The sequence below is a fragment of the Rhinoderma darwinii genome, chromosome 9 (genome assembly GCF_050947455.1).
Source record: "Rhinoderma darwinii isolate aRhiDar2 chromosome 9, aRhiDar2.hap1, whole genome shotgun sequence".
Classification (NCBI taxonomy): Eukaryota; Metazoa; Chordata; class Amphibia; order Anura; family Rhinodermatidae; genus Rhinoderma; species Rhinoderma darwinii.
Window position 1 is genome coordinate 4813077 of NC_134695.1, and position 70302 is coordinate 4883378.

The 70302-nt window shown below is 42.0% G+C and overlaps 1 protein-coding gene across 1 annotated transcript; it reads right to left on the bottom strand.

Moving 5' to 3' along the window:
- Positions 1-1460: 1460 nt before the first annotated feature.
- On the bottom strand, positions 1461-56090 carry LOC142660246 (uncharacterized). Its single transcript, XM_075836828.1, has 2 exons — positions 56048-56090; positions 1461-5309 (listed from the first exon to the last, which is right to left on the bottom strand). The coding sequence occupies exon 2, from the start codon at positions 5297-5299 to the stop codon at positions 1670-1672; it is 3630 nt and encodes a 1209-aa protein (XP_075692943.1). The 5' UTR covers positions 5300-5309; positions 56048-56090; the 3' UTR covers positions 1461-1669.
- Positions 56091-70302: the final 14212 nt, after the last annotated feature.

Below are 70302 nucleotides of genomic sequence, written 5' to 3' on the forward strand. Positions count from 1 at the left end.
CTAATTTGCATAAATGTAAAATTGTTCATAACTTGCTCAAAAATTATCGTTTTTCAAAATAAAAACCACTGTTATCTACATTACAGCGCCAATCAGTTTATGTAGGAGATAGGGCACTTATAATCTGGTGACAGAGCCTCTTTAAGCAGCAGTAGGTGCAGCATGGATCTGTCACATTGTAACTGGCCACACCAAATTTATTAAAGATAAGCTTAATAAACAACCATGAGGCCGGATTCACACAGTGGTATGCTGTGTTTTTATTACACTATTTTTGTTTGGGTTCTTTTAACCCCTTAATGACCGGGCTTGAAAAGACCTTAATGACCAGCTAAATTTTTCTGTTTTTGCCTCTCTGCGTTTCAGCAGCCATAACTTTTTTATTTTTTCATTGACGTGGCTGTATGAGGCCTTGTTTTATGTGAGAGAAATAGTATTTTATTTTTCACACAGTTTGGGGGTAAAAAATATTTTTTTTACGGCGTGAATAAAGGAAAAAGCGATTCTCGGAATCGTTTTTTTGGTTTATTTTTTATCCCGTTCACGTTTCACGCTAAATAACCCGTTAGATTAATTCTTCAGGTTATTACGGTCGTGTAGATGCCTAATATGCGTAGGTTTTTTGTTTTTATTTAGTGTAGGGGCAATAAAATGTATTTAATGCAAAATAAAGACTCTTTTTGGCACTTTTTATTTATTTATTTGTTTTGTTACTTTTTTTTTTTTTAATCCCATCAAGGGATAACTTTATTTGTAACTTTATTTTTTACTTGTAATGTATTAGCATACTTCTGTACGCTAATACATTACACTGTGTCACTATGACACAGGCTGCTGATCGGGCAGCACATAGTGTGCCTGAACAGCAGGCACACGGAACAGACAGCCCTGGGGTCCTTTGTAGGTCCCCAGGACTGACTGCAGAGGTATTCCCCGGTGTTTGATCGCATCACTGGAATCCCGGTGATGCGATGAAAGAGGGAAATTCCCTTTGACCATGCCGCGGTCACGGACCGCGGTAATCAAAGGGTTACACAGCTGCGGTCCGAATGTTTGCCGACCCCAGCTGTGTTCCGGAGGCTGCTCTAAGATCAGGAGCTGTTAGTAACAGCTCCTGCTTAGAGGATGAGTGCTCACACGAGCGCTCATCAGCCTGATCTGCAGCGACGCCAAAAGACGTCTCTGTAGATTAAGCACCCGCACCGCCTGACGTCAAAAGACAGTGGGCGGTCGGGAAGGTGTTAAAAGTTAAAAACTATGCTGCCAGGGGTTAAAGTCTATAGTGAAATATAGAAAAGTCTACACACACACACACACACACCGTTTGATTTGTGGCATTAAGTGGTATACATATTTTATTTTTACAATAATGGAGTTACCACCTATCCACTGGAAACAGTGGGAATACAAATTTTGTTGTCTATTTATTATAAAAATAGCACAACAAAAATTTAAGCCACTAATAATTATATAGGAAATGTTGGTGGGAAAAGATATATTAACAACTTTGTAAACCGTGTAACAAATGTGCAAGTTATATAATGCTTTAGTTTTTTTGGGGTAGTGGCAATACACATTAAAGATCTATCAAATCACCACCAAGATAAAGAAGTTATGTATTGTTTCAAAATGATCTTATGTTTATAAACCCTTTTTCATAAGTGGAGGATCATTGAAATGTTTTCTCCTCTTTGACAAGTGCGATGACATCATTCATAATGTCAAAAAGGAAATTCTGGCAAGTCGGCTCATACAGAGTCTTGTTGACCCACGCCTTTTGACCTTTGGAAAACTTCAATATTTGTTCCATAGAGTCGAATGCATCTCCACTTGAATTAGCATATTTTACCATTGCTTTAACCTTATTGACATTCCTGTTATGGTCCAGGGCTGCAAGTTGTGTGCGTGCTACCATAGCGTCCATGAAGAAATGTAATGTCTTTGGACGATATTTAAGGCAAGTGCTATGGTAGATCTCTAATTCACCTGTGTGACATTGGAAGGACAGTTGTTTTAAGTTCTTTAATAGACTGGTATTTTCAACAATTTGTTTTAATTTTTTATAGGCGGCAGAATCTTTTTCTAACCAGTTTGTATTGTTCAGCACGTCTTCCGGGAGAGGTGGATGATGACATGCTTTGCAGTCACCATCACCATCCCATTCATGAACATTGGTGACATGTTGTATAACCGATTTCCATTTTTGGATTAACAAATCAGGATTTTTAGAACATGTGCAAGAGCACCACCAAATATGGTTTCTGATTGCTTCCACCCATTGGGATAAGATTTCACAGTCTTTATGCTTTGCTGCCATTAAAACTTCATTGCCGATTGATTTAGAGAAATGCCATAGATCGAACTGATGTACAATGCCAGGATAATTCTCCTTTAGAATTTCTTGTATAGCAACATTTCTGTCAGTAACAATAATTTTCACATCAGCATTCATAGTTTGCAGTTCACCTATAGCCTTTTGAAATCCTATTTTTTCTAGGCCTGCCAATGTCACTTGAGGAGTAACCCGCTCCACTGAAAATGAACACATTTTTTTGCTAGCCACATCCATCAAAGAATATATACAATACTTGGCAGAAGGTCCAGGATTGTCCAATTGTTGATCTCCTGCCAAGCAAAGTGGTTTTTCCTGGACACTTTGTATGACTGCTTTTTGTTCCTCCCTCCAGTGATGATTAATGGCCGGAAACAGGTACATAGACTGGTTTTTATAATAGGTAGATTTGTCTATTGATTTTAAATTGAGCAATTTAAACATATGTTGGGATTTTAGAAAACTTGAACCGCTAAATAGCACGGCTGCAGATAGTAGAACATTTCCCAATGGTTGATATCCATGTCTTGGCTGGCTTTCCCAGAGATAACTGGTATGACCAGACCTGCAACGAACTTCTATTGACAAATATGATCCAATCGTTTCCTTCCTGTATTGTGTAAGTGGTGACATACATTTTGTTTCGGACATACACGGTATCATCATTATCAGTTTTTTGAGACAAGATTCGAAAACAATAAATTTTTCATCTTCAACAAGATTCTCAACTGGGGAATCTAAATCCTGAAAGACATGTTTCACATCATCTTCATCTTCCACATCACTTGGAACTAAGAATGATTCATCCTCATCCTCAGTCAATTCACTATTATAGAACATGGATTCATACGGGTCCTCCATTTCATCATTAGTCTGCATGGCAGATGTTTGCCACAAAATTGGGTTCTTGCAAACTGGAGAGAACGGTTCGTTTGGTATAGGTGATATCCTTTCAATTTTGGGATTTTGGGATACAAAGTAAGTGATATTTTGTGAGTAACTAGAAATTGCAATTTGATCCTCTTCTAATTTGATATTGGGTTCTATTCTCAGTGTACTGGTGTCAAAATCTGGTACCATAAAAGTACTTTTAAAAGGTCTTGAGGATAGAATGTTTGTAGGTATTTTATTTTCTTGCCCTGCATTTGTTTCATATTCTTTTTTAATGTGAATTTCTTGTTTTTTATCTGAAGAAGTTGGTACATCTACATCCACTTCAGAATCCATTAACATTTTAACTTTAACAACACTTTCCAAAACTTCACATGGTTCATTTCCACTATCACTGCTTTCTAGATCTTCTGGGTGGACAATAGAAACGGTTGATTCTGAGTCTGAGTCATTAGTTGGTTTGTTTGGAACCAATAAAGTGCACATAACTTTTCGGTGTTTTCTATATATTTTAGTTTGTGTGTGTGCATTTCTTTTCCTATGCATTGGGTCAGTGGAAATACAGCAACTTCTTCTATTTGTGAAGAAATCGGTGTTGACGCCTTTGTCAACCATTTTAGGTTTATGAATCAGACAAGGTGGTTGAACCAATGGTGTGCTGCTCGATACAAAAAAAAGTTTTCCTGTATTAACAGATGATTGGCTCATACAGCGGCTAGGCAAAACACTTGGATCAGAAGGGGATGTAGCATTTTGTTTCATGAAAATAATATTTTCCTCCAGTTTTCTTTTCTTTGATGGTGGGAGAGAAGCAGGGATTGTAGATTGTGAAGTAAGTGTTTTAACTGGAATATGGACAACAGACATGGAGGGTGGTTTCTGTCCTAAATTAGATGTTGGTGGTGGCGTCTGTGTCACAGATGACACATTTCCAGAAACTGGAAGAACAGTCATGGAGAATGGCTTTGTTTCACGAACGACAGTTAAAGGAATATTGATTGGTGGAGCTGTCAAAGTTTTGTAGGGAGAACTGTCAAACCCAGAGGTAGAGATTACTGGGCTTGATGCTGGGGATAGGGATATTATTGGACAGGAAGATGTGGAAGATGACGTTTTGGTACTTGAAGATGTAGCTGCTGGCCTGAGCTGGATATCCAAAGGCAAGACGGAATTTGTGAGAACAGAAGAGGGAGGTTTTTTCTGCAATATGACAGGGGCTGAGGTACTTTGCAACAAGTTAGCAGCAGATTTCAGTGGTTTCAGTTGACTACCACACGACGGTGCAGTAAATTGTGAAATTGCAGATGTACTCTGTTGAAGGCAAAATGATGACGACACCGGTACTCTCAACATGGACGAGGTAGAAGTTCTCGATACAGATGACTGCTGACCTACACCAGATGAGGCAGAATGTATTTTTGTGGCCTCACACACAGTGGTTGCAGTTGGTTGAACAGTTACTGATGATGATGATCCGTCACTGACAAGGGAGTTAGACTTTTGACTAATTCCACATGCTTGAAAAATAACACGTTGAGGAACAACAGGAACTAATGTCATTTGCTGAATCGTGGATTGTGAGGATGCATCTGGATGAACAGCTGAAAACTCAACCTGATATGTACGTACTGTACCAGAACATGATGGTTTCTGGCCTTCAGCAGGTGGAGCAGAAGGGATGTGTTGCTCACTAGAAGTGCCTGATGGTCCTGACTGAAAATATGACACTGATGGAATATTTGTAGATACTAAAGACACTGACGGAAAATATTTTGATTCAACTGCTGTTGGGGTTATTGTATTAAAAATAGTTGGAATTGCATTTTTGTTTAAAATCCTTCGATAACCATCATAGCGGTAACTGTCATTTGTGAAGTGTAAGGAACACATTCTATATATGTCATATAATTTTCCTAGATATACTTTCTGAACCATTTCGTCAATGTCTGTGCCATATTGCCCTGTCTGTTGCAGCCAAAGCTTGATTCTTTCAGGTTCTTTTGGAAAACAATGTCGAATTATAGTAGGATCAAGGTTCTTCTTGCGACCACAACCACGCACAACACAGGATGGCATGATGAGTTGCCTAAATAAAATAAAAAAAATATTTGTATTTCATACACCTGGTGGTCTAAGGAAGTGGAGGGGTTAATGTCACAAACTCTGCACAGGTCATAGTGCATGCAAACACAACCTTAAGACCCCAGTAAGGGGCAGGCAAAAATGTACACAATACTGTTATTTACAAATTGCCACTGAGGCAAACAATGCACTTTTCCCACACTACAATACTTAGTTTTTTTTGTGTAATGTTGAGTGTATAGTTATAAAATGTAAGTTTTATTATTATACCATTAAAAAGCCAAAATGAATGAACAAAAGGAACCTTGAGGGCAGCATAATTTAGTGACAGGCTGGCGGATTTCAGTGGTCTGTCACTCATTTGCTTAAATGAAGCAATTTATGAGAACTTACCTGCAGAGCCTGGGCAGTGCCATCAGAGATAAGTCTGGCATATTCATGAGCTGTCGCTAGCTCCAATAATTGACGGATGTCTCCGTATGCAAAGTTATAGTGAGTCATCATCTGTCAATTAGCAGGAAGTGGGCAGATAAGTTGATGAACTTAGATGTGTTCGATATTATGGTGATCCTGTGTGTTAGAGACACACAGGACCTGCTCTGTCAAACCGTCAGTTCACTTACTGATGGAATCGGCTGATAGCGAACGATACAGCTTCTATGTGTCCCCTATACATAGAAGCTGTATCGGAAAAACTAAAAGAAAAGATTTATATGCAAGTCAATTCACAAAATGTTTAAAATCACAAAAAACATTGATTCAATTAAAAAAATACAAATAATCTTTTAAAAAAAGGTTGTGAGAGGTACATACCTTATGGAAATAAAAGGGTTAGAAATAGGAGAAAACCAATGTGGCTAAATAACGATGTAAAGTGGGCAATCAGTAACCAAATTAAAAGGGGTTGTCCAGACAGGGAGCGGCTTCTCATACTGATTGCCGGGAATTCGACACCTGGACCCCGCACCGATCAGCTGTTCCAGTGCCCGGAGGCAGCTGAAAGTTATGCAGTGGTCGGTACCGGAAGCAGATGGCTCCAGTCACTGTATAATGGCTGTGCTGGGTTACTGTAGCTCTGCTCCTAATCACTTGACTAGGAGCACAGCTACAGTACTGGAGCACAGTCGCTATACAGAGACTGGAGCCATCTGCTTCCGGCACCGACCACTGCATAACTTCCGATACCCAGCCCTAGTGGTTAACACTGCAAACTCAGATGGTGTCACCATTACTAGTGGGGTACCACAGGGGCCAGTATAATGAACTATTCTCTTTAATATATTTATTAACCCCTTAATGACCGCCCCATAAATGTTTTCACGGTGGCCAATAAAGGCTATGTAAACCTTTTTGAAGGCATTTTTTTTAAAATAAATCAATGTATCTTGCTGTCACAGCCAAATCAGTCAGGTCAGCAGGACTTCGGTGAGCACTGGTACTGCTATTATCGATTACATCTATGTTCATGAACCAACGCTTACCGAAGCAGTTCGTCCCGCTGACTTGACGGATTCGGCTGTGACAGCAAGACACTGCTTCTTTGTATCCATGATACATAGAAGCTGTATCTCAAAATGTAAACATTGATTTATAGAGAAAAACAAAAACTTTACAGGTTTACATAGTCTTTAACCCCTTAGTGACCAGCCTATTTTAGGCCCTAATGACCAAGCAATTTTATTTTATTTTTTTCGTTTTTCTATAGTCACATTAAAAGAGAAAAAACTTTTTTATTTTTCCGTCGACATACCTGTATGAGTACTTGTTTTTTGCAGGATTAATTGTACTTTTTAATGGCATTATTTTGGGGTACATATTTTTTGATTAACTTTTTTTGGGGGAATAGAAAAACACCCTGAAATTCCACCATTGTTCTATGCGTTTTAAATTGACGCCGTTCACTGTGCGGCGTAAATAACACGTTATCTTTATTCTATGGGTCGGTACAATTACAACGATATCACATATGTATAGGATTTTTATGATCCAGCGCTGAGTCGTACTTTGATTTAAAAAGGAAGAAGTGTTCCCACCTTTATTGGGGAAATAAGGTTAAAAATGACGGGAGACGCAGTCCCAAGATGTATGGTAGTTCTGGGTGATTACCCTGGCCTACGCGTTTCGAGCATGTGCCGTGCTCTTAATCATGGCAAAGAAATGTGAGAGCCCTTCCTGCTCTGCCTGCTTGATATATGTAGGTGGTGATTAAAGAAAATTTGAGTGATTGGATAACACTAAATGCTGACCATCATTGCAGGTGGGGTAAACCTGCAATTGGAAACGGCATTAGTATGCGTAACCAAGAGAATATTGAATAGATACATTGTCGGGCATGTCCATTCCCTAAAGAAGACAAAATATCTGATAAGATATGTGCCCAGGATATAAATTATTGTGTACGGTATCTTGGTTAATATAATTCTAAAGACAGGCAAAGCAGTGTGAGCCTCACCATAGGTTAAAAATACATCACAAACGTTAAACTAGGAAACATAAAATCGAAAACAAACAATGGATTGCAAAAAGTTAAACTGACTTGGTTGTGATTGTTGCATGTTGAACCAAGCATAATTAATACTTTATGTATATAACATTAGCGTACGAACAAATCAAATGTTGGACTAAAAAACATGTTCAGGGAAGAAAAATAAAAATAAAAATTATTCCCAACATAAAAAGTTATATGTATACATATATATGAGCAGAGGATCCTTATGTTGCCTAAATATATATAGGAATTTAGTACTTTATATACTTCAAGAGTGCTTAAGTTTGGCACAAAAAACCCTGCAGATCGAATTTATGCTACGTGTACTTAATGAGAGAGTGGTCAATCAGGTCTGAATGGTGGTGTATGTGTTTCTGCGATTTATTATTTGAATTTGCAATACTTTTGCATTTGATTTGTAGTATGTTGGTTAAAGAAACACATCATACAATTCAGTTGGTCGGTAAGGCCTGTTGTGTGTCGTAGGCATTTGCTCTAGGCATGTTTTTTATTATATTATTTAAATAAAAATATATATTTTTTCAGACATGTGTCTTTACTGGAATTCATTTCTCCCATTCGATCCACCGTTGACGGAACACAGGGAACGAACACAACCAACAGCGAGGCGGCACCACGAAAAGGACACCCCAAATATCTGCACCTCCAAGAGAGGAAAAGGGAAACACACATGTCGCATCGGAAGGTAAATGTAAAATGCTTGCGCTGTCTAAATATATATCAGACGTTGGCCATTGAGAAAATATAAAATAGATGAAATATGAGGTTAATATGTGTCTAAAGCCATTCGAGATTGAAACTAGAAACTGCAAACTCGGAATATATAGTGCCACAGCAGGTGCTAGTAGTCCTGATGTTTCGGGACTATAATTGTAGATTATGTACCCTCAGCTTGTATATCACTATAAGCCAGCAATATTCTCCTTAATTCAGGAAAATATAACATACGTACAGAGTGTTAAAAGAAATGCCCCACGTTCTTTTTGGTGCTGTCCATGATGTATAGTGCTGAATGTGTCACAACTCATGAAAATCAGTATTGTTTGTGAGAAAGATTCTAAAGTTATTAGTGGCGAACCGTTCATAAAATTACAGACTCGAAATATATGGTACCATAGCAGATACTAGTAGTCCCACAAGATGTTTCGGGACTGTAATTGTAGATTATGTACCCTCAGCTTGTATATCACTATAAACCGGCGATATTCTCCTTGGTTCAGGAAAATATAGAATACGCGCAGAGTGTTGAATGAAATGCCCCATGTTCTTTTTGGTGCTGTCCATAATGTATTGTGCTGAATGTGTCACAACTCATGAAAATTAGTGTTGTATGTGAGGAAAATTTTGAAGTTTATTAGTGGTGGCCCGTTCATACTCGGTAGGAACGATGTTAACTATATAGGCTAAAAGACTGATCATTCACTAATGTGTTCAATAATGAAACATAAGCTCCTTTTTAAGGTTGAGACCAAGCGGAACACGTGTTTCTAGGTTATATATCCAGAAGGCCTCTCTCGTCAAGAGAAGGTGTCTGATATTACCCCCTCTGGTAGTTCCCCTGACTTTCTCTATTGCATAAGAGCAGAACGAGTTTATACTTCGATTGTGACAAGAAATGAAATGTCGGGCTACGTTGAACTCAGATGCTCCAAAACTCGAAGTTTAAACTTTCTTATTGTACATCCCACATACTTTAAGTTGCAACTTGTACATTCAACAACGTAAACTACATTGTTGCTGTTGCAATTGATATACGATTTAATTGGGAAGTTGATGTTTCCTGTGGAGTTTGTGAATTGTTTTGTGATTTTTGAAAAATTGCATGCTTTGCATGGTTGTGTTCCGCACTTAAAGTAACCTTTATGGGTTAACCATGTGGGTTTGGGGAAATTTGTTGTTAAAAGTGAAGGGGCCAGCATATTCCCGAGAGTGGGAGCTCTCCGTGACACGACTCTACATCCATTTCCCAACACTTCTTCTAGCTTTGTATCCTCATATAACAATGGAATATATTTAAGGACCATGTTCTTAATCTGATTAAATTGGTTACTATAATGGAGTACCAACGTGGGTATATTAGGATCAACTTTATTGGACCTGATGGTGTCTATATTATGTTCGACAGACAGGAGAGAATCTCTGTCTTTGGTGTTAACTATAGTTTTGACTCTCTCAAGTGTCCAATTTCTGTACCCCCGTGCCATTAACCTGCGACATATGTTGGCCTCTTCTCTGGTATAACGTGTCTCTGTACTGCAATTCCGCTTAGCTCTTGTCAATTCGCCCACTGGTATTGCCGAGATCGTGTGCTTTGGGTGGCAGCTAGTGGCGTGCAATAAGGTGTTGCCTGATATAGGTTTGTAATAAATTTCAGTACAAATCTTAGATCCAATCTCAGAACTGAGCCTGATATCCAAAAAGTCAATGGTCGTGTCATTTGAATTATGAGTAAATCTGAGATTTAAATTGTTATCATTGATGTAAGCCAGAAAGTCTGGTATGGCAGAAACATCGCCCTCCCATATGAATAGGAGGTCGTCGATGTATCTGCCATACCAGTGAATTTTTCTATTTTTCCATCAATGCAGCGATTTTTTTGGGCTTCTTTTTTGCGGGATGAGACGTAGTTTTGATTGGTACTGTTTTGGGGTACATAGGACTTATGAACTTTTATTCTGACTTTTTTGGGGGGCAATGGAAAATAAAAAGCAACTTCGCCATTTTTTTTTTGCATTTTTCTTTTACGGTGTTCACCTTGCAGTTTAAATTACATATTAACTTAATATCATTACGGTCGTGGCGATACCATATATGTGTACTTTTATTTTTTACACTTTTACTAAATAAAACCACTTTTTTATGGGAAAAAAATTGATTTATTTTTTTTACTGTAATTTTTATTAATAATTTTTATTTCACATTACTTACTTATTTTAAAAGTGCCACTAGGGGACTTTACTATGCAATCTTTAGATCGCTGCTATAATGCTTTGGTATACTTTGTATACCAAAACATTATTGCCTGTCAGTGTAAAACGGACAGGCAATCTATTAGGACGTGCCTCCGGAACATCCTAATAGGCATATGCCCAGGGCAGACCTGGGGGCTTTTATCAGGCCCCCGGCTGCCATGTCACCTTGTCGGAAGCCACCGATCGCATTTGCGGGCTGCCGATGGGTGAGAGAGGGAGCTCCCTCCCTCTGTAAACAAGTTAAATGTCAGGGTCGCTATTGACCATGGCATTTAACGAGTTAAACAGCCGAGATCAAAGTAAACTTCGATCCCGGTCGTTGGAGCAGGAGTCAGGCTGTCATCAAACAGCGGAGCCCCGGCTCCAGCCTGCACGGGACACCCGTGCAGGGCTTAGACTGGGCTGCCGTGAAAAGGCGACGGCCTAGCCTAAGGCCCCTTAGTGACCGCCGTGAAAAGGCGTATTGGTGGTCACTAAGGGGTTAAGGGTACTTATGCCAAAGCACTGCCTTTTCACGGCGGCACTTTAGCATAAGATAGCACCTTTGGGAGGCGGTTAAACTATGTGTACTCAGCTACTGTTCTCTCTCCCTCCGATTATATTCTGTGAGAGAAATAGTAAAAATTAGGTCCATATCTTTGCCTCCCCATCAAGCAAAATAATGCACGCATGCACTGACTGTGAATTGCCAGTGCTGCCTGTGGCAGCTATGGCAAATAGTAACAGTCAGGGACCAATCTCAGTGGTCCCTGATGACGTGATCACTGGGATAGACCTATCACAGTGATCTATGTCAATAAATGTAAAAAACAAACACAGCACAGGACATGCGCTGTCCCTTTCTCTCCCGTCACTGTAGTTGATATGTGATAAGAGAAACACTACATCCAAATCCTGTGCTGCCTAGTCTGTGCCCCCTGATCACCCCCCTGTGTGAGCACACAAGTGATCCGTACACAAGTTCACAATTTCACAATTTCCAAACATGAATTATGTAAACAGCGTAGATTGCGAAACGACGCTATTTCTGTAACTACCATTCAGTTCTATGGAACTTACGAAAACAGAATATAGCTCAGCGAGCTACACTTTTTCCGTAATTCATGGTTGGAAATCACAAGATTCAGCCACAACACAGGTAGAATGGGATTTTACCTGTTAGTGACTGCCAATACGCATTTTCACGGCGGCCACTAATGGGCCACTAATGGGCTTTATTCTGATGCATACGCATTTTCACGGCGCTGCATCAGAATAAACAGATATCAATCATACCCCTTGAGGAAGCGGATATCGCAAAACGCGCGTCGGGGTTCTATACACAGGAACCCAGTCTACCAGGACTTTTACTATGGGTAATGCTATCTGAGTTATCTAAGTTAGGAATTTTGTACTTTGGCCAATACTCTTTAGACATTTCTGTCCTTAACATTAAGGCCTCATGCACACGACCGTAGCCGTGTGCACGGCCATGATTTTCGGGTCGGCCGTCATTGTTTTCAATGAGCCCGGACCGCAGAAGATGTCCGTAATAGGACATGCCCGTTCTTTCTGCGGTGCGGGTTCCCGGGCCATGCACGGACCGTAAAAATTACGGTCATGTGCATGGCCCCATAGAAAAAAATGGGGCCGCAATTCTCCCGTGGATTTTCGGGGGAATTGCGGCCGCAAAAACACATTCGTGTGCATGGGGCCTAACAGTCCATATTCTAAACAACTAATGCTATTCATGATAGCGCACTGCCCTATTCATATGTCCTTAATACAAGTACTTTAAATACATCATACACCTGGTTTTCCTATTCACCTGTGTATATATCATATAGAGTCTCTCCACTCATGTACCTTTTTAACATGTACGTTTTTATATGTAATAAAAAAAAATATTTCTTTCATATATACTTGGCTCTACACTCTGTTTCTTGTGTGCATTTGTAATTATTATAGAGTTGCCTCTTCATTATACAAGGGAGATTGTTCCATAGGGACATTACCTAGCCCATTACTATTTCTTGCATTAGGAGATATTAAGTATATCAGAATAAATAGAGCATAAAGCCATTAAATCTCCCTGCTCTCAGCTACCAGAGGTAGCTGAGGGCATCCCTGCTTGAACGGGTGAGATTGATATCAGTATCGATCTCACCCGTTTAACCCCTCAGATGCGGCGCTCAACAGCGAGCGCCCCATCGGAGTTGCTTAGGAGAGAGGGAGGGAGCTCCGTCTCTCTCCCTCCGATACCCAGCGATGTTATCGCCGAGTGTCTGTATCTCCGATGGCAGCCGGGGGCCTAATAAAAGGCCCCCAGTTCTGCCTTTAGTAAATGCCTGCGAGGCCAGGACAGGCAGTAACGGACAGGCAGTAATATACTGCAATACAAAAGTATTGCAGTGTATTATAAAAGCGATCGGAGGATTGCATATTAAAGTCCCCTAGTAGGACTAGTAAAAAAGTTAAAAAAAAAGTTTAATAAAGTTAATAAAAAAAAAAAATGTGAAAAGAAATAAAAAATTCAATTTTTCCCCCCACAAAATGCTTTATTATTAAAAAAACTAAATTGTAATGATGGGGGTAAGGAAACAGACAAGTGAGCCCTAATCTACCCGCCACTCAGTCCCTGCCTACTTGCAACGACCCGCCCTAGGCGACGGGGTAAAACTGGGCGATGGTCCCTACGCTCAATAAGTGCACGACAGACAAACAGGCAAGGGTACACAGAAGCTAAGGGAAATGGGGCAGTTGCCCACGGCAACACCGCGAGCAACAAGAGTGGTGAATGAGCCGAGTCAAACCAGGAGTGTACGAGGTACCAAACGCAGAGCAGGAGAGTAGTGAACAAGCCGAGTCAAACCAGGAGTGTACGAGGTACCAAACGCAGAGCAGGAGAGTAGTCAGTAAGCCAGGGTCTATATGAAGCAGGGTCAAATAGTTCAAGAAGCTGCAGCAGGGCCAGGAAACCAAACGAGAAGAATCACAAGCAAGGAGGAACAGGAAAGGCAGGTATAAATAAACAGAGGGCGGGAGCTAGCTCCGTTTGGCCAGGCTGTGATAGGCTCTCCCACTCCTAAGCCTGCCATCCTGAGTGGTGGAAGATGGAGTCAGTCTCACAGACATAGAAGCAGGTGCAGACTGATTACCTATGGGCGTTTACACAGAAGCTGTGCCTGGCAGATCCTTTACAGAAATAAAGTAGAAATGTTACACATATTTGGTATCGCCGTGTCCGTAACGACCCCATTAAGCGTTTACAATATTTAACCTGCACGGTGAACACCGTAAAAAATAAATAAAAAAAAAACTATGGAAAAACTGCCGTTTTCTGTGAATCCTAAAAAGTGATCAAAAAGTCTCATCTACTCCAAAATGGTACCAATAAGAACTACAAGTCATCCCGCAAAAAAAAAAAACTTTTGTACAACTGCATCGGCAGAAAAATAAAAAAAGTTAATGGCTCTTCAAATATGGAGACACAAAAACAATTTTGAAATAAAAAGTGTTTTTTCTGTGTAAAAGTAGTAAAACATACAAAATCTATACAAATGTGGTATCGTTGCAATCGTAACAACCCGCTAAACAAAGTTATTGTGTTATTTATACCACGCAGTAAACGGGGCAGATTTAGGACGAAAAAAAGAGTGGCAAAATTTCAGGTTTTTTTCTATCCCCCCCCAAAAAAAGTTAATCAATAAATTATATGTAGGAGGGCAGAGCCTGACAGACATGAGATCCTTAGGCTGGGTTCACACGACCATTTTACGTCCGTAATGGACTGAACGTATTTCGGCCGGAAGTCCCGGACCGAACACACTGCAGGGAGCCGGGCTCCTAGCATCATAGTTATGTACGTACGTAGAGTCCCTGCCTCTCCGTGGAACTACTGTCCCGTACTGAAAACATGATTACAGTACGGGACAGTTGTCCGGCAGCGAGGCAGGGACTCCTAGCGTCGTACATAACTATGATGCTAGGAGCCCTGCTCCCTGCAGTGTGTTCGGTCTGGGACTTCCGGCCGAAATACGTTCCGTCCATTACGGACATAACATGGTCGTGTGAACCCAGCCTTAGTCTCCCGCTGTCGAGCACCAGAAACCCTGACCATACCGGCCGTTATTGATTATGGGGAAGTTGACTGGCAAGGAGAAGAATCGGGAATGGACTCCAGCTCCTAAGGCTTTTCGAAATCAGCATGAAGTGGATCAGTTTTTTCAGAAGAACTTGCCGGATTCTCCGACACGAGCTCCCAAGATGGCGCCGGAATCACAAGATGCTGCCCAGCACTCTGAGGACTCGGATGCTGAAAGTGGTTCAGATGCACAGGCAAGTGACTATTTACTCCCTATCTCGAGGAGATATCTGAAGAGGGCATTGACCACAGCTCTGGTACCTATAGCCAGTGAATTGGCAGATATTAAATCTGACCTGCGACATGTTGGGGGGGGTCGGGTTTTATTCAACACTGCGTTGAAAGACAAGGTTCTCACACAACAGGCACACATTAACCCCTTCAGGACCCAGCCTGTTTTGGCATGTGGTCTTTATGTGGTAATAACTTTGGAACGCTTTTACCTATCCAAGCGATTCTGAGACTGTTTTCTCGTGACATGTTGTACTTTAGGTTGACATGACATGTTGACATGTTTTGAGAAAATTTGCAAAAATTCTCATTTTTCTAAATTTAAACGTATCTACTTGTAAATCAGATAGTAATACCACACAAAATAGTTACTAATTAACATTCCCCATATGTCTACTTTATGTTTGCATCGTTTTTTGAACGTACTTTTATTTTTCCAGGACGTTACAAGGCTTAGAACTTTAGCAGCAATTTTAGAGAAAATTTCAAAAGGCCATTTTCTCAGGGACCAGTTCAGTTCTGAAGTGGCTTTGAGGGCTTTATATATATTAGAAAATCCACATAAATCACCCCATTTTGAAGACTGCACCCCTCAAGGTATTCGAATCAGCATTCACAAAGTGTTTTAACCCTTTAGGCGTTTCACAGGAATTAAAGCAATGTAGAGGTGAAATTTACAACTTTTATTTTTTTTGCCGAAATTAATTTAGAATAAATTATTTTTTGGAACAGAAGGTTTTACCAGAGAAATGCAACTCAATATTTTATTGCCCAGATTCTGCAGTTTTTAGAAATATCCCACATGTGGTCCTAGTGCGCTAATGGACTGAAGCACCGGCCTCAGAAGAAAAGAAGAACCTAGTGGATTTTGGCCCTCGTTTTTTTAGAATATATTTTAGGCATCTTGTCAGGTTGGAAGAGGTCTTGTGGTGCCAAAACAGTGGAAACACCCCAAAATTTACCCCATTTTGGAAACTACACCTCTCAAGGAATTTATCTAAGGGTATAGTTAGCACTTTGACCACACAGGTTTTTCGCTAAATATATTGGGATTAGTCTGTAAAAATTAAAATCTACTTTTTCTCTGAAAAAACATAGAAATTTTTAATATTTACAAGGAATAAAGGAGAAAAAGCACCCCAACATTTGTAAAGCAATTTCTCCCAATTACGGCAATACCCCATATGTGGTAATAAACTGCTGATTGGACCCACAGCAGGGCCCAGAAGGGAAGGTGCGCCATTTGGATTTTGGAGCACAGATTTTGCTGGAATGGTTTTCGGTGCCATGTCGCGTTTGCAACGCCCAGGAGGGACCAAAACAGTGGAAACACCCCAAAAGTGACCCCATTTTGGAAACTAGACCTTTCAAGGAATGTAGGGGTTTAGTTAGCATTTTGACCACACATGGTTTTTTGCAGAATTTGGTGAAATTAGACAGTGAAAATGAAAATCTACTTTTATTCTGAAAAAACATAGAAATTTTTAATTTTTACAAGGAATAAAGGGAAAAAAGAACCACAACATTTGTAAAGTATTTTCTCCTTATTATTACCACATATGGGGTATTGCCGTAAATGGCTGATTGGACCCATGGCAGAGCTCAGAAAAGAAGGAGCGCTATTTGGATTTTGGAGCACGGATTTTGCTGGATTGTTTTTTGGTGCCATGTCACGTTTGCAATGCCCTGGCGGGACCAAGACAGTGGAAACCCCCCAAAAGTGACCCCATTTTGGAAACACACCTCAAGGAATTATTCCAGGGGTACAGTGAGCATTTAGACACCACAGGTGTTTTGCAGAATTTATTAGAATTAGGCCGCGAAAATGAATATAACCATTTTTTCCACAAAAATGTTGAATTTTCTCATTTTCACAAGGGATAAAAGAGTAAAAAAAACAACCAATTTCTGTAAAGCAATTTTTGCGGAGTACTGAAATGTGACCACATGTTTTTTTTCATTAGAAATGAATTAACCCTTTCAGGACTGATCCATTTTTTGCTTTCTTATTTTCGTTTTTCACTCTCCGCCTTCTAAGAGCCATAACGTTTTTCTTTTTCCGTCAGTAGAGTGTTGTGAGGGCTTATTTCTTGCAGGAGGAGTTATAGTTACTATTGATACCATTTAAAGTACCATTAAATGTACTGGGAAAATTATTTGCGGGCTGAAATTGAAAAAAGATTTGATTCCATTTTTTGGGGATTTCGTTATTACAGCTTTCGCCGTGTGGTAAAAACAAAAACTTTACTTTATTCTGCGGCTCAATACAATTACGGTGATAGCAAATTTATATAGTTTTTTTTATATTATACTACTTTTACAAAGAAAAATGTAATTGTTAAAATAAAAATTGTTTTGTTTCACCACATTCTGAGATCCGTAACTTTTTATTTTTCTGTTGATTTTGCGGTGGGAGGTCTTATTTTTTGCGGGACGAGCTGTAGTTTATATTGGTACCATTTTTTGGTACTTAAAAAGTGATCAAAAAGTTGTATTACATTATTTTTTTTTAGAGCTAAGGTGACAAAAAAAAAAAACTGCGATTTTGGCGGTTTAAATTCTTTACGTTTTTTACGGGGAGCATCGTGCGAGCTAAATAATGGTATATTGCAATAGTACGGCCTTTTACGGACGTAGCGATACAAATTTTTTGTTCATTTTTTTACATTACTTTAGAAGAAATATGGGAAAAGGTTTTGTTTTTTTTAACTTTACATTTTTTTTTTCTTCTTACTACTAAAAACTTTAATTCTTCAACACATTTTATTTGTCCCCTTAGGGGACTTGAACCAGCGATCATTGGATTGCTGGTACAATATACTGCAATACTAATGTATTGCAGTATATTGTTATTTTTACAGGCTTCTGTAACAGCGCGATCGCTGTTCCTGTCAGTTAATCCCGGGTGTCAGCTGTAATACACAGCTGGCACCCGCAGCGTATGGAGCGGGCTCAGCACGTGAGCCCGCTCCATACATCAACCCCCGCACCATGATGTGCTATTAAGTCATAGTGCGCAAAGCGGTTAATGCACAGCGGATGGTTCAAAGTGAATATTGCAATTTTCCACTGATATGCCATTTTAGTGCATAATATGTTGTGCCCAGTTTGTGCCACTGAAGACAAATACCTCATAAAATGTTAGGCGGATTCTCCCGGGTATGGCGATGCCATATATGTGGGCGCAAACTGCTCTTTGGGTACGCTGCAGGGGTCAGAATGGAGAGAGTGCCATTTTGCTTTTGGAGCGCAGATTTTTCTTGGTAATAGTTCTATATGGGGTTTTACTGGTGTTTAAGTTTATAATGTGGGGGCATATGTAAGCTGTGCGGAGAACATCAGGGCATTATAAAAGAGGGTATAATAATGGGGCAAATAAATAATAATTCATAGATATGTGGCCGGTGCCGCACTGATAAATGGTGGCCAATCTTATCCGATTTTGGCATCGTCATATTCTAAGAGCCAGAACTTTTTTATGTTTTCACCACCTGAGCGGTCTGAGGGCTTATTTGTTGCGGGACAATCTGTAGGTTTTCATTGGCACCATTTTGGGGTACATGCAATTTTTTTGATCACTTTTTATTCAATTTTTTTTGCAAGCCGTATGACCAAAAACAAGCAATTCTGACCAAGTTTTTTCGTTTATTTTCTTGCGGCGTTCACAGTGTGCTATAAATGACAATTTTACTTTATTCTGCGGGTGTGCACGATTATGGCGATACCATATGTATATAAGTTTCTTTATGTTTTGCAGAGTTTGCACAATAAAATCACTTTTTTATAAAATAATGTATTTTCTGTGTCACCATATTCTGAGAGCCATAACATTTTTATTTTTTAGTCAAAAAAGCTGTGTAAGGGATTGTTTTTTGCGGGACGGGTTGTAGTTTTTATCGGTACTATTTTCGGGTAGATGCGACTTTTTTGATCGCTTTTTATTCTCTATTTTGGGAGGGGTGTTAATAAAAAACGACACCAGAATCGCAATTTTTTGATCGTTTTTTTGGGGTGTTCATCGTGCGGGAAAAATAGTTACATAGTTAGTACAGTTGAAAAAAAGACATGTCCATCATGTTCAACCAAGGTCCATCAAAAATAACATTATAGATTTATAGTGGTGGTCGTTACGAACGTGGTGATACCAGATGTGTACTTTTTTTTATTTATTTTTTAACGTGTTCATTTTTTCCTATAATGAAAGTCTTATTATAGGAAAAAATGCATTTTTACACTTTTTTGAAAACATTTTTATTACCTTTTTTTTTTACTTGTCCCACTAGGGGACATTTAGACTTGCAGCTTGAGTACATTACACTACCTACGTAGTGTAATGCATTCCAACTGTCATTGTGACGTGACAGTCACACTGACAGGAAGCCTAGGAGGACCGGCCGGCGGCTGCTCCTCCGAGGCTTCCGTACATGGCAACCCGGAGGCCATTGTCTGGCCTCCGATTGCCACAACAAGCATCGGCAGCCCCCACAATCACTTTGTGGGGGCTGCCGATGTGCTTCAAACCCCTTAAATGCGGCGATCGCAATCGGTCGCCGCATTTATGGGGTTAATTGCCGAAATCAGCAGCGATGGTCCGCTGACCGGCAAGACTGGAGTGTCAGCTGTCGGGGACAGCTGACCTCCCGGTTCCCGGACACTGTCCGTTAAGACAGTGTGCGCCGGGAACCGCTCCGCAACTGTACGTCCTGGTGCGGGAAGCAAACCCTCTCCAGGACGTACTGTTGCAGCGTAGCGCGGGAAGAGGTTAATCAGACTTTGTTACTCCTGGAGGATCAGGAGAACAGGAGCAGAAGAAATAACTTAAAGGATCAGAGGTCTGCCTCAATCCTATTTACCGGATGGTTTGCAAACGACTGTCTCTCATTTATTTGAACTTATCTTAGGTCGGGATAGAGTAGTCACCATTGTCATAGAAAGAGTGCATAGAGCTTTGAAACCTAAGCCGGCACAGTCTGACCCACCCAGGGAAGTCATATGCAAACTCTTGAGTTATGTGGATACTTCGCTTATCCTTTCCACTGCGAGAGACAGGGGAGAACTTTCCTTTGAGTGTTCGGCAATTCAGATGTTTCAGGATCTTGCCCCTTCAACCCTACAGAAACGCAGAGTTTTCAAACCACTCACTGATAAACTTAGAGACTCCAAAATCCCATAATGCTGGCTGTATCCTTTCGGACTGGCCATTACTCATGGGGGCAAGAAGCTGATGATCAGACAACCAGAGGATCTTCGCTATGTATGGGGTGAACTTCATATCGCTTCTATGGAAATTCCTTTCTGGATGCCGCTGGATGAATCGGATGATCTACCCAACTTACCACCTCCTGATGCCTGGTCCACGGTCGGTCGCTAAGATGAAGTCACCAATATCCAAGAAACATCTCTCTAGATCTTCCACCACTTAGGACTCTTTCTATACATATCTACATCCATATCCTTTTTTCTTATAATCTCTTGTTATATTGGAGATCGGTTTAAAAAAAAAAAAGGAACGTTGGCTGGTAACAAATGCTGTTCTATGCTTACATGTTTTCTGGTAGCTCCTACGATCAGGGCTACCATTTTCTCTGCTCTTCCATTCTCCTTTCTTCTCCCCTCGCCCTCCCTCTCATTGTCTTCCTTCCCTACAGGTTTGCGTTTCTACATAGGAGTCTCTCCTCTACAGTGAGTTTTCTCTATGCTGTCCAATTATGCAATTTTCCTATACAGTCTACAGTTTTGTTATAGTTTCTGTTTGCATTTCCACTCGGTGGTACTCATATTATATGTTCTTCCAAGGTATTCACGCTATCTTAAATATGGCTGAGGTAACTCTAAACATTTGTACATTTAATGTAAAGGGATGCAACTCTCCGCCTAAACGTAGTCGCATCTTCTCCCTATTGTCTAGAACGAAGTCCGAAATTGTATTATCACAAGAAACTCACTTTCGTTCTGGTCATATTCCGAATTTACAACATAGTCTTTATAATAAATGGAATCATGCTGCCAGTCCCTCCTCGGCATCTAGGGGTGTAAGTATTGGCTTTCATAGGCACTCTCAATTCCTGTTTGAGGATCTGATAGCGGACTCAGAAGGGAGCTATTTACTGTTGAAGGGTAGATTTGCTGCACAATTAGTTTCAATTTGTAATTGAAGGACGTATTTCGGCCGCAAGTACCGGACCGAACACAGTGCAGGGAGCCGGGCTCCTAGCATCATAGTTATGTACGATGCTAGGAGTCCCTGCCTCGCTGCCGGACAACTGTCTCGTACTGAAAACATGATTACAGTACGGGACACTTAACTATGGTGCTAGGAGCCCGGCTCCCTGCACTGTGTTCGGTCCGGTACTTGCGGCCGAAATACGTCCATCAATTACGGACGTAATGACCTCGTGGAACATACCCTTATGCTCCAAATGTTAACACAACACAATGGCTCATTGAAATTCTACAGAAAATTGCAGCATTCACCTTCTCTGCGGCTCATCGTTCTTACCAGAAATTTGATTTATTTACTCTTGACTCTTGTCTCTCACAGATCCTCAGCTCCTCGATAGGTAGCATAACGATTTCCGATCAGGCGCCTGTTTATCTTAAGGTTAAGCTTATTGGCCACTCGGCGAGAGAGTGAACTTGGAGATTAAATGAAACCCATTTGGACAACCACACGACGTTGGTGGCTCGAGGGGAAGATGAAGTCCTATTTTACTACAAATTTGTCTGGAGACACTACTCAAGCTTCTAGATGGGAGGCACATAAGGCTTATATGAGAGGAATATTTATAGCCCTGGGAGCATTCTGGAAAAAACAGCGGGCCAAACGGATAAGTGAACTTTTGTCTCAGCTAAAATTGAAAAGTTGCATAAGAGATCGCTTGCGGTTTTAGAACAGGATACACGGACTAATCTCCATAATTCTCTTAAAGATGTCTTAAATATTAAATCTGCCCAGGCCTACCTTCGTATGCAGCATAAATATTATTCTCATGGCGATAAAGGGGGGAAAGTTATGTCCGCATTAGTTAAAAAAGCCAAAGAGAAAACCCATATTAAACAAATACTAACAGAGCAGGGCTCTTTGTCTTCTGACCCATCAATCATAGATGATACTTTCTCCTCATTCTACAGTTCACTGTATCATTTACAAGAGTGTTCCCACAACTAATCTCGCCTTTACTGACCCCGTCCCTTCTATAGATAGAAATCGCCAAGTCATCTCCAGTTTCCTAGAAACGTTATCCTTTCCTACCTTAACTGAAGATGTGACGTCACTTGTGGCCCCAGTCACTTCGGCTGAAATTAAACAAGTCCTGCTGACCATCCAGAATGGCAAATGTCCTGGTTCTGATGGCTTTCCGATTTTCCACTACAAGAAATTGGCAAATAGAATGGCCCTGGTCCTACCCAAATTGATTGATTCGGAGCAGTCTGGCTTTGTGTGAGGCAGGGAGGGTAGAGACAACTCTAAAACATGCCATAAACCATGCTAAAACTTTTAACAGGCCCCTTATGTTGCTAGGTACGGATGCTGAGAAGGCCATTGATAGGGTAAACTGGCAATATATGTACCTCACATTAAATTTGGATTTCCCTCAGCAATGGTAGAAGCTGTCTTTACTCTTTATGCCTAGCCCTCTGCTAGCGTTAGAGCTAATGGCCTATTGTCCTCGCCCTTCAAAATAACCAATGGTACAAGACAGGGCTGCCCGCTGTCCCCTAGCCTCTTCATTTGAACCCTAGAAACATTAATTCAAGCCATTAGACAAAACCCCAATATTTGGGGACTGCAGGTGGAGAACAGGGAACATAAAGTAGCTGCTTTTGCAGATGATATGTTATTGTGTATCTCCATTCCTAAAACCGCGTTTCCTGCATTACTAAAACTGTTGGAGGAGTTTGGGGCTTTATCCTATTTTAGTATTAATCACTCAAAATGTGAGGCACTAAATGTTACTCGGTCTCCGTCTGTAGTCTCTAGTCTCTCGAGAGACTTCCCATTTAGGTGGGCATCGGAATATATCACTTACCTGGGGGTTAAATTATCTAGTAATTTACAAGATATCTACCGCTTTAACTTCCCCCCACTATTGAAGTCAATTTCTGCTCAACTACGTTACCTGCAGATCCCGATGATTTCGTGGATCGGGAGGAAGAATTTACTAAAATAAAAATTTAGGAACTATAAATGATATCTCATGCAGGCTGCCCCTGTTTTCATCCCTGCTTCCTTTTTCACGGAGACTAGGAGATTGGTTCCATAAAAATCTAGAAAACAATCTCGACCTAGAATCTCATATAGACAATTGACTCTCAGCAAGGCAAAGGGAGGCTTTGGCCTTCCAGACATACTACTCTATTATCAAGCTATACAACTTCTGTCACAACTTGAATTATTGTCTTGTTCAAATTTGACTTTGGCTAAACAAATTGCTTTGGGGAGCTTCAAGACTCAGGTTCTATCTACATTATGGGGGGGGGGGGGGTTGGGGAGGGGCGATAAAGAGAATCCATTGATAAAGGGACTGTTGTTCTCTCTGAAATTACGTACTACCCATGTGTCCAGTTTTCAGTTTCCCTCGCTTTTAATGCCGGCGCATTTGACTCCTTCCACTCTCTATCCGCATTTTGATGACCTCTTGAACTTGTGGAGTGCATTGACATCTATCCAAATAGGTGACTTGTATAAAGGTAGTACTGTACCAACTTTTGATGCTATTAATATCTTGGGTATAGGACAACATTTGTCCAAAGCACAGTATGACAATTTCAATGCTACTAGATTGGGTTTCCTGGAACGTTATAATATCGCCAGGCCACTCTCTTGGTTTGAGGCTCTGATTTGTTCTACACCTTTACCCAAAAAACTGATATCCATCCTCTATGACAAAATACTTACCTTTGATGTACAGGATAAGCCTCTCTTTCTCTGTGCTTGGTAAAGAGACTTGAAAGTTTTGTTTTCCTCTCGATAGACTTCGGCTATACTTAAAAGGTCACATGGTCTGTCAAGGTGTGTTACAATTCCGGAGAATGCCTTTAAGCTGCTCACGAAGTGGTATAGGGCTCCAGATATAGTGGCTAGAATGTACAGTACCACATCTGATGCGTGTTGTAGGTGTGGTGGGTCTCCAGGTACTTTAATTCATATCTGGTGGGAGTGTCCTATAATCAAGCCATATTGGTCCTCTATTGAATCGCATGTCAATACTATTTGTAATAAGAACATTGAACTTACTCCTTCTCTAGTATTAGTTAATCTACCCTCTTCAGACTGTAGCCTCACTAGACATGACTTGTCTTCACTCCTTATGATGGTAGCTAAACTCCTCATTCCGATTAAATGGTTGGTTAAACTACCTCCTGATGTCTTTATGTAGCTCAATAGAGTCAGGCGAATTTATCGATTGGAAGAATTGTTCAGCTGGGAGTCTAGAACACATGATCGCTTTATGACATTATGGACCCCGTGGTGCGCCTGGGCGACGGCTCACCTAACGTGATCTAGGTTTGGTTTGTTATTTTTTGCTAACATATAGCGTGGTGACATATTGATTTCTATTACGTTCCCTTAAAGGGAAGGTGTCATGAATTTTTTTTTTTTTTTATCCAATTGCTTTTAGTAGGATATTAAAATAAATTGTATTTAATTTGTGTTCTTGTGTTCTACTTTTAATTTTTTTGCTACTTTTACTTCCCTATGGAAGCATGCGTCGCTCCCACACAGACCAAAACGAAGGTCCTTGGCAGAGCGAAATCCGGCGCCATTTTCATGTAGACAGTAAGATGATTACTTCCGGCCACGGCTTCCGTCCATATGTTCAAGGAAGAGAAAGCGAAAGGAATAGGAGCGGAGGCGGCAGGAGCAGTTAAGTTATGTTCGTGTATGTGATGTGTGTTTTACGTTCGTGTATGTTGGCACTAGCCAGAATAAGGGAGGGGGGATTGTGTGAGGACACTAGAGAGTGTCTCTACCCCAAATTTGCAGCATAAAGCAATAAGGTTGCTTTACCACATTGACCATGCTGCAATTTTGGGAAGTGCTCCCTCTAGTGCCCAGCACATGGAAATGTTCTAAATTAGAATCTAATTTATAATATTTCCTGACTTGTGAAAAAAAAATAAAAAATGAAAACAATGTGTAAATCACTCAAATAATAATTGTTTTAACTAAAAACAAGAAAAAAAATTTCTAGCGACACATTCCCTTTAAGTACCCGCCCCCCCCCCCCCCCATTTCTTTTGTGATGTACTTATTTTGACTTCTCTGACGACAACAGAGTTTTTCACCTTGATTATTGCCTTTGGGGTGATCCTTGCTGCAAGTACAGAGCACCTTTACTTTTTATATTTCTAACCTTATTTTGGTTTCACATGTTGTTGCACGTCAGACACGAGATGTGTTTCTATTATAGGGCTTATGTTTGGATCATTGTATGTTACACATAGCGCTGTATTTCTGGGTTTCTACCTGGCTGTGTATGTATTTCATTGTGGTTGTTTTCCCAAACATCAGAAAATAAAGATTTTAAATAAATAAATAAATTCTATGTACCCCAAAATGGTGCGATTAAAAAAATACAACTTGTCCCGCAAAAACAAGACCTTATAAAGCTATGTCGACGCAAAAACGAAAAGAAAGTTATAGCTCTTGGAATGCGTCGATGGAAAAACGTAAAAAATAGCTTAGTCATTAAGGTTTAAAATAGGCTGGTCATTAAAGGGTTAAAGGAAAGGCGTCATGATTTTTTTTATTATTAATGTGTTTTTATTATATTTACATTTTGTCAAAAAGTTGTTGGTTTTTAAATTTAACCCCTTAAGGACGCAGCCTAGTTTTGGCCTTAAAGAGGCTCTGTCACCAGATTATAAGTGCCCTATCTTGTACACAATGTGATCGGCGCTGTAATGTAGATTACAGCAGTGTTTTTTATTTAGAAAAACGATCTATTTTAGCTTTATGCTAATGACTTTCTTAATGACTTTGTCAGGATCTACTAGGCTTCTGTAGGCGGCATAGCCGGAGGAAGTTATTAGGCCTCCAGTTTTCATAGCAGCCATCGCCACCCGCTATCATGTAGCGGGCCGTCGATGGTGGTTTAACCCCTAAGAAGCCGCAATCGCTATTGAACGCGGCTTCTATGGGGTTAATCAGCGCGGACGCCGCGATCGGTCTCCGCTGAAAGAGCTGCGGCAACTGCTGTAAGAGACAGCAGTTGTCACAACTCCTGTATGTGCCGGGAGGACGCGAACCTCCCATGACGTACTATTAGGTCATGGAGTGCGAACGATGCAGTTAACGACCTAATAGTACGTCCAGGAGCGGGAACGGGTTAAAAGTTCTAATTTAACTGGGGGCTGCCATATTTTACTTCATCTGTATATGTGTCTCTTCAAGACACATACACAGATGAAATATGGCAACTACAGGCCATAGGACATACGAACAGCTCCTGTCTGCATGTCCTGTGCTTCTGCCATCTAGCTCTGAACTGCGCATGCGCAGTTGAGAGAGACCAGCATAGAAGCTGGTTAATAGGTGGAAAGCTGGCACCATATTGGAGATGCACTGTAGGTAAGGTGTGTGTGTGTTTTTTGCATGTTTGAGGCAGGGGTGTGTGCGTGTGTGTGGGGGGGGGGGGGTTGTGTGTGGAGCGGCTGCATATTTGAGCTGCACCCCTCCTCAATGTGGGCACCCCACTTGTGTGTGTAGAATTATTATTAACTTATTATCTCAATGGGAATTTTTTGGTTAGAGCCTAACCTTTAATGTGAGATTTATTTCACTTTTTAGCAATTTAAGATAGTGATACAGTTGTATCCATAAAGTTTGTTCACTAGCGCTTGCGCACTTTACATTGACATATGTAATAAATTCGGATAGGACAAGGATGACATTTAAATGGTTAATACCATCATACTCTAGTATTTATATTTTATTTTAGAATTTTCCTGGTTTTTATTTATTTAAAAAAAAATATATATTTAAATATTTTAGTTCCAAGTTGGGACCGGTACCCTCCTTGTCACAAGGTGTGTGCCAGGAACTGATGCAACATGAGCAGCTGCTCTAGGAGTCCCTCTGTATGAATCTCTTGTATTTCAGCTGAGGCCCACTTCCTGCTACACTGCTCCAAATACTCAGCAGTGAGGGACACTCACTTCAGGAGACTCTCTGATCTCTTACCGGACTTCAGCTCCATGGAAGAGGAAGAGAAACTCTACATCCTGCTGGGTGAAGAGGAAACCACAGTGGGCACAGCGGCACAATATGTCACTGAATGCCATAGACTGAGAGAGACATGATATGCCATGAACTTGTATAACCCTGACCCTAGATGTGTCCCTATCCCCCAATCCCTCAGTCCCTATCCCTCATTCCCTTACTTGCTTTGGCAATGCTAATATGGATTTGGTCCTGCCAATAAAGCTTCTTTGAATTTGAATTTGATCTCTGTGCAGCTCTCTTATTAGCAGATCAGCTGCTTTATCAAGTCCAGTAAGTGCCAGGAGCTGATACAGCTTCAGCTGCTGCTGCTGTAGATTCCACTGTGAAGATCTAGTGTTTGGCAAAACACTAATCCTGCCTATCTGTAGTTATCTAGCCCTACGCGTTTCCTTACTCATAAGTAACTCTGCAGTAATTCATCAGGGGCTCACAGAGTTAATAGATTAGACCCTCTGGCATTCCAGAGGTCTGTGTAGACAATGCACTGATTCTATGATCAGACGTGGACATAGTTGCTAGCCACTGTCAGTGGCAAAATGCTCTGTCTTTTAACCCCTTAGTGACCACTAATACGCCTTTTCACGTCGGTCACTAATGGGCTTTAGGCTAGGCTGACGCCTTTTCACGTCAGCCTAGTCTAAGTCCTGCACGGGTCTCCCGTGCAGGCAGGAGCCGGGGCTCTGCTGTCTGATGACAGCTGAGCTCCTGCTCCAACGCCCGCGATCAAAGTTTACTTCGATCGCGGCCGTTTAACCCGTTAAATGCCGCCGTCAATAGCGACCGCGGCATTTAACTTTGTTTACAGAGGGAGTGCGCTCCCTCTGTCACCTATCGGCGGCCCGCGAATGAAATCGCGGGTCTCCGATGGGGTGTCATGGCAGCCGGGGGCCTGATAAAAGCCCCCAGGTCTGCCCTGGACATATTCCTGTTAGGACGCGCCGGAGGCACGTCCTAACAGATTGCCTGTCAGATTTACACTGACAGGCAATAATGCTCTGGTATACGAAGTACACCAGAGCATTATAGCAGCGATCGGAACATCACACAGTAAAGTCCCCTAGTGGGACTAATAAAATCAGTCATCAAAGTGAAATAAAGATTATTAATAAAAAGTACAGTAAAAAATAAATAAAACCATTTTTTTCCATAAAAAGTGGTTTTATTTAGTAAAAGTGTAAAAAAAAAAAAAAAGTACACATATGTGGTATTGCCGCGACCGTAATGACTCCATTAATAAAGTTAATATGTAATTTAAACCACAAAGTGAACACCGTAAAAAAAAAACGCAAAAAACCATGGCGAAATTGCAATTTTTTTCCATTGCCCCCCAAAAAAGTCATAATAAAAATGAATCAATAAGTCCCACGCACCCCAAAACAGTACCATTCAAAACTACGTCTTGTCCCGCAGAAAACAAGCCCAAAAAATCACTACATTGATGGAAAAATAAAAAAATTACGGCTCTTGGAAAGCAACGATGCAAAAACAAATAATTTTAGTTCAAAAGTGTTTTTATTGTGCAAAAGTCGTAAAACATAAAAAAACCTCTACACATGTGGTATCGCCGTAATCGTACCGACCCATAGAATAAAGGTAACATGTTAATTACGTCGCACAGTGAACGGCGTCAATTTAAAAACGCATAGAACAATGGCGGAATTTCAGTTTTTTTTTATAATCCCCCCAAAAAGGTTAATAAAAGTTAATATAAAAATTATATGTACCCAAAAATGGTCCTATTAAAAAGTACAACTAATCCCGCAAAAAACAAGTCCTCATACAGCTATGTAGACGAAAAAATAAGAACGTTATAGCTCTTTGAATGCGACTATAGAAAAACGAATAAAATAGCTTGGTCATTAGGGCCTAAAATAGGCTGGTCACTAAGGGGTTAAAGACCGAGTACCCTCCTCCTCATGAGCTCCCTGTTATCTTCAGCCAATAAACTGGCATCATGTCTTTGCTGGAATCCCGCCCCGATTTTTGGGGGTTTGGCTGTGCTGGCTAATCAATGGTCTGCACCCTTGCAGCCTCCCTTCATGTCATGAGGGGGCGTGGTCCGAGTACCAGAGTCAGCCCTGTTGGAAATGGGCATGCCATGTCTCTCCACACTAAGCTGCAGGAATGTGCTGTACAGACTGTTCCTCCACGTTAGAGCAGAGGGACAGCACCAGGATTCACTATATCCATAGTGAGTGATGCCAGACCTGTCTGAATCTGTCTGTCCAATGCATGTGTTATAACAGTATGGGGTAATATATAGCGTGTGTCAGGCTATCAGCACATATAATAGATGGCATATTCCAATGCCCTGGGGGGGGGGTGTAGTATATATTTCAGGGAGTGATATATCAGCACATCCCTTTTCTAGTTATGTTTGATGTAGATGTCAGATCATGTTATTAATAGCACATAGTCCCCTATCTGATCTGTATTATGATGCAGATATCGAGTCATATTATTAGTGGTACATCCCTTGTGTTTTGATGCTGATATCGGATTATATTATTAGTAGCACATAGTCCCTTATCTTATTGTATTTAAGGTGGATATGGAATTATATGTCATGTATTATGCTGAAATTTAGATAAAGCTTACATATAACATATAGTCATTGATTCCATATGGATGTAGTGTTTTCAAACGATAAATCCATCTACATTCCTTCTGTAAAAGTAACCTGTCTAGGTTACCTCCTCTGATAGAGGGTCTGATCACTTTTATGACTTTGAATGTAATTTCATCTTGTTTATCTGTATGTTTTTCTCTCATATGTCTTGCTAAGCAAGTATCATCTTTCCTACGTATGTTGCCGATGTGGTCCAAGATTCTCCTCCGAAATTCCCGAATTGTTTTGCCTATATAGTTTTGCTCACAGGCACAGGTAGCCATGTAAATCACCCCCTTAGTTCTACAATTGGCAAATTTGCTATTTTCATAGATTTTTCCCGTCGCTGCACTGGTGAATGTGCTACTTTTAGCGATATATCTGCACGCCTTGCAGGCGCCGCATTTAAAAGGTGCCTAATGGTCTATTAGGGAGCCATGTCGGTTGGGAGGGAGGTTCATTGAAATGACTATGGACCAAACGGTCTTGAAGATTTTTTCCCCTCCTGAAGGTAATCAGTGGATGGGAATGTACTACTTTATTTAGATCTTGATGGGCCGTTAAGATCCCCCAATATTTACATAGGATGTTTTTGACCTTCCTGTGTCTGTGATCAAAGGTACCTACTATTCTAATTGGCGGGAGTGTCTCCACCTCTTTTGATTTGGGGACCAATAAGCTTGGTCTGTTCACAGATAATGCATGATGATAAGCATCCCTCAATGTCCTATCTGGGTATCCTCTACTCCCAAATCTTTTACGAAGTTGTTGGGATTTCTCCATGAAGTCCCCCAAGCTGGAACAGTTTTGCCTGAGTCTTAAATACTGTCCTTTGGGGATCCCCCTTTTAAGAGGTACTGGGTGATGGCTATCCCATGCGAGTAGTGGCCGTAGGTTTACGGAACAGGCTCGTGGTCAAGTTTCCCATTGTGTTCTTAGTCACCGTAATGTCCAGAAAGTTGATTGACGTTTCCCCTATCTCTGATGTGAAATATAGGCCTAAGTCGTTCACATTCAGGTCGTCGACAAATTGATTAAAACGGTCGATAGAGTCATCCCATAGTATCAGCACGTCATCTATAAATCTTGCCCACAGAATGATGGACGAGGTATATGATGCCATGTTCTCTGCAAAGACCACCTGATCCTCCCACCAGCCCAGATATAAGTTGGCATAGCTGGGGGAACATGGGCTGCCCATGGCTGTACCTTTGAGCTGGTGGAAGAGTTGTCCCCCAAATAAAAAATTGTTTTTGGTGAGGACGAAGTTCAATAGGGTCAAAACCAGTTCATTATGCGCTTTGAATTGGACGCCTCGTGTTTCGAGAAAGCGCCGTACAGCCCCACATCCCTATTCATGGGGTATGGAGCTGTCCAGTGCCTCAACATCCAGGCTTGCCAGTAGTGCTCCAGATGGGAGCTCTATCCCCTCAAGTCTCTTAAGGATGTCCGTGGTGTCTCTTACATATGAGGGAAGACCCATAACAAAGTCCCGTAGTATATTATCCACATAAATACTGATGTTTTGGGATAAGCTGTCTATCCCTGAGACAATCGGTCGTCCTTTAAGGGGATACATACAGATAAACAAGATGAAATTACATTCAAAGTCATAGAAGTGATCAGACCCTCTATTAGAGGAGGTAACCTAGACAGGTTACTTTTACAGAAGGAATGTAGATGGATTTATCGTTTGAAAACACTACACCCATATGGAATCAATGACTATATGTTATATGTAAGCTTTATCTAAATTTCAGCATAATACATGACATATAATTCCATATCCACCTTAAATACAATAAGATAAGGGACTGTGTGCTACTAATATTATAATCCGATATCAGCATCAAAACACAAGGGATGTACCACTAATAATATGATCCGATATCTGCATCATAATACAGATCAGATAAGGGACTATGTGCTACTAATATTATAATCCAATATCAGCATCAAAACACAAGGGATGTACCACTAATAATATGATCCGATATCTGCATCATAATACAGATCAGATAGGGGACTATGTGCTATTAATAACATGATCTGACATCTACATCAAACATAACTAGAAAAGGGATGTGCTGATATATCACTCCCTGAAATATATACTACACACACCCCCAGGGCATTGGAATATGCCATCTATTATATGTGCTGATAGCCTGACAGACGCTGTATATTACCCCATACTGTTATAACACATGCATTGGACAGACAGATTCAGACAGGTCTGGCATCACTCACTATGGATATAGCGAATCCTGGTGCTGTCCCTCTGCTCTAACGTGGAGGAACAGTCTGTACAGCACATTCCTGCAGCTTAGTGTGGAGAGACAGGGCATGCCCATTTCCAACAGGGCTGACTCTGGTACTCGGACCACGCCCCCTCATGACATGAAGGGAGGCTGCAAGGGTGCAGACCATTGATTGGCCATCACAGCCAAACCCCCAAAAATCGGGGCAGGATTCCAGCAAAGACGTGATGCCAGTTTATTGGGTGAAGATAACAGGGAGCTCATGAAGAGGAGGGTACTCGGTCTTTAAAAGACAGAGCATTTTGCCACTGACAGTGGCTAGCAACTATGTCCACGTTTGATCATAGAATCAGTGCATTGTCTACACAGACCTCTGGAATGCTAGAGGGTCTAATCTATTAACTCTGTGAGCCCCTGATAAATTACTGCAGAGTTACTTATGAGTAAGGAAACGCGTAGCGCTAGATAACTACAGATAGGCAGGATTAGTGTTTTGCCAAACACGAGATCTTCACAGTGGAATCTACAGCAGCAGCAGCTGAAGCTGTATCAGCTCCTGGCATGTACTGGGCTTGATAAAGCAGCTGATCTGCTAATAAGAGAGCTGCACAGAGATCTCTATAGCGGCAGTAGCTGAAATACAAGAGATTCATATAGAGGAACTCCTAGAGCAGCTGCTCATGTTGCATCAGTTCCTGGCACACACCTTGTGACAAGGAGGGTACCGGTCCCAACTTGGAACTAAAATATTTAAATATAATTATTTTTTAAAATATATAAAAATAAATAAAAACCAGGAAAATTCTAAAATAAAATATAAATACTAGAGTATGATGGTATTAACCATTTAAATCTCATCCTTGTCCTATCCGAATTTATTACATATGTCAATGTAAAGTGCGCAAGCACTAGTGAACGAACTTTATAGATACAATTGTATCACTATCTTAAATTGCTAAAAAGTGAAATAAATCTCACATTAAAGGTTAGGCTCTAACCCAAAAATTCCCATTGGTATTCATCCAGTGAAACACATATATTACTCAAGGGAAAAACCACGTATATTTACCATTGCACAGTGAATAATTTAACTTATCTCAGCTGCATCCCTAGTCCCAGTTCATTGACCTCTAGTTTCTTTTGTGGCACAGGTGAGAATGCAGACGTATACTGTAGGTGAGTAGTAGTATTTTTATTTTTCATATGACTAACTTTATATATTTTTTGTTTTGCAGGTTCCGCTGGATCTATTGGACTGCCTAGTAGATTCGGTGGAATATTGCGATGATCTACGTTTTGTTATAGGGTCTTGTGGGGGAGTTTTTATTTCAATAAAAAATATTTTATGTCTGTTTTTTTTTTAATACTTTATTAGCACCTTCGTAACGGCAGTTGTCTGTTTGACGACGTCCATTACTACGGTTGGGCTTAATATTAGCCAGTAAAAAGGCTAGCATTAACCCCTCCTCATTATTACCCCGGTAATGCTAGGATGCTGCTGCCATGTTGTATCTGGCTGGTTATGAAAAATTATATATATATATATATATATATTTATTTATTTATTTATTTATTTTTTTTAAATCAATAAATAATTGACGAAAATGACGTGGGGTCCCCCTCATTTTCATAACCAGCCAGATACAACACAGCAGAAGCAGGCTAGCATTACCAGGGTGGGAAGGGCCACTGTTTTTGGCCCTTCCAAGACTAATAATACCAGCCTGCGGCAGCCCTGGTTCCCATCCATCGCTGCAGATGGTCGGATATCGGATTATACCCTGATCTTCCCGATACCCCTGGTGGCGGTGGGTACTGCGGTAAGAATGGGGGGTTAGTGCTAGACTTTTTTACTGGCTAGCACTAATACCTGCCTTAGTAATGGACAACTGCCATTACTAAGGTGCTAATAAAGTATTAAAAAACAGAGACATAACGCCCTGTTTCGACAGAGATTCCGATGCCAAGGTTGAAGGACCTGTAGGTACCTCATCGTTCCCACCCAGCTTCTTTCACTGCAGACACACCGCATGACGTCACCCACAGGTCATTCAACCTTGGCGTCGGAAGAGAGAAGACACATCAGCTCCAGGCGTACAGTTGAATCTGCAGCAGCATCACCATGTGCAGGTAAGCATAGTAAACTCCCTAGAGACGAGCATATTAACCTTTTGGATGCCTGGAGCCGATGTATCTTCTTTGTCCGACGACAAGGTTGAAGGACCTGTGGGTGACGTCACGCTGTGTGTCTGCAGTGAAAGAAGCTGGGTGGGAACGATGACAAGTGTATGATGCTGATTTGTCAGCGTTATACACTTCTATTCACAACGCCCAGTTGGTAAAAACACAATACACGCCCAGTTGGTAAAACGAGAAAACACGCCCAGTTGTCCATTGAAAAGCTCATTTGCATAAATATAAAATTGCTCATAACTTGGGCAAAAATGATCTTTGCTGTTATCTACATTGCAGCGCCGATCACATTCAATAGGAGATAGGGATTTGATAATCTGGTGACAGAGCTTCTTTAATCAAGCGTTTTTTGATGCGTTTTTTGTGCATAAAATTCGCCAAAAAACGCATAAAATACACGCCGTGTGAACCTGTCAACGGATAAGTAATTCACCACAGGGTCTTCCCTCTTTGACTTTCATCATTCTCAGCCTTTTTGTGTGTCCTAGAGATCTGCCAGCTGCATTGTACAATCTCTTCAAAAATGGAGCTGGACAATGTTTAGCAATTTTAAGACACCTTTTCCTGGCTTGTAGCCAAAAATATGAAGGTGGGGGGTGAGTTGACCTTCCACATTTACAGCAGCTGTGAGCCAGGTTGTTTCTCCCTGATTCACCTTACTGTATTTCATGGAAGTGCTCCCTCTGGAGGCCAACATAGGAAAACATGTAAATTTATTATTTGATTTTTAATACCTTTCACATTGTGGAAGAAAAAAAAATACACCCAAAAACGAAAAGAGAAAAAAAATATAATAAAAATAAGTAACTTGCTTGAATTTTTTTTACATTTGCAACACATTCCCTAATGTTCTAGAGATAGGTGCGGGCCCCAGAGGTGGGACCTGTATCTGGAGATTGGCAAAAGACTTGAGGACAGCATCCATCATAGCAAAAATTGTTGGTGTTTATTCACAATCCCAATGGTACAAAAAAGGCTACGTTTCGACTCAATCTTTCTCAAGCATAAAAATAAAGTGAACATGACAAGTTTAAATACATATAACTCCATACAAATAGGCCAATTAGTGGTGGCATGTGAAACACTCCCCTTAAAACATATATTTCTGTAATGTACTCTAATTAATCCACAGGTAAAACTAGTGAAAAAGTAAAAAACTTACTTAGGTGCATGATGAGGAATGTCAGGGCAGCGCCACAGCCGTATCGTTGTTCATCATTAACAAGTGCGCATGCGTACACTGATAGAAAGTTAGTAGAACCACAGTACCCTCATAGCGCATGTGTCGATGCAATCTTGGTTCCTGGCTTCATATTACAGCTGTGAATGCGCTAACAGAGCGCTGTCTATGATCAAACCTTAGTATTTGACATACTAACCTCCCATTACTCATTTAGAGCATCATGGGGGCTCGATCATCACACTCCACTAGTAATGAGACTGATGCACTATCGAACCACATTGAACCGAGATAATGACATATTTCACTTTATGTGGTAATAACGTCGGAATGCTTAACCCCTTAGTGACCACCAATACGCCTTTTTACGTTGGTCACTAAGGGGCCTTAGGCTAGGCTGACGCCTTTTCACGTTCGCCTAGTCTAAGTCCTGCACGGGTCTCCCGTGCAGGCTGGAGCCGAGGCTCTGCTGTCTGATGACAGCTGAGCTCCTGCTCCAACGCCGGCGATCGAAGTTTACTTCGATCGCGGCCGTTTAACCCGTTAAATGCCGCCGTCAATAGCGACCGCGGCATTTAACTTTGTGTACAGATGGAGTGAGCTCCCTCTGTTACCCATCGGCGGCCCGCAAATGCAATCGCGGGTCTCCGATGGGGTGTCATGGCAGCCGGGGGCTTGATAAAAGCCCCCAGGTCTGCCCTGGACATAGGATGTGCCTCTGGCACGTCCTAACAGATTGCCTGTCAGATTTACACTGACAGGCAATAATGCTCTTGTATACGAAGTATACCAAAGTATTATAGCAGCGATCTGAAGATCGCACAGTAAAGTCCCATAGTGGGACTAATGAAATAAATAATAAATGTGAAAGATTAATAATAAAAGTTACAGTAAAAAAATAAATAAAACCATTTTTTTCCATAAAAAGTGGTTTAATTTAGTAAAAGTGTAAAAAAGAAATAAAAGTACACATATATGGTATCGCCGCGACCGTAATGACTCCATTAATAAAGTTAATATGCAATTTAAACCGCAAGGTGAACACCGTAAAAAAAAAACGCAAAAAACAATGGCGAAATTGCAATTTTTTTCAATTGCCCCCCAAAAAAGTCATAAAAATGAATCAATAAGTCCCATGCACCCCAAAACTGTACCAATCAAAACTATGTCTCGTCCCAAAAAAATCACTACATTGATGGAAAAATAAAAAAGTTACGGCTCTTGGAAAGCGACGATGCAAAAACAAATAATTTTAGTTCAAAAGTGTTTTTATTGTGCAAAAGTCGTAAAACATAAAAAACCTCTACATGTGGTATCGCCGTAATCGTACCGACACATAGAATAAAGGTAACATGTTATTTACGTCACATAGTGAACGGCGTCAATTTAAAAACGCATAGAAGAATGGCGGAATTTAATTTTTTTTTTATAATCCCCCCAAAAAAAGTGAATAAAAAAGTTAATAAAAAAATTATATGTACCCAAAAATGTAAATTAAAAAGTACAACTAATCCCGCAAAAAACAAGTCCTCATACAGCTATGTAGACGAAAAAATAAAAAAGTTACAGCTCTTTGAATGCGACTATAGAAAAACAAATAAAATAGCTTGGTCATTAGGGCCTAAAATGGGCTGGTCACTAAGGGGTTAAACCTATCCAAGCGATTCTGAGATTGTTTTCTCGTGACACATTGGACTTTATGTTCGTGGTAAAATTTGGTAGATATATTCAGTGTTTATTGGTGAAAAATTGCAAAATTGAGAGAAAATTTTGAAAAAATAGCATTTTTCAGAATAGTTACTAGTTCACATTTCCCATATGTCTACTTTAGATTGGCATAGTTTTTTGAACATTCTTTTATTTTTCTTGGACGTTACAAGGCTTAGAACATAAACAGCAATTTCTCATATTTTTAAGAAAATTTCAAAAGCCTTTTTTTCAAGGTACCTCTTCAGTTCTGAAGTGGCTTCTATGTACTAGAAACCCTGATAAAAACACCCCATTTTAAAAACTAGACCCCTCAAAGTATTCAAAACAGCATTTAGAAAGTTTTTTAACCCTTCAGGCATTTCACAGGAATTAAAGCAAAGTGGAGGTGAAATTTGCAAATTTCATTTTTCTTACTGAATTTCAATTTTATTCAATTTTTTTTCTGTAACACAGAAGGTTTTACCAGAGAAACACTATTAAATATGTATTGTCCAGATTCTGCAGTTTTTAGAAATGTCCCACATGTGGCTATACTGCGCTCGTAGAATAAAACACAAGCCCTAGAAGCAAGGAAGCACCTAGTGCATTTTGAGGCCTCTTTTTTTTTTTCTTATTCAAAGTTTTATTAAGTTTCAGTATACAGAGTTACAAGACATAGTCCAGGGAAGGCCTCCACACAGTAAATTAACAAACAAACAAGGTCAAAGACCAAAGCAAAAACCCACTAAAACAAAATCAGAAATGTGCATCACAACCCCATTCAAGAACATTATTCAGTATACGTCAGTAGCATGAATGAGTTCATGAGCAAAGCAGCAGAGCATACATTGAGGCCACTTAATTGAAGCGGAGAAGGAGAGGCACATTACCCTAGACAGGGGAAAAGAACGAATAGAAAAGGCCCCAAGAGAGGGAGGGAAAAGAGGGAAGGGGGAGGGCATGAGGATCCTGGACTCCTGTTCCGGGGTATTATGAATGCAGCCAGCAGAAAATAAGCACCACCGTACACTTCACAGGGGCATAGGTCAACTCAGGTTACGGCCGTGAGGTATGAAGAAGAAGAAAGGAACACTATCCATGGCGACCATGTAGACGTATATTTTACCACAGCTGCCGGGGAGTGAGCTACCAGGTGTTCCATGTGCTGTATCACGGCAACCTCCCGAAACCACTCATCTAATGTTGGAGGCATTGCAGTTTTCCACCTGCGCAGGATCACGGACTTTGCCGCCTGAAGGAGATGTCTAGTTAGGGAACTTTTATAAACGTGTATTGGCATCGGGAACATAAATAAAAGAGCAGCTTCTGGGGAATCGGGAACAGAAACTCCGGTAACCTCCAGTATTAATTTAAGTACTGCATCCCAAAAACTCCTCAACAAGGGGCAACTCCACCAGACATGTGACATGGAGCCTCCCGCAGCACCACAACTGTCAGGCACAGATGGAAACCATTTATGCAGAGCCGCCGGGACCCGATACCATCTAGAGACAATTTTGTAACTAGTTTCCTGGGCCCTACTGGCTATAGAGGCTTTTTGAGAAAGGGTGAAACACCTCTTCCACTGTGCTTCTGTAAATGTAGTCTGTAATTCTCTCTCCCAGGCCCCGCAGAAGGAGGGGAGTTGTTGGGATCGCTGTGCAAGTAGTAGTTTGTATAATGTGGAGATGGTGTGGGTAGGGGGCTGGGTGGAGACACAGAGGCGTTCAAAGTCAGTTAACAACCGGTGGAGATGTGCGCGTCGATTAACGGCTCCATAAAAGTGCTTTAACTGGGCGTATTCATACATACGGCGAGGAGAGAGCACGTCATCGGGGCAGATAGAGGTTAAAGGGAGAAGAGAGGAGGCAGATAGGACCTGGGCAAAATACAAGGGGTTGGTGGGTGACCTACCTAGGAAGGAGCGACCAGCCTTACCAGCAGGAAAGGCAGGATTGTCCGTAACCGGAGTTAAAGGACCCAGGGGGTCAACCAGCGTACTTCCAGGCTTTATGTGCCTCAACGCCACAAGGGTATGGTGTACAACAAAGGAGGGTTGGGTCGGTCTATTCCCAGGCAGAGTCCACGGCAGGGTAGATAGGGTACTGGGGCATAGTTGTTGAGCCAAACGAACCCACAGTTTTGATTCTCGGTTGTGAAAAAAATCTAAAACCCACGCATGTGTTGATGCTAGATAATAGAGCCGACAGTCCGGCAGACCCACCCCACCCGCACCCCTGGAACGAGTCAGAAGAGCTCGGCTCAAACGCGGACGACCAGTCGGCCAAATGAAGGAGCCAAAACACTGCTGAAGCCGCAACCAGTAGGTAGATGGGATAGTGATGGGGATGGTCTGCAGGAGATAAAGTAAACGGGGGAGTAGAGACATTTTAATAATATTAATCCGGCCAAACCAGGAGAATTCAGTCTTATGCCAGGAACTAAGGTCAGTACGAAACTTGGCCAGCAGGGGGATGAAATTATTTGTAAACAGCTGTGTGAGGTCTCTACTTATACGAGCACCTAAATATGTAATGCCTCTGGAAGGCCACGAGAAAGGGAAGTTACTTTGGAGGAGCGACACTAGCTGGGCAGGGAGAGAAACATTTAACGCTTCAGACTTAGAGAAATTAATCTTGAAATTAGACCAAGTTCCAAAACGGGACAACTCGGACATCAATGAAGGGAGGGAGACATGAGGGTCTGTGAGATAGACCAATAGGTCGTCAGCAAATGCCGAGCACTTATATTCCATTCCTCCAATGGTGATGCCTTTGATATCCATGTTGTTCCGGATGGAGGCCATAAGATGCTCCAGGACATACAACAGGGGGGACAGGGGGCATCCCTGTCTAGTGCCATTATGAATCGGGAAAGGTGCCGAGAGGGATCCATTTATTTTTATTTGGGCCGAAGGTGTGTGATACAGTGCCATAATTTTTGCCAGGAGAGAGGGTCCTACACCTACATGTCGAAGGGTTTGGTGAAGGGCAGGCCATGATATTCTGTCAAACGCCTTTTCGGCATCCAGGGACAGGATCATGAGCGGGATGTGGTTAGTCTGGGCATGGTGGATGATATCAAGTGTTTTGAGGGTGTTGTCCCGCGCCTCCCGGCCCGGTACAAACCCCACCTGGTCCGGATGAACTAGACTAGGCAGGTATTTATTCAATCTATTGAGGCCTCTTTTTTTATTAGAATATATGTTAGGCAGCATGCCAGGTTTGAAAAGGTGTTGAGGTGCCAAAACAGTAGGAATTCCCAAATAGTGACCCCATTTTGGAAACTACACCCCTCAAGGAATTCATTTATGGTTGTTGTTACCATTTTGACCGCACAGTTTTTTCACAGCACCTATTTGAATTGGGCTGTGAAATTAAAAAAATGACATTTTTTCCAATAACTTGTCATTTGTGATCAAAATTTCTTATTTTCACAGGGAACAAAATGCCCCATTTTGTTGCCCAATTTGTCCTTAGTGCGGCAATACCTGATTTGTGGTGATAAACTGCCGTTTGGGCCCACGGGAGGGCTCAGAAGGAAAGGAGTTTGTTGGAGTCCAGATTAGCTGGATTGGTTTTCGGGTGCCATGTCGCATTTGCAGAGCCCCAGAGGTATCAAAGCAATGGAAACCCACCATAAGTGACCCCATTTTGGAAACTACACCCCTATAGGAATTCATTTATGGGTAATGTGACCATTTAGACCCCATACTTTCTTCACAGAACTTATTTGAATTGGGCTGGGAATTTAAAAAAAAATGGTTTTCCAATAATATGTCGTTTTAGCTCAAAAATTCTTATTTTCACAAGAAACAAAATACCCCATTCTTTTGCCCAATTTTTCCTGAGTGCGGCAATACCCCATTTGGGCTGATAAACTGCCGTTTGGGCCCATGGGAGGGCTCAGAAGGAAAGGACCACCATTTGGCCTACTGGGGATTTTCTGGTGCGAAGTCATGTATGCAGAAGCCCCTGAGGTACCAGTACAGTTGAAACCCGCAAGAAGTGACCCCGTTTTAAAAATTACACCCTTAAGGCATTCATCTAGAGGTGTAGTGAGCATTTTGACCGGAGACATACACCCCATAAACTGTAATGTGGGTTCTCCTGGGTACGGCAATACCCTACATGTGGATGTTATCAACTGCCTGGGCACACAGCAGGGCCCAGAGGGGAAAGACGTAAAATTGGGGTAAATTATAAAACAAGGGATGTATGATAAATTTGAAAACACTTTCATACAGAGCCCTGGTTTTTCGGGACACGTGTCACATTGATGTATTGTGTCCTTCCTTATCCCCCTCTTATAGCAGACTTTGCACCTCTTTTGACTTTTTGCCTTCTTGCCAGTTTGGGGAACTTCTCCTGGAAAGTGTTGCCCTGGTACGATGCGTGTGGCCTCGCTTCCAGAAGTACTGGGTGCCCCCCCCCTTCTTGGTCCCTAAAGATTAGGTTCTTGATAATCACCACTTGAAATTCCAGGAAAGTTCCCGTCTGGCTTGCACATCGACGTAGCACGTACACATTGTACAATGCCATCTGTATGATGTACACGGCCAGCTTCTTATACCAAACCGCATGGCGCTGTAGGGCTTCAGGACTTTATCTGACAAGTCCACCCCTCCCATGTACCTATTGTAGTCCAGGATGCAGTCTGGTTTGGGGGTCTCTGTACTGGTACCTCGTACTGGTACATGGGTACTGGTGGGACATCTCTCTTGTCCTTGTACTTGACACACAATATGTTGCTGCTAGAATGTGCCCTGCTCTCACCCCTTCTTGTTTGCCCAAGCAGAGTCTTAGGGAGGCCTCTCAGATTTTTTCTAGCAGTGCCGCATGCCGCAGTACTTCTGGAAGCGAGGCAGTTGAAGAGCGGGACGCTGGTATAAAAATTATCCAGGTAGAGGTGGTGACCCTGGTCCAGCAGTGGGTGCACCAAATCCCACACAATTTTTGCATTAACTCCCAGTAAGGGGGGGGGGGCATTCTGGGGGCTGAATACTGGTGTCCTTCCCTTCATATATCCTAAACCTGTAGGTATACCCTGATGCACTCTCGCTCAGCTTATACATCTTCACGCCATATCTTGCCCTCTTACCAGGCAGGTACTCGCGGAATTGAACCCTCCCTTTAAAATGTACCAAGGACTCATCAATAGAAATACACTTCTCGGGGGTGTATGCTTGGGAAAACCGGGCACTGAAACGGTCTAATAGAGGTCTCCGTTTATACAAACGGTCAAAACTGGGGTCATCTCGGGGTGGGCACGGCTCATTATCAGTATAATGTAGGAAGCGAAGTATTGCCTAATTTATTTATTTTTTTAGGTTCCAGTTCAGATCTGAAGTTGCTTTGAGGGGCCCATATATTAGAAACCCCTATCAAACACCGCATTTTAGAAACTAGACCCCTCAAAATAGTCACAACAGCATTTAGAAAGTTTATGAACCCTTTAGGTGTTTCACAGAGATTTAGAGCAAAGTAGAGGTGAAATTTACATTTTTTTTGTCAGAAAATCCTCTTTATACCATTTTTTTTTATAACACAAAAAGTTTTATCAGCGAAATGCTACTCAATACTAATTGCCCAGATTCTGCAGTTTTGAAAAATATCCCACATGTGGCCCTAGTGCGGTAATGGACTGAAGCACCGGCCACCGAAGCAAAGGCGCACCTAGTGGATTTTGAGGCCTCTTTTTTATTAGGCACCATGTCCGGTTTGAAGAGGTCTTGTGGTGCCAAAACAGTGGAAACCCCCCAAAAGTGACCCCATTTTGGAAACTAGCCCCTTTGAGGAATTCATTGTAGTTTTCTTGGGGTGCATGCGGCTTTTTGATCAGTTTTTATTCTATTTTTAGGTGGCGTGGTGACAAGACGACAGCAATTCTACTATTGTTTTTTTATTCCTTTTTACAGCATTCACCGTGCGCTATAAATGACACATTCACTTTATTCTGCGGGGCGATACGATTATGGCGATACCATATGTTTATATTTTTTTTATGTCTTATGGCGTTTGCACAATAAAATACGTTTTGTAAAAAATCGTTCACTTTTTGTGTTACCTTATTCTAAGAGCCAGAACTTTTTTATTTTTCCATCAATAAAGCCGTGCGAGGACTTATTCTTTGCGTAATGAACTGTAGTTTCGATCAGTAACATTTTTAGGTACATGCGACTTTTTTTTTTTTATCACATTTGGGTACATGCGACTTTTTGATCTCTTTTTATTCCATTTTTTGGGAGGCGAAGTAACCAAACAATTGTGATTCTGGTATGGTTTATTATTATTTTCTTTTACGGCGTTCACCGCGCGGGATAAATAACAAAATAATTTTGTAGTTCAGGCCGTTACGGACGCGGCGATACGAATTATGTATAGTTTGTTTGTTTATATATTTTTATTAATAATAAAGGAGTGATAAGGGAAAAGGGGGGATTTTTACTTTAAAATCTTTTATTTTCTTCTTTTTACACATCTTTTTTTAACTTTTTTTTAACTTTATTACTTTGTCCCATTAGGGGACTTGAGGGCAGGAGGTCCTGATTGCTATTCTAATACACTGCACTACATGCGTAGTTTGGTGTCTGGTTGCCATAGTCACCATCGCCGGCCGCTATTGTGTAGCAGGCCGGCGATGGCAGCTTAACCCCTAAAAAGCCTTGATCGCTTTTGAACACGGCTTTTCAGGGGTTAATCAGCGAGGACACAGCGATCGGTCCCCGCTGTAGGAGCTGTGACAGCTGCTGTACGAGACAACAGCTGTCATAGCTCCTGTATGTGTCGGGAGGACGGCCGAAATGGCCGTTACTCCCGAGACGTACTATTAGGTCATGGAGCGCGAACGCTATGGTTACCATGACCTAATAGTACGTCCAGGAGCGGGAAGGGGTTAAAAACTTATTGATTAAGGGGCGTGGTACGATGGTTAATCCGTATATTGGACAAGATTTGTATCTATTGTATAGATGCTCTAAATAAAGTTATAATAAACAAATTTCTAACAGGATCCGCTAGTCTGTTTGATGTAGATAGTTTCATCTAGACATTGACCTATTGTACCTCAATAGATTAGAGCTGAATATAAGCAGTTTTAAAGGGAAGGTGTCATGATTTTTTTATTATATTGCTTTTAATAAAATATAAACAAAAATTTTATTTATTAGTGTCACTTTCTAATTTTTACTGTGTTCAAACTTTTACTTCTCTATGGGGGCTGTCATTTTTTTTTTTCATCTCTGTATCTGTAGTTAATGTGTCGAGAATATGCGCCGCTCCCACACAGACCAAAACGAAGCAGAGCGAAATCCGGCGCCATTTTCATGTGGACCGGAAGCCGCTGCCGGACAGTACGATGACTACTTCAGGCCGCGGCTTCTGGCCATATGTTCAACGAAGCGAAGGCGCAAGGAATAGGAGCGTAGAGCAGCGGAGGCGGCGGCAGGAGCAGGTAATTTATGTTCGTGTATGTGATGTGTGTATTATGTTCGTGTGATACTGTCTGCTGAGCCCTGTATCTAATCCTCCTACACTGCGCAGTCGCTCAGAAAATGACGGCACACAGTGTAGGAAGTTTGAAGATTCAAACCCCTCCTTCTCCTGGCACTAGCCAGAAGAAGGGAGGGGGGATTGTGTGAGGACACTAGAGAGTGTGTCCACCCCAAATTTGCAGCATAAATCAATGAGGCTGCTTTACCACAGTGACCATGTTGCAATTTTGGGAACGGCTCACTCTAGTGCCCAGCACATGGAAAGGTTATAAATTAGAATCTAGTTTTGTAATATTTCCGGACTTGTGAAAAAATTAAAAAAGTTAAAACAATGTGTAATCACTCAAATACCAATTGTTTAACTTAAAAAAAAAAAAGTAATAATTTCTAGCGACACATTCCCTTTAACTGTAGTTAGAGAGGAATCACGGATTTAACCAATAGTATATGGGTCAGGATTTATGGGAGGTTAGTGCACACTCCACGAAGTGATGGGAATCTATGACTTTGTGGGTTGTGGTGAAGTATATATGGAAACTTAGCTTCCTTAGAAAAACACCTATTGGTTGTGTTCCTTTGGTGAGAGATTCCACGATATATATTATGCACTCATGATATATACTATGTTATTTGAGAGCCAATTAGGTACTATTATTTGTCATACATCGTAATCTTGGTAAAATAGTCCACTGTTCACACTATGACATGATTTAGGAGAGTAGATTAATTCCAATTATCGGTTGCGGATTGCATCTGATTAATATACATAAGTGTATGGAACAGTTGGACTATGGACAGACTTTTCAGCTAGTAAATCCTGTAGGGCATGTTAGATGGAGATATTACACTCAGATAATGAGTTCATTATCTCGGTTCAATGTGGTTGGATAGTGCATCCGTCTCATTACTACTGGAGTGTGATGATCGAGCCCCCATGACGCTCTAAGTGAGTATTGGGAGGTTAGTATGTCAAATACTAGGGTTTGATCATAGACAGCGCTCAGTTAGCCCATGCGCAGCTGTAATATGAAGCTCGTAGCCAGGAACCAAGATGGCATCGACGCATGCGCTAGGAGGGTACTGTGATTATACGAACTTTCTATCACTGTACGAATGCGCACTTGTTAATGAACGCCGATACGGCTGTGGCGCTGCCCTGACATTATTCGTCATGCACCCAAGTACGTTTTTTACTTGTTTTATGTGTGGATTAATTAGGGTACATAACAGGCATATGTGTTTTAAGGGGCGTGTTTCACATGCCACCATATGTGTTTAAACTTGTGATGTTCACTTTATTTGTATGCTTGAGAAAGACTCCAGCGGGGGTCGAAAAAGATTTAGTACTTACCGGTAATCGGTTTTTCATGAACCTATGACAGCACCCCTGGAGAGACATCCCTTTCGCTGGACAGGAAGCCTGAGGATAACAAAAAGGACACACCTCTCCACACACCCAGTCTTAGGAAGAACTCAGGATGAGAATTAGTTATATATATATATATATATATATATATATTAATTTTTTTCAATTTGCGCCAGACCAGTGGAATTACCTCACACCTTCATATATACAGTATTTACAAGTATACATGTTGGCACTCAACCTTATGAGGACTATATACACGCTACAAGAATTAGGGAGGGTAACAGAGGGGTGCTGTCATATGTTCATGGAGATGTACAATAGAAGTCAAAATTTAGGATGGGACCGCAGCTTGTAGTACCTTTCTGCCAAAGGCCAAGTCAGAGGCTGTATGCAATTGTAATCGGTAATGCTTGGGGAAGGTGTGAGGAGAGCTCCATGTAGCAGCCTTGCATATGTGATCTAAGTATGCCTCTGCTCTCTCCCTGGTGGAGTGGGCTCTGAAGAACTCTGGAGAATGGAGATTTTGACTTACATAGGCTAAATGTATGGCCTGTTTAATCCATCTCGTTATAGTGGATCTACCGGCTGCCGAGCCCTTGTTGGGACCCTGGAACTGGACAAAACTGATTTTCTGAGGTTCTTAAATCTTTAGTGATTTCTAGGTATTGGATTAAGCACCTCTTTACGTCCAGGCAGTTAAACTGCTGTTCCCTCTGATATTTCGGGTAATTACAAAAAGAGGGAAGAACAATTTCTTGGTCTAGATGAAACGGGGAGACTACTTTAGGGAGAATCCCAGTAAGTTTTATTATGACCCTGTATTTCCCTTCTGGTTTCTTCACCAGGAAGAAAGGGGAATAAACGCCAAGGCCTGCCTCTGCACTTGAATTAGGACCCCTTCTCATATAAGCGACAGAATTTCTGCCTCTAATACTTCTTGTTTCTCTAAATTTTTTAGGGTCTTTGTGGGAAAGAATTTGTTTGGGGAAGAGATCTGAATTCCAGGACATACCCTGTTTTTAGAATTCCTAGGATCCACGGATTTGATGTTATTTCTTCCCAATTTCTGTAATACCTGGAAAGACGACCCCCCACCATGGCCCTTCTGGCATAATTGCTGGTGGTCTCCGTTTTTGGGGTAGTTTTGGAGGTCTGAAAAGTAAGCCCTTGTTTGTCTTAGGAAATGTTGAGGGCCTAGTTTCCAGTCCCCTAGGGTTAGGTCTTTTATTAAATTTCCTAGGAAGAAAGGAATCTGTTGGTTTCCCTTGTGTAGGGAACCCCTTCTTCCTATCAAACGCTTTTTCTAACAGGTCATCTAGCGGGGGCCCAAACAGATAATCACCAGAGAAGAGAATAGCACATAGCTTTCCTTTGGACCCAGTGTCCCCTTCCAAGTTTTTAGCAAGATAGCCCTCCTGGCAGAGTTTGAGAGAGCCGCTGATCTGGCAGAGAGGCGCACATAATCTACCCAAGCATCGGCCAAAAAATCTGCTGCCTTAGATAACTTTGGAAGGGAGGAGAGGATCTGATCCCTAGAAGTTCTCTCTCTAAGGTTGAGCTCTAATTGCGCTAGCCATATCTTGAGACCTAGCCAAGGGGCTGCAATGCCGGGCTTAAAAGCCCCCGTAGAAGCTTCCCAGGTTCTCTTAGGGCTTTCCTATCCATGGGATCGGATAAAGAGCCTAGATCCTCAAATGGAAGAGCATTCTTCCTAGATATTTTTGCCACTGGGGCGTCAAGTCTAGGGGTATTATCCCAGTCCTTGCAGACTTCATCTTCAAAGGGATATTTCCTCTTAAGAATTTTGGGAATACCAACTTTCCTATCTGGATTTTTCCATTCCCTTTTAATGAGGCTTAATACATTCTTATGAATGGGGAAGGTTCTCGGTTTTCTAGGCCCCAGGCCTTCAAACATTATGTCCTGGACAGAATGAGGCTATTTGGGTTCATCGATGTTCATAGTTGCTCTTACAGTTTTAAGAAGCTGGTCTACGTCTTCTGCTAAGAACTCCCTCTCCCCCCCCCCCGTCCTCGTTTGAGGAATTATCTGAAGAGATCCGCTCTTCTTCTAGCTGAAAATCCTTTTCAGCAGAGGAATCGGATAAATCTAACAAACTAGAAGAGGTTGATGGAAGATCCTCAGTTTTCTTTAGGGAGTTCCTAACTTCTGCCCTCACAATCTCTTTAATGCTCGAGACCAGACTTGTAGATTCTTCCATGATGATTTTATCTAAACAATTCTGGCAAAGTCTTTTATTATAAGAGGCTGCTAGTTTCTTATGACTAACTGTGCATTCTTTGTTACAGGTTTTATCGAGTTTTTTCCTAGGACCTTCCCTGGCCTAAACACATGTACAAGAGAAGAGAACAGTATTAGCAAGAAAGAGGTTTTGTTTTTTTGTCTTACCCTATAATCCTGCCTTCTCCTCAAGTAGGGGACTGGAGGATCTTGTGGTATCCGAGCGGTCAGCGCGTCCTGTTGCTTCTCCTGGTGTTTCCATTATGGAAGGAGATGCTGGAGACTGAGGCTCCATCTTGTCCAGGCCTAAATAGGCATTAGATTGGCTTGGGAGGTCCTCTGCTCCGGATGCCAGGAGCCCAACCTCCCCGTTGGGGCCGCCGGATCAAACGCCTCCTGGAGCGTAGGACGCGTCACCCCACCAGAAGTGACGCGTCGCGGCGACCGGAAGTTTCACACGGAGTGCGCCGGAAGCTGCCAACACTGGGCATGCGTGCCGGCCCCACAAGGGAACCGAGATGACCCCGGGAGAACCGCTCTCCCGCCAGAGGAAGGTCCCACCCCGTGGGACCTAAAACCACCTCCAGGGAGGGAGGCGATGGACCGGGAGAGCAGGGAGTAACCAACCCAAGGCTTAAGATTGCTCCCTCCGAAGGAGACTTACAGCTTCCAGGGCATCCCTAGGGAAAAAAAGGTAGGACCTTGCTAGGAGGCCTGCAACCCATGGAGAAGTGCTTTTTTCCTAACAGGACGATCCCATCCAGAGGACAGGAAACCTGACTGGGTGTGTGGAGAGGTGTCCTTTTTTATACCCTCAGGCTTCCTGTCCAGCGAATGGGACGTTTCTCCAGGAGTGCTGTCATAGGTGAAAGGGTAAAATAGCCTTTTTGTACCATTGGGATGTGTGAATAAACACCAACAGTTTTTGATATAATGGATGTTGTCCTCATGTCTTTTGCCAATTAAGGAATATCCGGATAGGATTTTCGAATATGGAATTTGCATTCAGTCTTCTTTGAAGTGGGAAGTTCCCGTTTAATTGAGTGCTGTGTATACGTCATAAATGTCTCTGATGGGAAAACCTCTTTAAGGCCGGATTCACATGACCATGATTGGGCTGTTAAAAACAGTCAGTGTTTCGCCACGGTACATGTAACGGGACTCCTGGCATCATAGTAATTTAGGCTACGTTCATTCGACAGTGAAACAAAATGGCCATTAAAAACTAATAAACGGTTAGTTTTTCCTGGCCGTTTTACATCACTGTGTCTCTAAATTTTTCTCCATTTCCATTCCGTCTTTAATGGCCGTTTGCCAACCATTTTTAATGGCTATTTGCCATCTGTTTTTCCTGGCCGTTAATAAAATGGATGGATTTCATTTGTGGTTTTTTTTGTCCCAACCCCCTGAAAACACCACAGTTCCCATGTAGATAGTGCCGCAATGCCCTGGTAGATCGTGCCACTGTAGATAATGCCCAGATACAGTGCCCACATAAAGTGCCACAGCGCTCACTGTAGATAGTGCTACAGTGCCCACATAGTACCACAGTACCCACATATTAAGTCCATTGCCTTTTGTACTCCTCCGGCCACCGTACTGTTTGCGGTCGCCTTGGCTACGGCCGCGACTGTTTATTTACATTCAGTACCTTTCGATTGTCTCCACGTATCCTAAATAATCTGTTGCACGAATTCACCACATCGATTGTCTTAACCCCTACTACAAGGTCTTCCCTCATTTTTACTATATTTTATTAAATGTTATTAAATGTTAGTATTAGGTGTTTTAGTCCGCTGCAATTCTCCTTATTAACAATAAATTTTTCGTCTACCCAGGTTTAATTATTTATTTGTCACACAACTTGACATCAATTTGATTATTCCAACATACTTTGTTATTATGGTAATTGTATCTGTTTGCGCTGAACTTTGACCTGCCTTTGTCTTTTGGCGGTTTTTTGGTCCTCAGCTCTGTCTGAATTGGCCCAATTAACACTATCACAACACCAGTATATATACATGCTTATCTTCTGTCTTTGTTACTTGCCTGATGAAGACGCCAGTCCGGCGTTGAAACGCGTAGAATCTGTACTATGACTACTCAATAAATTATTTTCATATTTAAATATATCCAAGCAGCGCCTTTTTAATCCCGTTTTTATTCCTACTAAGCACCACATATTAAGTGACATAGTGCCCACAAAGATAGTGCCATGCACAGTGCCCATGTAGATAGTGCCATACCCCCATATAGTGCCACAGTGCCCATGTAGATAGTGCCAGAGTGCCCATGTAGATAGCGCCAACCCCATTGTAGATAGCGCCACTGTAGTTCCCTCTAGGAGCTGAATCCTTCGCAAGACCTTTGCTGACGCTCTGGCCAGGGTTTCCGCTTCAGGAGAAGCCACTGTCGTCACGGTCTATATGTGGACAGTGACTTCAGGGGCTCCTCCTGGAGCGGAATCCCCGACCAGAGAATTGCCGCCGGTCTGGCCGGGGATTCCGCTCCTAAAGGGAGCTACAATCGCGCTATGGGGGGGGAGGTGCTATCTATGGGGGAATGTGTTATGTACAGGGGGTGTGGCTGTTCTGTATCATTTTGTTCAGTACAGAACAGAAGTTCCATGGAGAACAAGGGACTCCTAGCACCATATATGACTAGAATGCCAGGAGTCCCGTTCACACGTACCGTTTTTCACGGCTCCATCACGGTCGTGAGAGCTGGGACAGAACAGGGAGCAGATGAGGAGAGGGGGCGCAGCTTCTCAAACTAGGCGGACCAGGGAGGTGACGAAGCGCACCACTAAGGAATCGATGCAACGATAATATTAAAACGTTGAATCGTTACAGACCTGGAGGGCGAATAAATCCGATTAATATGATTAATAGCCCAGCCCTAGGTGTGCGAGAGCACAACGGGGTACATCTGCGGGTTTTTGTTTTTTTAATTTATGAAGGCAAAGACTGCCAAAATTATCCGGCTGCCCAGAGACAATTGACACATCAGGCAAAATTGTGTGGGACATAATAGTGCCAAGGGTACCACATCTTCACTGATAATTTTTATAGTAATGTCCCCCTATTTAACCCCTAAAGGACACAGCCTGTTTTCGCCTAATGGTGCAGGCAATTTTTTTTAAAATCTGACATGTCTCACTTTATGTGGTAATAACTTTTAAATGCTTTTTTTTTTTCAAGCAATTCGGAGACTGTTTTCTCGTGACACATTGTACAGGGTGGGCCATTTATATGGATACACCTAAATAAAATGGGAATGGTTGGTGATATTAACTTCCTGTTTGTGGCACATTAGTATATGGGAGGGGGGAAACTTTTCAAGCTGGGTGTTGACCATGGTGGCCATTTTGTATCCAACTTTAGTTTTTTCAATAGGAAGAGGGTCATGTTACACATCAAACTTATCGTGAATTTCACAAGAAAAACAATGTTGGATACAAAATGGCCAACTTCAAAATGGCCACCATGGTCAACACCCAGCTTGAAAAGTTTCCCCCCTCCCATATACTAATGTGCCACAAACAGGAAGTTAATATCACCAACCATTCCCATTTTATTTAGGTGTATCCATATAAATGGCCCACCCTGTACTTTGAATTAGTGGTAAAATTTGGTCAATACATTGTGTTTATTTGTGAAAAACACCAAAATTATGAGAAAATTGTAAAAAATTTGCATTATTGAAAACTTTAAAGCACCTGCCTGTAAGACAGATAGTAATACCACACAAAATAGTTGCTACTTCATATATCCCATATGTCTACTTTATGTTGGCATCGTTTTTTTGAACACTTATTTTTCTAGGAAATTACAAGGCTTAGTTAGAACTTTAGCAGCAATTTCTCATATCTTCAAAAAAAATACAAGAGCCTTTTTTTATGGATCAGTTCAGTTCTGAAGTGGCTTTGGGGGCCCTATATATTAGAAACCCCCTATAAATAACCCCATTTTAAATACTGCACCCCTCAAAGTATTCAAAGTAGAATTTAGAAAGTTACTTAACTCGTTAGGCGTGTCACAGGAAAGGTGAAATTTACAAAATGTTTAATTTATTTGCAGAAAATCTGTTTTAAACCATTTTTTTCTGTAACACAAAGTTTTACCAGAGAAATGCAACTCAATTGCCCAGATTCTGCAGTTTTTAAAAATATCACACATGTGGCCCTAGTGTGCTAATGGACTGAATCACAGGCCTCAGAAGCAAATGAGCACCCAGTGTATTTTGGGGCCTCCTTTTTATTAGAATATATTTTAGGCACCTTGTCTGGTTTGAAAAGGTCTTGTGGCGCCGAAACACAAAAAGACACCATTTAGCAAACTACACCCCTCAAAGAATTTATCAAGGGGTATAGTGAGCATTTTAACCCCACATGATTTTTGCTGAAAATAAAGCCCCACAACATTTGAAAAGCAAACTATGTTTTTGGTAATAAAATTTAATTTTAGCTCAGATGTTTCCATTTTCACAATAAAGGAGAAAAAGAAGACCAACAATTGTAAAGCAAACTGTTCTGAGCACGGCAATACTTCACATGTGGTAATAAACAGCTGTTTGGTCACACAGCAGGGCTTACAAAAGAAGGAGCGCTATTTGGCTTTTGGAATCAAATTTTGCAGGAACGGTTTGCGGCACCATGTCACATTTGCAAAGCCCCTGTGGGACCAAATCAGAGGAAACCCCAAAGAGACCCCATTTGGGAAACTAAACTGCTAAAGGAATTTATTACGCGGTATAGTGTGCATTTTGACCCCACAGGCTCTTTGCTGAATTTAGTGGAATTATGCAGTGAAATTGAAAATTTTATTTTTCCTGATAAAACTTGGAAACTTTCAATTTTTACAAGGAAAAAGGACCCCAACATTTGAAAAACAAATTTCTTCCGATTACGGCAATACACCATATGTAGTCATAAACTGCCGTTTGGACACACGACATGGCTCAGAACGGAAGGAGTGCTATTTGGCATGCAGATTTTGCTGGTTTGTTTTTTTTGGGCTTGATGTCGTATTTGCAAAGCCCCTGAGGTACCAGAGTACACTGAAAGCCCCCAACTAGTGACCCTATTTTAGAAACTACACCCCTATGTCTGTTTGTTGTTCTCAAAAGGCATCCAAGCAGCTAAACTATTTGACCCCAAATTTGGCACATATTTACATCGGGTGTTCAGGAAGGTTTTCGTAAAGGTCCTGACCTTGCTATTGTTCTCGGTTATCAGCCATTATCACATGTTCACGATCCAATACTATAAAAGTGAATACAGACATTCACTTTTATAGTAAAGATGCTTTTATCTGGCAGTAACAAGTAGTGCACTTTGCAAGATAATCCTAGATGGGAAGGTATAGGTGGTTACCCATAGCAACCAATCAGATTACTAATGGCCAGGAGGAAAGCCGCATTACTAGCTGCAGACACTCCTCTTGCCCAACTGCAAGCTGATCAAATGCGCCATACTGCTGCTCGAGCTTCTGAAACGCCTCAGCAAACTCTGGCTCTCTCAGCAATAGATCAGACAGGTGGCTCTCAAACGTAAAGACTCCTGCCCGAACCCAGGCCAGTCAGCAAGCTGATAGAGCACATCATCATGTTCAGCGTGCTAATGAGTGGGCTTTCATGCATGATGCGGTTTTCAATTATGATCCAACCATGGCCAACTGGTAATAAAACTGCCAATGTTGTTAATCTAAAGGCTCTGTCACAGTCTTATGACTCCATTTCCTACCAGTTTAGCGGTTAGGTATTTAGGAAGTTAAATAAACAGTGTGTAACTGCCAGGGTATATAGGGCTACTAGCGATTTCCCCGCACCTTGAAAATATGAGGGCATGGATTAGACTCCTGGGCATGTTTGTACTTTTCCTAGTAACTTTTACTAGTACTGGTACTTTTTCTAGTAATAAATAAACGCAAATCGTATTGGTCTAATTTTACCACCTACATAAATTATAATATCTGAGGAAAAAACAAGGTCAGAATTACTTGAAAGTGCAAAACCATTACCGAGTTATTCTCTAATAATTATAAGCAAACAAGATTTTGGAAATCTGGTATGTGTGACGAAGTCCTTTTCAGGCCTGGTCAATAAGGGGTTAAAGATCTGGTAGAGTTTGTACAGTAGAATAAACATTTTTGCAGAGAATACTAAAATGTATAAAGTAATCAACATAAACAAGGACAGTACTCTTATAGATGGATCTGGATAAGTTGAAGGCTTGGGCAGAGAAGTGGCAAATGAGGTTTAACAATGATAAATATAAGGTTATGCACTTGCGAAAAATGGACATGGAAAAAGACTTCGGCCTCATGCACACAAACGTGTTTTTGCGTCCGCAATTCTTCTGCAAATGTGCGGATGAATTGCGGACCCATTCATTTCTATGGGCCCATACACATGACTGTGGTTTATGCTGACCGTGTGGGGGCCGCAATTGTGGACTGCAAAAATTCAGACAAGTAATTTTACGGTCCGCAATTGCGGTCCGGCACCATTGAAATTAATGCACATCTTTTGTGTGCATGGTCATTGATTGCGGACGGCCCACGGATAACACTCCGCGACCGTCCATGCCGTAATCATGGACCATGCACACAGCTACTGTCGTGTGCATGAGGCCTTAGGAGTTTTAGTTGGGGTCCCAGAGCTGCTGCCAAGGCGAAAAAGATCATTGAGTGCAACATAACGAGAACATAGTTCTACCGCTTTATAAATCACTAGTCATTGTGTACAGTTTTGGGCACCAGTACAAAAGACATAGTAGGGCATGAGTAGGTACAAAAGTTGGGCAACCAAAGTAATTAATAAAAGAAGGCGGCTGAGGGTGTACTAATAACTATGTATAAATGTATCAAATGTCAATGCAGATATCTCTCTCATGATCCATTTATACCCAAGACTTTAACTATAACAAGGGGCATACTGTGCGTTTAGAGGAAAGACGTTTTCAACACAAACATAAAAGGGGATTATTTACTGTAAGAGCAGTGACACCATGGAACTCCCTGCCAGCGTAAGTTGTTATGGTGAATTTACTAAAATAGTTCGAGAGGCCTGGATGCCTTTGAGTGTTAGGAACTGTTCATTCCTTCAGGAATTTTGAGGCAGATTTTGACCTGCCTGCAAATTATTGCTGCGATTTTCATGCCATTTTTCGTGGCGTTTTTCTCCCATGGACATGGAGCAAAAAACGCATCAAAAAACACTTTCTCTGCTTCCCATTGATTTTAATTTGCGGTCAGAGCCTAAAAACCACAGTGGAAAAAAACGCCTCTGCCTCTTGTTGAAATCAATGGGACGCGGTTTCATAAGTTTTTTGGCGCTGATTTCAACGTGGTTTCTGTGAACTGGGCCTAAAAATATTACAAGTGAGGTTTACTAGATTACTATGAATCGGTTGTTGATCCAGAGATTTATTCTGATTGCCATATTGGAGTCGGGTAAGAATTCTTTCCCTTAGATGAGGAAATTAGTTTTTTGCCTCAGTGTTTTCTGCCTTCCTCTGGATCAACATTGCAGGATAATAGGCTGAACAAGACGGCCTTATGCCTTTTTACTATATTCATATGTATTTACAGCTGCCTGCAGCCCCCTCTATTACAATTTGTAGGGTAGTGCTGTAATTACTCACCGTCTCCTTCGTATACACAGCACTAGTGTTCTTTTGCATGATCTGAGACAGGAAGGGGTAGAGCCAGGGAACAGAGGAGATAAAAGGCATGTGATGTTTAGCTCCTATACTAAAGGGAGGGGGTGAAGGGAGATAATCACTGTGCAGAGTACAGGACGTCACACAAGCAGGAGATAAACACCAGGAGCCTGGGCATGTGACTGCATGTAAAACTGGCTTAGAGACATTTCAGTTACAGACAGTACAATAGTCAGTGACAGATCTTTACTGAAGCTAAATCATTTGCACTTAAAGATCGGAAAACCTCTTTAACAGCAAAGGACTTGTGGTGCCACAACAGTGGAAATCCCCCAAAAGTGACCCCATTTGGTAAACTACACCCCTCAAGGAAATTATCTAGGGGTATAGTGAGCATTTTGACCCCACAGGTTTTTTGCAGAAATTATTGGAAGTAGGCTGTGAAAATGAAAATCTACATTTTTTCAAATAAAATGTAGGTTTAGCTAATTTTTTTTCATTTCCACAAGGGCTAAAGGAGAAAAATCTGCACAAAATTTGTAAAGCAATTTCTCCTGAGTAAAACAATACCCCACATGTGGTCATAAACGGCTGTTTGGAAACACGGCAGGGCTGAGATGGGAAAGAGCGCCATTTGGCTTTTGGAGCTCAAATTTAGCAGGAACGGTTTGCAGAGGCCATGTCACATTTGCAAAGCCCCTGAGGGGACAAAACAGTGGAAACCCCCCCAAAATGTTGGGAAACTACACCGCTCAAGGAAATTATTTAGGGGTATAGTGAGCATTTAAATAAATGATCCAATTAAAAATCCATGGATGTGATCAACTTTGAAGCACTCCTTTGTACACAGGCCAGGTTTGTTGGGGCAGCTTTCGCACTGATAAATTGTGACTTTTCTTCTCCCCTACTTTGCACCTTTTTTGGGTCCTTCCCTTTTTACCAGTGGAGGGGATTTAGCTGTGAAAGTGTTGTTCTGGTACAATACGTGGACCATCGCTTCTAGAAGTAATGGGGCCCTCCTCTTCCTGGTTCCCAAATACAAGGGCCTTGATAATTACCTCTTGAAAATGTCCCTGTCTGGCCTGCACATTGGTGTAGCACATAAGATTATACAATGCCATCCGTACCATGTGCATGGCCAGCTTTTTGTACCACACCTTTGTTTTCCGCATGGCACTGTAAGGGTATGTTCACACGGCTTATTTTTGGCCGTTTTTCAGGGCCGTAAACGGCCGAAAGATCTGAAGCAGAACGCTGCCAAACATCTGCCCATTGATTTTAATGGGAAAAACGGCGTTCTGCTCCGACGGGGCGTTTTTTTTACGCAGCCATTTTAAAAATGGCCGCTTAAAAAAAAACGGCACCGAAAAAGAAGTGCATGTCACTTCTTGAGCCATTTTTGGAGCCGTTTTTCATTGACTCTATAGAAAAACCGCAACAAAACCGGCGGTAAAAACGCTGCGAAAAACGCGTGTTGCTAAAAAAAACTTCTGAAAATCGGGAGCTGTTTTCCCTTGAAAACAGCTCCGTATTGTCAGACATTTTTGATTTTGCGTGTGCACATACGCTAAGGCTTTAGTACTTGATCAGAGAGATCAACCCCTCCCATGTACTAATTGTAGCCCAGGATGCAATCTGGCTTGGGGGTCATTGCAGTGCTACCTCGGACAGGTACAGGGGTGCTGCCACTACAGTGTATTGTGGTCAACATAAGGACATCCCTCTTGTCTTTATACTTGACCAGCAACACGTACTCGCTGTTTAGTGCCCTGCTTTCTCCCTTTCGTATTGGTTGCCCAATCAGATTTTTAGAGAGGCCTCTCTGGTTTTTGCGCACGGTGCCGCATGCTGTAGTACTTTTGGTGGAGAGGCAGTTAAATAGTGGGATGCTGGTGTGGAAGTTATCCACATAAAAGGTGATAACCCTGGTTCAGCAGTAGGTGCATGAAATCCCACGCTATTTTCCTACTAACTCCCAGGACAGGGGGGCATTCTGGAGGTTCTATCCTGGAGTCCTTCCCTTCATAAACCCCAAACCTGTAGGTGTACCCGGAGCTACTCTCGCACAGCTTGTACATTTTAATTCTGTACCTCGGCCTCTTGCTTGGCAGGTATTGGCGGAATTTTAGTCTCCCCTTAAAATGTACAAGGGATTAGTCTATTGCAATGTTCTTTTCGGGGGTGTACACATTTGAAATTTGGTGCAGAAATAATCAATCATTGGCCCGATTTTGAATAGGCGGTCATATGTGGGGTCATCACGGGGCGGACACTGTGCATTATCATTATAATACAAAAATATCAGAATTATTTCAAAACGTGTCTGGGTCTTTGCCATGCGGTTAAATGGGGTGCTGTATAAAACGTCCGTACTTTTTTACTAGGCCTATATGTAGCACCAGGCCCCAAAATTTCATCATCTCCGCTGCGGAGATGGGGGTCTACCTAGCAAATGATGACATGGGGTTGTGGGCTAAAAATTGCTGGGCATATAAATTTGTCTGGGCAACCATTAAATTAACAAAAATCCTCAGAGAAAAAGACCTTGAAAAAGTCAATTTCTGCGTGGCCTGCAGTCTCTAACCGAATTCCTGAGCTCCCTGTGAAATCCGGGAATGTGAGGCTCATAATTCTCTGGGGGCGGGTTCCACATGGGATCACTCATTTGGGGGGTTGCCTGAGGTGATGTCCTGGGGCGCCATTGTGGGGGTTCCTCATCTCTGGATGAGGAGGTTAAGAGGAATGGGGCAATTTCCTCTTCTCCCTCGCTGGCTGATACAGTGTCAGAGGCCAGGATGGCGTATGTCTCCTTGGCTGAGTAGACCCTTTGGGATGATTGGGACATTTTTATTAGGGGGGTATGTAGTGCTTCAACACGTGTAATACTTAATTATTTTTATAGGGGTGGATGTGTGTGTTGTGCTTTTACACGTGTATATGAAATTTATATAAAAAAAAAAAGGAAGATTAGAAAAAGAAGAAAAGAATAAGATAAAAATTTAGGAGGAAGAAATTTACTAAACGTTCAATATAAAAGTGTAAAAAATTCCTGACTACCCGACACTAACAATTGAACCCTAAAGCTGTAAAAAACGTGAAAAAATGTAGTGAATGAACTTCAGTTAAAAAAAATCTGAATGTCTGTCACTAACTGACGCTAAGTATAACTCTGTAAATTGACTCTAAGGCCTTATTCACACGAACTAATAATACGTCCGTGCTACACGCGTGATTTTCACGCGCGTCGAACTTACCTATGTTAATGAATGGGGCCGTTCAGACTGTCAGTGAATTTGACGCAGCATATGTGCACTGCGTGAAAGTCACGACATGTCCTATATTTGGCCGTGTTTCACGCTACACGCACCCATTGAAGTCAATGGGTGCGTGCAAATCTCGCTCGGCACACGGAAGCACTTCCGGGTGCCGCGTGCTACAGTAGTAAAAACTCAGAATGAAAACAGAAAAGCACCACGCGCTTTTCTGTTTGTAAACATTAAACCAGTATGTCATCATGATGCCGGCTGCGCGAAAATCATGCAGCCGCGCACCATATGCTGATGACACACGGACCTTTTGCACGCGCAAAACGGACATGTCTATGTGAATAAGGCCTAAAACTGTAGAAAAAATATATAGCTAGAACTTCTGCTATATATTTTTTTTACAAAACGAACGCCAATAACCGTCCGCTACTCGAACGCCCTAACGTTACTTTTTACAATTTTATAAAAAAAAAAAAAAAAAAGTAGTCCCAAAAAAACCTGCGTCAACCAATTACCACTGAGGTTGATTATAGACTCAGCACTCAGTAGCCGCAGGGCGAACACAAAAAGATGGTACAGAAAAAAAAAAAAAGAAAAAGCCAAAAAAAGAAAAAACCTGCACCAAAAATTGAGCACAGATTCTGATCGGTGACGGCGGTCACTGATCAGCGCTCAGCGGCCGCAGGATGCACACACTGAAGTGGTGTGTACAACGGGTACAAAAAAAAAAAAAAAAAAATGACCACAGATGCTGAACAGTGATGGCGGTCACTGATCGGCACTCTGTGACCTCAGAGCACACACAGGGAGTCTGTGCAGAAAACAGGAAAAAAAAGTAATGTGCCAAAAATTGAGCGCACAGAGCGATCAGTGATAGCGGTCACGGATATGCACTCTGCGGCCACAGGACGTAAAAAGGGGAAGAGGGGGAGGGGGACAGGGATAAGAAATTTAGGGACAAAACTAGTGCTGATACTAAAAAAAAAAATCAGCAGAAGCACAGATGATGACGATGATGACCACTCAGTGTGATGACACAGCAGCAGGAAGCAGACAGATGAAGACGTCACAGCAGGATCGCAGCACAGAAGGCCTCAGAATCGGTAAGTATCAGCTCAGAGACGGTCACACCAGCTCTGCTCACCGTTCCTAACCGGAATGAGGTGGGCAGGGCGTTTCAAACACCCGCCATGGCTGCGATTGGTCAGTCGGTGCAGATCGACCAACCGTGGCGATCGGGGGGTGGGGGTGGTATCACCGCCATTTTTTACATGGTAGGGATTTGTGCGGTCCTAGACCGCACCAATCACCACCATATCACTGTGCCCTGTGGTACAGTAATTGTCTAAAGCCGCAAACGGCCGCAGTTGGCCGGTCTGAATTGACCGGCCAATGGCAGCGATCGCCGATGCATCTTTACTGCAAAACGCTATTATTTTTACTATAACCGGTTTCCCGTTTGTCGTAAGTATACGACATTTTGCGGTAAGCACTGGCTTTCCATGACTTATACTTATGAGAGATGTCGGGAAGGGGTTAATGTTACAGCAAGAGTGGTAATGTAAAGGTGGGGAGGTTAACCCCTACAGAACAAAGCCATTTCGAAGTTTTTAGACAGAGCCAGATTTTTTTAATCTGGTACGTGTCAGTTTATCGGAGAACAACTCGCCGATGGTTTTACATGTAAGTATAGATAAGTAATTCTGACATTTTTTTCACCACGTAAAAATTTAGGTCAATACGGTTTACATCTATGTATAAAACAACACCACCAAAATTTTCTATTTCTCTACCCTTAACTCCAACATTGAACACACACATATATCTGTAGATATATATATATATATATATATATATATATACACACACACACACACACATATATTTTTGTGTATATATATATATATATATACACACACACACACACACACACACACACACACACACACACATATAAAAATAAGTTTCTGTTGTCTGATTTTGCCAAACGACCGGACCAATCTGCACCATATGTTGGCTTCATATCAGTAGTAAATTTAACTTTTAACCACAAACAACAAAGAAATAGACCAGTGTGAAGCCGGGTAACTGCTATTCTATATTATAAAAGTGAATGTCTGTTTCCTGTATAAGCATCCAAACGCATGAACCATTTGACCCCAAATTTGGCACATCGGGTCTCCGGCAAGGTTGTTCGTAAACGTCCCAACCTTTCCATTGTTCTGTTATCAGCCATCATAGTGAAAGTCTGTTGTCCTCTATAGGCATCCAAACAGCTGAACTATTTGACTCCAAATTTGGCATATAGGTACATCAGGTGTTCAAGAAGGTTTTTGTAAAGGTCCCGACCTTGCTATTGTTCTTTATCAGCCATTATCACGATCCAATACTATAAAAGCGAATACAAACATTGACTTTTATAGTAAAGATGCTTTTATCTGGCTGTAACAAGTAGTGCACTTTGCAAGATAATCCTAGATGGGAAGGTATAGGGGTTACCCATAGCAACCAATCAGATTACTAATGGCCAGGAGGAAAGCTGCATTACTAGCTGCAGACACTCCTCTTGCCCAACTGCAAGCTGTTCAAACGCCGAAGCAAACTCTGGCTCTCTCAGCAACGGATCAGACAGGTGGCTTTCAGAAGTGCAGAGACTCCTGCCCGAACCCTCAGCGAACTAATGAGTGGGCTTTCATGTCTGATGCGGTTTTCAATTATGATCCAACCATAGTCTATGGCCAACTGGTAATAAAACTATCAATGTTGTTAATCAACAGGCCCTGTCAGTCTTACCGCTCCATTTCCTACAAGTTTAGCTGTTAGGTATTCAGGAAGTTAAAATTGAAAAACAGTGTGTAACTGCCGGGGTATATAGGGTTACTAGTGATTTCCCCGTAAACCAAGAAAATACGAGGGCATGGATTGGCCTCCTGGCCTTAGGCAGAGAAAACAAAAAAATTTATTTTTCTCATTTTCACAAGGACTATATGAGAATAAGCCCTTCAACGTTTGTAAAGCATTTTCTCTAGAGTACAGCAATGCCCCATATGTGGTTGTAAACCGATGTTTGGACACATGGCAGAGCTCAGAAGGAAAGTAGTGCAATTTGGAATTTTGCAGCGCAGATTTTGCTGAATTGGTTTCTAGGGGTCATGTTGCATTTGCAGAGCCTCTGAAGTACTATTACAGTAGAAATTCCCCAGATATGACCGCATTTGGGAGACTATACTCCAGAAGGAATTAAATTAGAGGTGTATTGAGCATTTTGACCCTACAGGTGTTTAAGAGATTTTATTAGAATTGGGCCGTGAAAAAGGTAAATCTAAGTCGTTTCCAATAATATGTAGTTTTAGCAAAAAAAAATAATTACCTTTTCCAAGAAATTCAGGAGAAAAGGCACCCCAAAATTTGTTACAGAATTTCTCCTGAGTAAGGCAATAACCCATGTGTGGCTGTAGTAAATCTCTAAAGGGAAGTGCAGATTTTGCAAGATTAGTTTTCGGACACCATGTTGCATTGCGTGGAAGTGCTAGTACAGTGCAATCCCCGAAAAGTGACCCCATTTTGGAAACTCCACCCCTCAAGGAATTCATCTAGAGGTATAGCCAACATTTCGACCCCGCAGGTGTTTTGCAGAAATTAGTACACCATACATGTTGCAGATTGAAAATTGACATTTTTCCATAGATATGCCATTTCAGTGCCCAATTTGTTGTGCCTAGCTTTTGCCACTGGAGACAGACAACCCATAAATTGCTAAGCGGGTCCTCCGGAGTACAGTAATACCACATAGGTTGTCATAAACTGCTTTTTGATACACTGCCAGGCTTGTAACGACCAACATTTGGCTTTTGGAGCGCAAATTTTGCTTGGTAGTAGATTTGTTTGGGGTATTTCTGGTATTTTAGTTTATAATGTAGGGGTAAATGTAAGCTGTGTGGAGATGAGGGCCGATTACAGTTCTCTAGAAGCCATGCCCCTAATAATACAGGACAATGTGCTGTAGCTGCAGCCCTCTGGCATTGTACACTATCATTTAGTCAACTATTAATCATCAGGGCATAATAAAATGATATAATCAATGGAGTAAATATTAATAACCCACTGATGTTCTGGTATGCTTCGAACCAATCCTTTATGCATGGGCCAGCTTTTTTTTAAGCCGGTGTCGCACTGATAAATGGTGTCCTTTCTTATCCCCATTTTAGAACACACACTGCACCTTTTTTGGGTCCATACCTTGTTTGCAGTTTGGGGAACTTCGCAAGGAAAATGTTGCCCTGCTACCATAAGGCCTCGATTCGCTGACGTTTTGGGGCAGATGTGCTTGGGCCCTCCCTGGTTCCCAAATCTTAGGGCCTTGATAACCACCTCTTAAAACAAAACGTAATTTTCCCATCTGGCCTGCACATTGGGATAGCACGTAAGCATTATACAATGCCATCTGTACGATGTGCACGGCCAGGTTTATGTACCAAGGGACATGGCTACAGTGAAGGAAATAAGTTTTTGATTCCTTGCTGATTTTGTAAGTTTGCCCACTGTCAAAGACATGAACAGTCTAGAATTTTTAGGCTAGGTTAATTTTACCAGTGAGAGATAGATTATAAATATAAAAATAAAAAAAACAGAAAATCACATTGTCAAAATTATATATATTTATTTGCATTGTGCACAGAGAAATAAGTATTTGATCCCTTTGGCAAACAAGACTTAATACTTGGTGGCAAAACCCTTGTTGGCAAGCACAGCAGTCAGACATTTTTTGTAGTTGATGATGAGGTTTGCACACATCTTAGATGGAATTTTGGCCCACTCCTCTTCGCAGATCATCTGTAAATCATAAAGATTTTGAGGCTGTCGCTTGGCAACTCGGATCTTCAGCTCCCTCCATAAGTTTTCGATGGGATTAAGGTCTAGAGACTGGCTAGGCCACTCCATGACCTTAATGTGCTTCTTTTTGAGACACTCCTTTGTTGCCTTGGCTGTATGTTTCGGGTCATTGTCGTGCTGGAAGACCCAGCCATGAGCCATTTTTAATGTCCTGGTAGAGGGAAGGAGGTTGTCACTCTGGATTTGACGGTACATGGCTCCATCCATTCTCCCATTGATGCGGTGAAGTAGTCCTGTGCCCTTAGCAGAGAAACACCCCCAAAACATAATGTTTCCACCTCCATGCTTGACAGTGGGGACGGTGTTCTTTGGGTCATAGGCAGCATTTCTCTTTCTCCAAACATGGCGAGTTGAGCTAATGCCAAAGAGCTCAATTTTAGTTTCATCTGACCACAGCACCTTCTCCCAATCACTCTCAGAATCATCCAGATGTTCATTTGCAAACTTCAGACGGGCCTGTACATGTGCCTTCTTGAGCAGGGGGACCTTGTGGGCACTGCAGGATTTTAATCCATTACGGCGTAATGTGTTACCAATGGTTTTCTTGGTGACTGTGGTCCCAGCTGCCTTGAGATCATTAACAAGTTCCCCCCGTGTAGTTTTCGGCTGAGCTCTCACCTTCCTCAGGATCAAGGATACCCCACGATATGAGATTTTGCATGGAGCCCCAGATCGATGTCGATTGACAGTCATTTTGTATGTCTTCCATTTTCTTACTATTGCACCAACAGTTGTCTCCTTCTCACCCAGCGTCTTACTTATGGTTTTGTAGCCCATTCCAGCCTTGTGCAGGTCTATGATCTTGTCCCTGATATCCTTAGAAAGCTCTTTGGTCTTGCCCATGTTGTAGAGGTTAGAGTCATACTGATTAATTGAGACTGTGGACAGGAGTCTTTTATACAGGTGACCATTTAAGACAGCTGTCTTTAATGCATGCACCAAGTTGATTTGGAGCGTGTAACTGGTCTGGAGGAGGCTGAACTCTTAATGGTTGGTAGGGGATCAAATACTTATTTCTCTGTGCACAATGCAAATAAATATATATAATTTTGACTATATGATCTTCTGTTTTTTTTTTATATAATCTATCTCTCACTGGTAAAATTAACCTAGCTTAAAAATTCTAGACTGTTCATGTCTTTGACAGTGGGCAAACGTACAAAATCAGCAAGGGATCAAATACTTATTTCCTTCACTGTATGTGGTAAGTCCAGTGTATTGTACAAAATATCCGCGTTCGTGTATTGCGAATCTTTGACTTCTTCACTACCCCTATAAGCAGTACAAGGATCTAAAATTTCCTCATGTCAGCTACATCTACGGGGTCCACCTGTGGGGTCTAGCAAATGATGATGTGGGGATTTGGTGAAAAACAACTGGACCTATAAATTAGTCCATAATTTTGCATCATTGCTTTCCAAGAGTCATAACGTTTTATTTTTCGTATGACGGAGCTTTGTGAGGGCTTGTTTTTCGCAGAACAAGATGTAATTTTTATTAATAACATTTTGGAGTACATGTGAGTTTTTGATTACTTTTTAATTCCACTGTTTTCTATTACTTTTTACGACGTTCACTGTGCAGTATAAACATGTTAACTGTATTCTGCGGGTCAATATGATTAGGGCGATACCAAATGTATATAGTTTTTTTTATGTTTCACTACTTTCCAACAATAAAAACACCTAAAAATAACAATCATGTTTTAGTGTCGCCAAATTCTGAGAGCCATAACTTTTCTTTTTTTGTTGACAGAACTGTGGGGGCTTGTTTTGTTTGCGTGACAAACTTTTACCATGTTGGGGTACTTGCAACTTTTGGAACACTTTTTATTCTGTTTTTTTTAGACAAGGTGACACAAAATGGAAACTCTTTCATTGTTTTCTTTGGTATTGTATATTAGGGCTCTTTGGATCATTGTAATCAGACACCTGTAATAATTAGTTTGCCAGGTGTGCCCAATCAAAGGAAAACTATTTAAGAAAGACGTTCCACATTATTAAACAGGCCACAGGTTTCAATCAATATGGGAAGGAAAAAGGATCTCTCTGCTGCCGAAAAGCGTGAAATAGTGCAATACCTTGGACAAGGTATGAAAACATTGGATATTTCAAGAAAACTTAAGCGGGATCATCGTACTGTGAAAAGATTTGTGGCTGATTCAGAGAACAGACGGGTTCGTTCAGATAAAGGCATAATGAGGAAGGTTTCTGCCAGACAAATTAATAGGATTAGGAGAGCAGCTGCTAAAATGCCATTGCAAAGCAGCAAACAGGTATTTGAAGCCGCTGGTGCCTCTGGAGTCCCGCGAACCTCAAGGTATAGGATCCTCCAGAGGTTTGCAAGTGTGCATAAAGCTATTATTTGGCCACCCCTAAACAATGCTGACAAGCAGAAACGGTTGCAGTGGGCTCAGAAATACATGAAGACTAATCTTGAAACCATGTTGTTTACTGATGAGTGCCTTGCAACCCTGGATGGTCCAGATGGATGGAGTAGTGGATGGTTGGTGAATGGCCACCATGTCCGAACAAGGCTGCAACGTCAGCAAGGAGGTGGCGGAGTTATGTTTTGGGCTGGAATCATGGGGAGAGAGCTGGTAGGCCCCTTTAGGGTCCCTGATGCTGTGAAAATGATCTCTGCAAAGTACGTAGCGTTTATGACTGACCACATTCTTCCGTGGTACAAAAAGAAGAACCGTGCCTTCCATAGCAAAATTATCTTCATGCATGACAATGCACCATCTCATGCTGCAAAGAATACCTCTGTGTCATTGGCTGCTGTGGGCATAAAAAGGAGAGAAACTCATGGTGTGGCCCCCATGTTACCCTGACCTCAACCCTATTGAGAACCTTTGGAGCATCCTCAAGCAAAATATCTATGAGGGTTGAAGGCAGTTCACATCAAAACAGAAGCTCTGGGAGGCTATTCTGACATCCTGCAAAGATATTCAAGCAGAAACTGTCCAAATGCTCACAAATTCAATGGATGCAAGAATTGTGAAGGTGCTATCAAAGAAGGGGTCCAATGTTAACATGTAACTTAGCCTGCTAAGTTTTTTTTTGATTGAAAGAGCTTTTGATTTCTGTAAATATGACCTCCTGATGCTGCAAATTCAACAAATTACCATTTTAGTTCTCTTTACAACCTTTAAAATGTTTTGATCTCTGTTGTGCATAATAATTTGAAACAAAAACTAGGAGATTTGTTCAATAAAATTCACATTATACTCCAACGGTTGATGGCTTGAAGATTATACGGACTGTCATTTGCATCGACTATTTAGGAAAATCAGCGAAAAATAACATTTGCATAATAATTTGGAATGCGGTGTAGTACAGAGTTTCCCAACCTTTTCGGACTCGAGGCAGCACTGGAAAAACAAAATTTCCTCAGGGCCCCCTACCAAAAATTGTTTTGAGAAGGACAGAAAACGGCTAAGAACAAGAACTCCACTCGTAGGGCATGTTCACACACGCTTTTTGTAAAGTAAAAAAAATCTGCCTCTAAGTTCCTTCAGCAACTGACAGCGTTGTGTGACCTTTTTTTTGTGTTTTTTCTTAAGCTGTTGAAGCGAATGAAAAAGACGCAGGAAAAAAAAAGCTCCAAACGGGCGCGGAAGGTATTTTCGGCCTCCTATTAATTTCAATTGGAGGTCAGACGTGGAAACCACTTGAAGGCCATCAGCCCCCCACTCACAGTAAAATGACCATCAGCCCGCCACTCACAGATTTCCCTTGTGGGTAGTGCAGCACAGCCCCCTGGTAGGAAGCGCCGCACAGCCCCCTGGTAGGGAGCGCCGCACAGCCCCCTGGTAGGGAGGGCCGCACAGCCCCCTGGTAGGGAGGGCCGCACAGCCCCCTGGTAGGGAGGGCCGCACAGCCCCCTGGTAGGGAGGGCCGCACAGCCCCCTGGTAGGGAGGGCCGCACAGCCCCCTGGTAGGGAGGGCCGCACAGCCCCCTGGTAGGGAGGGCCGCACAGCCCCCTGGTTGGTAGCGCCCCACAGCCCCCTGGTAAGGAGTGCCCCACAGCCCCCTTGTAAGAAGTGCCACACAGCCCCCTGGTAAGGAGTGCCACACAGCCCCCTGGTAAGGAGTGCCACACAGCCCCCTGGTAAGGAGTGCCACACAGCCCCCTGGTAAGGAGTGCCACACAGCCCCCTGGTAGGGAGTGCCACACAGCCTCCTGGTTGGTAGTGCCCCACAGCAGCCCACTGGTTGGTAGTGCCCCACAGCAGCCCACTGGTTGGTAGTGCCCCACAGCAGCCCACTGGTTGGTAGTGCCCCACAGCCCCCTGGTTGGTAGTGCCACACTGCCCACAGCCCCCTGGTTGGTAGAGCCACACTGCCCACATACCCCTGGTTGGTAGAGCCACACAGACCCCTGGTTGGTAGAGCCACACAGCCCACAGACCCCTGGTTGGTAGAGCCACACAGCCCACAGACCCCTGGTTGGTAGTGCCACACAGCCCCCAGACCCCTGGTTGGTAGTGCCACACAGCCCCCTGGTTGGTAGTGCCACACAGCCCCCTGGTTGGTAGTGCCACACAGCCCCCTGGTTGGTAGTGCCACACAGCCCCCTGGTTGGTAGTGCCACACAGCCCCCTGGTTGGTAGTGCCACACAGCCCACAGCCCCCTGGTTGGTAGTGCCACACAGCCCCCAGGTTGGTAGTAGCACACTGCCCACAGCCCACTGGTTGGTAGTGCCACACTGCCCACAGCCCCCTGGTTGGTAGTGCAAGGACTACGAAATGACCCGGATAGCTGGCGGGCAATAGACATTCAAAAAAGGACAACTGTGCAGGAGCACACAAAATACCCAGCTTTCCCAGCTATCAAATAAATGTGTGGAAATAAACTAAGATAAGATCGATTACTTACCGGTAATCTGTTTTTCAAGAACCTATGACAGCACCCCTGGAGAGACGTCCCATCCGCTGGACAGGAAACCTGAGGATATAAAATGGACACACCTCTCCACACACCCAGTCTTTAGGAAGAACTCAGGATGAGAAGTAGTTTAGTTTGTATGTGTGTTGTTTTTTTTTCTTTTGGTGAAAGTCCCTCACACCTTAATATGTACAATATTTACAGGGGCGCTCAAATTAAGGGTAGTGATCCAGTTTATGAGGGTCATGTACTACAGACATGGGAGGGTAACAGCGGGGTGCTGTCATAGGTTCTTGAAAAACAGATTACCGGTAAGTAATCGATCTTTTACCTATTCACCTATGACAGCACCCCTGGAGATGTAAAGTAGAAAACATTATTTCTAGGGTGGGACCACAGCTTGTAGTACCTTTCTACCGAAGGCCAAGTCAGAGGCTGTATGTAGTTGTAATCTGTAGTGTTTAAAGAAGGTGTGAGGAGAACTCCATGTGGCCGCCTTACATATTTGGTCTAGGGATGCATTTGCTCTTTCTGCCCATGAAGTGGATACGGCCCTAGTGGAGTGTGCCCCGAAGGGTTTAAGATTTTGGTTTATGTAGGCTAGCCGTATGGCCTGCTTGATCCAACTTGCTATGGTAGCTTTGCTGGCTGCTGAACCCTTATTGTGACCCTGAAACTGGATAAACAAATTTTGTGATGATCTCAAATCTTGGGTAACCTTTTAGGTACTGGACTAGACATCTTCTTACATCTAGGCAGTTAAACTGTTGTTCCCTCTGATTCTTTGGGGAGTCGCAAAAGGAGGGAAGGACAATGTCTTGGTTTAGGTGAAAGGGTGAAACCACTTTAGGAAGGAATTCTGGTAGGGTTTTTAAGATGACTCTATCATCTAGTAGTAGGGTATGTGGAGGAAAGGCAGAGGGGGCCTGGATCTCGCTCACTCTACGGCCGGTGATGTAATGGCTAATAGAAAGGTCATTTTGAGTGTTAGCATCTTCCAGGAAATAGAGTCTATGGGTTCAAAGAGTGGTTTTATCAAAGCCTGGAGAACGAGGTTTAAGTCCCAGGGAGGAACTGGGGACCTTATCTGGGGTTTAAGTCTGCAGGCGGCCGCTAGGAATCTTTTGATCCAGGGGTGTTCTGCCAAGTTAAAATTGAAAAAGGAACTTAAAGCAGAAATCTGAACC

Coding starts and splice junctions, on each gene's coding strand:
- LOC142660246 (XM_075836828.1), bottom strand. CDS start 5,299: ATGCCATCCTGTGTTGTGCGTGGTTGTGGTCGCAAGAAGAACCTTGAT.